The sequence below is a fragment of the Prosopis cineraria genome, unplaced genomic scaffold (genome assembly GCF_029017545.1).
Source record: "Prosopis cineraria cultivar Desert tree isolate PC_DT_omini unplaced genomic scaffold, ASM2901754v1 PC11, whole genome shotgun sequence".
In the NCBI taxonomy this organism is placed as follows: Eukaryota; Viridiplantae; Streptophyta; class Magnoliopsida; order Fabales; family Fabaceae; genus Prosopis; species Prosopis cineraria.
Window position 1 is genome coordinate 43,664,371 of NW_026555342.1, and position 72,089 is coordinate 43,736,459.

The 72,089-nt window shown below is 30.1% G+C and overlaps 2 protein-coding genes and 1 long non-coding RNA gene across 6 annotated transcripts; 2 read left to right on the forward strand and 1 right to left on the reverse strand.

Moving 5' to 3' along the window:
* Window positions 1–23,793: 23,793 nt before the first annotated feature.
* On the forward strand, window positions 23,794–32,454 carry LOC129284879 (uncharacterized). Of its 4 annotated transcripts, none has more exons than XR_008586991.1 (6): window positions 23,794–24,002; window positions 25,652–25,936; window positions 26,452–26,653; window positions 29,158–29,240; window positions 29,341–29,528; window positions 31,153–32,454. It is a non-coding gene; the product is annotated as an uncharacterized LOC129284879 (long non-coding RNA). The 4 variants fall into 4 exon arrangements; XR_008586993.1 differs by having other exon boundaries at window positions 29,165–29,240; XR_008586992.1 differs by having other exon boundaries at window positions 25,698–25,936.
* Window positions 32,455–34,207: 1,753 nt separating this feature from the next.
* On the reverse strand, window positions 34,208–39,148 carry LOC129285219 (putative disease resistance protein At1g63350). Its single transcript, XM_054920798.1, is given in 4 exon segments — window positions 34,208–34,428; window positions 36,293–37,666; window positions 37,850–38,376; window positions 38,378–39,148. Coding segments are annotated over 3 exon segments (2,346 nt in total). The 5' UTR covers window positions 38,992–39,148; the 3' UTR covers window positions 34,208–34,428; window positions 36,293–36,461.
* An 8,681-nt stretch (window positions 39,149–47,829) lies between these two features.
* Window positions 47,830–49,710, forward strand: LOC129286531 (uncharacterized mitochondrial protein AtMg00810-like). The gene is made up of 4 exons (XM_054922480.1): window positions 47,830–47,929; window positions 48,410–48,534; window positions 48,827–48,946; window positions 49,084–49,710. The coding sequence occupies exons 1-4, from the start codon at window positions 47,830–47,832 to the stop codon at window positions 49,708–49,710; spliced, it is 972 nt and encodes a 323-aa protein (XP_054778455.1).
* The last annotated feature ends 22,379 nt before the right edge of the window (window positions 49,711–72,089 follow it).

Genomic DNA, 72,089 nt, shown 5'->3' on the forward strand with positions numbered 1-72,089 from the left:
GCTTAAGTATGTATATATGTTTTAAAGAATTTTAATCATCATACCTGTATAGCCTTGTTGGCTTATACGGTAATATGATTTATCCTAAATAGCTGCAGAGATTTTAAAATCTCACACGATAAAGGAATTAAATTTAATTAATTGATTTAATTAATTATATAATATATATGTGTATATATATTTTAAAAACTAAATCGTTATATCTGCAGAGTCTTATTGACTCATACAATAATACGATGATCTTAGAAGATTATGAAGATTCAAAAATCTCACATGACTAAAAGATATAATCGATAAATATGGTTACAATTTAAATACATTAATTTGGTTAATTAAGTTTCTTAAATTATATATTATATGATTATTTACAAAAATCACTTATTTATTATAAAAATTGAAAATCACTATATCTGCGAGGACTTATTATCCTACACGATAATGTGATTAATTTAAATTCCTACGAAGATTCTTGAAATCTCATATGGAACTTAAATAAATTATTAATTTGGATTATAAAAAGAGAGTTAATTTTAATATATAAGTTTTGCTCTCATATCTGCGAAATCTTATTGATTTACACGATACGAGATTATCCTAAATATCTACAGAGATTCAAAGTCTCACACGATAAAAGGATTAAATAATTCACTTTGAATATATTTTAATGCATAATTATACAACGCGTATAAAAATCTTAATCATTATACCTACGAAACCTTATTGACTCACACAGTAGTACGATTATGTTAAAGATCTACGGAGTTTCAAAAATCTTACATGACTACAAGATCTAATTAGACAATATAATTATTAACTTAATTAATTAATATTATAAAAAATGTTTATTATTTTATTTATAAAAATTTGTTTATGTAATATATACAAATTGTGAATCACGATATTGTGAGGATTTATTATCCTACATGATAAAGCAATTAATTTAATTATCTACGAAGATTCTTAAAATCTCGCATGAGACTTAAATATTTATTATAAGATTGATTCTCATACTTGCGAAATCTTATTAATTTACACGGTATGAAATCATTCTAAGTGTCTATAAAGATTCTTAAAATCTCACATGACAAATAGATAGTCAAAATATTTGTATCTACAGTTAGTGTATAATATTGTGGGTAACTAAACAATTTATGCAATAAAGACTGAGGAAAGAATAGAGAAATAAAATATTTTAACAATTCACTATTCTTTTGACTAGAGGATATATTCTAAAAAAAATTCAAATTTGACATAAACTTTTAGCAATATCGTAGCCATGAAAGATGCAGCTTCAAACTATAAATTATCAACAACATTCTCACAAGCTCTCACTTTTTTTATTTTGTTAAACACCTCTCAAATATGGTTTAAATTCTACATAAAAAATATTTAAATTTTAATTTTTTTATGCCTAAACATACATTCAGTCACACTCATAATATCTATAATATACATATATGTTCATCAATGAATCCAGATTAAGGGAGATGATATGATTTAAATATTACTTAAGTAACTTGTGATTCTAGGTTTGCATTCTTCTTCCTCTCAAGATAACAATTTCATCGCCTCAACCTCAAGTATTGAATGTGTTTTTGATTTTTTGTTGCTTGTAAAACATTCAGCACTCATGTGACGTCAATTCAGACTGCAACCTTCAGAGTACAGGCTAAAAATCAACGCTCTTTGAATGCAATTGCAGAAACCAATGATTCCCAGCACCAAAGCAATCAAGTGAAGCAACGGTGCATCAACTTCTGGGTTGACCTCTCGCTCGGTATTATATGGTGTGCCATCATTGCTTGACCAAACATGAAGATATAACCCATGAACATCAGTAGAAGGTGGAGGTTAAAGACTCAGTATCTGTTGAGAGAATCATACTCCATCCCCTCGTCAAAATGCAGCAGCCAGATGAGCAGGAGCATGACGGCGAGGATGGAACTGGGTGTGGGGCACTCATAATACAGCCTCTCCAGAGCCTCCACCTGCTCCGGCGTGTACCGCACGTACTTACCGTTATCCATTCCCAACTTGCTCATATCTTTGCAGGCTGAGCTCACCGCCATCATCCCGTAAAACTATATACGGTGCATTCCTCTTTCTCCTCTGTCTCTGTTCTCCTTCCAGTTTTTTCGCCCCCTCGTCTCTGGCTCTGTTCTCTCTTTTATGCTCTGTTCTCTTTTTTCAGTTTTCTCGTTGGTTTTTCTCCCTTTCTTCTCTGTATTTTTCTTCTCTTCCTCGGTCTTCCTCTTCTCTCCTTCTGCGTCTCTGGCTCTCTCCCTTTTTTTCAGTTTCTCTTCCTTCTCTTTTCCATGCTCTTGTTCTCCTCTCTTCCCATGCTCTGTTTTCCGTTCTCGGTCTCCTCCTCTCTCTTCCTCCTCTGTCTCTATTTTCTACTCCGTTTTCCTGTCTCTCTCTCCTCCAGTTTTCGTTCTCTATTGTCTTTTTTTTTTCTGCGTGCATGCGGTCTGTGTTCTCTCCTTTCTTCCAGCTTTTTTTTCGTCCTCGGTCTCCTCCTCTCTCTTCCTCCTCTGTCTCTGTTTTCTACTCTGTTTTCCTGTCTCTCTCTCCTCCAGTTTTTGTTCTCGATTGTCTATTTTTTTTCTACGTGCATGCGGTCTGTGTTCTCTCCTTTCTTCCAGCTTTTTCCTCCTTACTTGTCTGTTTTTCGTTCTCTTTTATGCTCTCTTGGACTCGCTTCTTCTGCTCTGTTTTTTTTCTTTTTCTGTAGTCTGTAACGTGCATTTCTTCTCTGCAAAGTGAAGCTTTTCACGTGTTTTCATCTGCTGCATGTATGCATGCGTCTCGGTTCTGTCTCTTTTCTTCTGCTGGCCGAAAGCGTGTGTACGTGTTCTTTCACTTTTCTCTTTTGCCGTGCACATCTCTGGTCTTGCTATTTCTGACTCTGTGTGTGTGCTTCCTTTTTTTTTTATTCTGTAGTGTCTCCACTGATCTTGCCGTGAAAACTGAAAAGCATTTACGAGTGGGTGATCATATCACCTGCCCCTTTATTTTTATAATTATTTTATTTTATTTTATTTTATTTTTTATATATTTTTTTGTTAACCTAATTTTTAAAGTTAATTTAAAAGAGTTAACTTTTAAAACTTAATTTTCAATATTTGAATGGTTGGGATAATTTAAGAGAGATTTTTTTTTAAAATTTAAGTAAGATTTTTTTTGAAAATATAATCCTAAAAAGGATTAAATTTCATTTTTATATTTTTTATATTTTTTGATTATTTATTATTAAATTTTTAAAAAAATACCGGAATAAAATACGGTATTCACACTCATCTTTATGACCTATTCAATGTCCTCACCTCAAGAAATTATTGAAGCACATCATCACAGGCTGAGAAGAATAATAAGCTTCCAAGAGGTTACTTAGTGAGCTGGATGGTTTATCTTTATTGAAGTTAAAAGAATCCATGCTATAAGAATTTGCAACAATGGAATTTGCAAGGTTTTGGTGTTTCATAATTCAAACCAAGTGGACAAAAAATTGGTGTTGGCTAGTGTTTCATCATTCAAACCAAGTGGACAAAAAATTGGTGTTGGCTAGAGTGTTGTATTCAGGAGCCTGACAAATGAAATGAGATTTATAAATATGAGGAGCTTTCTCTCTCTATTAAAATTACCTTATATTTGTACTCATGACACTAAAATCAATTCTTCGATGCATTCACTCTTGAAAACTGCTGTGGCACTCCATCCCATAAAATGAAAATACTTACTATCTTAATTTACTGTTTATGGGTAAACAATGTTATGAAACGCCAAACAGTTCTGTATTATCAATAAAAGGTACATGAAAGAATACATAATAATACACTTAGAGAATATAGCCAAAAACACGTACTACAGAATTTATATATTCACACGTCTATTTCAAGAAATTTTGTCTTCAATAGAAACACTTTATTTTTTACCTAAACAGGGAAAAAAAAAAATCTTAGACACCTCCTGTAAGATGATTTAGAATGATCAATTCCTGCATGCAAAGGGGGAAAAGAATCAGTGAAGGCTCCTGATTAAACAAGGATATCGCAGCATATGAACACGAGTAGCTAATCTTTTTAGTTTTTAGATTGTTTTTCTATATTCTATAAGTTAATAAATTTATTACGGATCAATGCTCGTTAGTCTCTTTTAATATCTCTTTAAGTGTTGCTTTTTAAAATAAAATATTATTTTATCTATAATTGAATAAGAGTGTATTTTTCTTATCAAAAAAAGTTAATTAATGCAATTTTTTGAAAATCATAAGCAAGAAGTTGTACGAATAAGTCATTTTCTAAAACATTGTATTTTAAAGGGTTAAAATTCAAAGCTGAGTCTTCGAACCATCTTTGCAACAATATTCACAAAATAATTAATTATTCCCATGTTTTGGAAAATTTTGCCATTTTTTTCTCATATAAGTTTTAATAAATTTATTGCGCATGTTATCCCAATGGGTCTTTAAACATAAAAAAAATCATTCACAACATATTTTTTCCATATATTTATACTAAACTGTTTTTCAGAAATAAATGAATAAAAGGATCAGCCCATGCAACAGGCCCAAGCTAGAACAAGACAATGAAGACAAAGCCCACTATAAACAACCTACAAAGACAATAAATGAAACAATAGAGCACAAACTGATTTAATGTCAAAAAACTAAAAATCTTTACAAATTTTACTACTTCACTTTATTTATTAATGTAGTTCTACACTAGTTTATAAATGAGTGTGTGTGCGTGTGAGTAAACATGAACGGCGATATCTCAAAATTTTCTTATTATTTTCTATAATTTAATTAAATATTCTACAAATTTTAAAACATTTAAAAAGTGAATTAGAGGCAACATTTCAAACGAAATGTTGGGAAAATAGATTCTTCACAAATATTTCTATGATAACTATTCATATGCATGCACCACTTGAGTCAATCAAAAAGCATTTGCATTTACATGGAAGTGAGAATAACTTTAGAGCTTACTTGATGGTGACTAGCTACTTGGAAGAAATAATTAGTACGTACCAGCGATCTTCAAATTTCAAAATGAGAAGTTGCTTGGTAGCTTCATCTTTCCATTGCAATTGATCCAACCAATCACGTTCTCCCTCAAAGGTCTCTAGATTTTTCAATGCACTTTGAGAATTAAATGGAAGCTTCTTCAGATTGGGGCAGAGTTCTACTTCAAGCTTCTTCAAACAAGGCAACTGTAATGCCATTCTACAAATATTCCTTAAGTTGCTCGGATTTTCCAAATGAAGATGAGTGAGACTAACAAAAAGATTACTTTTTACTCTCAGAGTCAACATTCCCAAAATCTTCTGTTATAACTTCTTCCAATGAATTACAAGAAAACTAAGGAATTCAAGGGTTGGAGCATGTATAAGCCAATTTAAGTTAAATGTAGTTTGCACCCCCCAAAAAATTTTAATGACCTTAAATTTAAAATAAAAAAATAAATACATAAATTAATAATTTTTTTAACTGATATTTTATTTAAATTAGTTTTATAGCAAGTGGAGAGAGATAATTTAATGAAATTTATGTTAAGGACTTCCTTAAAGTTTTAGAGTTTGAATTTTATTTAATAAATGTTTGATTTTATTTTGTTTTAAATTATAGAAAAATTTTGTATTTTTTCTTGTAATTTGCATTGTGCTTTTTCTATAAATGTTTGATTTTATTTTGTTTTAAATTATAGATTTTTCTTCCGGCACCGTCATTCGAAAGTAATGAAAGGGTGAAAAATTACACATGTGCCTTTGTTCCTATGGTAACTCGATAGAAATATCTAAGAGGGCTATTGTAATTTTACTTTTCATGACTTAAAAATTTGTCTTCCCTTTCTCCGTCAGCATCAGAGAGAGACAGGGAGTTCTTTGATTTTCTTTCCTTCTCCATCTTCTTCTGTCTTCGGCGTCATCAGGTGAGAGTGTGCCAGAGCTTCATCCATCACTGCTTGTCAAATCATCAACGTCCTTCTCCTTCCTCTGTGCGAGTGATGATGTGAATATTCAAGTCTCTCTTCCCTTTCATTTTCCTTACCGTTTGTCGCTGCTGAAGACTGTGGAAGCTCGGTCGAAGCTCTTCCTCTATTGGCATTTAAGACTCTTCTTCCTTCTCGCCGTTCGCTACTGGTGACTGGAGAAAAACACTAAAACCCCTTCCTTTGACAGTGCTGTTGCACAAATTTCATTGGGCTTCTTCCTCCCCTGTTTTTTTATTGTGAAATCCTCTCCTCTCCTCCCTTTGTTCGAGCTGCTATGACAGGTTGAGCTCCAAGTTTTTCCACGTATCCTTCTAATTTTGATGCATCATCTCTCTTTTCTATTGTATTTTAGCATGGATTCAAACATTCCTCTCCTTTTTGCTGTCTATCCTGTTGTTTCTATTGAGGTGAGTAACCATGATTTCCTATTTTCGTTGAAAAATATGTGCATGTAAGTGTAAGATGTGATAGAATTGAAGTTGCCAATTTTCTCTTGAATTTCGGCTGCTACTGTTCGTGACTGTTGAGAGAGAGAGAAAAATTTAAGCTGAAACTTATGTGCTGAGAGCAAGATTATGATAAGTATAGGTTAGAATTTTTGAGTTAAATTAGTTTGTTTGGATTAGTTGATATTGAAGAATTGGTTAAGATGAGATTTGGATAAAAAAACTTAGACTTGAAGCTTGTAGAATGGTGCCCATAAGATGCTTGATAAAATGCTAGCGAGATGGATTTGCTTGATTGTGTATTTTATAAAATTTCATTGAATTTCTTAAGAGACCTAAGTGGGTTGGATGCTATTGACTTGTGAATTGAGTTTGGTATTCTATAGAAATTTGCTCACAAATATAATGTAGATATGGTTGTTAAGAAATTGTCAGACAAAACATTTGAAAGTTGAAAAGCCTTATGGAGGGATTTGGAATTTATGTGCATTTGGTGTTTTAATAAAAAAGTTATAAATATGGAAGACACTTATTTTCTACAATGGAAGATTTGAAATTAGAAATTTTAGGAAAAGAGACTTTGTTGGTAATTCAAGACCAAATTATTTATATATGTTTATCTTTGGAATATTGTGAAGTGTTTGGTGTGATGTCTGAGAAAGTTTGAAGTTGAAGGTTTTATCTTTTATTTTTAATCATTTTTGGATTGAAGATTTTGAATGATGAGGCATGTATAAGAAAATGATAATGATATTAATTGAATATTAGGAACTTAGAGATCAAGCATTGACGCAAGAGTGCCCGGTAGGAGTAAGTTTTATGTTTGAGAACATGTCAGGTAAGTGGACAGCGTCTCAATTGATTTTTTCAATCAAAATTTCCTTTACTAAAATATTATATTTTTTTGAAAATCATTTTAATAGCATTAATGTGATTATTGGATATTTGTTGATTAACATTACTTTATTTTAATAAATTAGCTTTACCAAATTTGAAATGTTATTTGATCAATTAAATCAAGTTTGAACTTTGATTATGAGATTTTTATTTTATCAAATATTGAATTGATACAGAGAATGATTCATGCGAGTTCGACGTTGAAATTTTTTTTACTCAATAAATGCAAGCATGAGCATTAGATATAAAATTTTATTCTGACAAGTTTTAATGCTTAAAAGTATTCATGCGAGTTTGATTTTAAGAATGAGAACTGTATCTTGAAAGTGATGATTTTCTCGCATGTTTGAAAATAGTTTTAAAAAGGAATTTTATACAGAACACTTGTTGCTAACGGCAGTTCTGTTAGCCATTGGTGCGCCATGGTACATCTAGCTAGTAGGGTGTTTATAGGAGGTGCTAGCCCCATGTGATGGCCAACGCACGTGGAACGGAGGGATGGTTATTCGTGAGCATCGTACTCACGTTTGTTTAGTAGCTTCAGCCGCATTTGGTTATTTACCCTCGTGGACTGTGTGTCTACGTTTGTTTCGTAGCTTTAGCTACGTTTGGTTATTGACTCTCATGGACTATGTGGCCATGTTTGTTTCGTGGCTTTGGCTGCATTTGGTTATTTACCCTCATGAATTATGTACATGTTTGTTAATTGTTCTGATAAATCCTCGTAATATGAATTTGATGATTTTATATCCCATTGGCTTTAAGTAGTAAATTAGTTATAATTATATATTTGCTTCTTTACAATCAAGTGACGATAATATTTCATATGATATTTTAATAGCTAAAGATTTTGTTTAAAACTTTATAGAATCCTTTTACTTTTAAAGTTTATTAAATTTTTATGAAGATTGTTGCCTCTTTAAATTGCATGATTGTTTCAAACTTTTCTTTTATTCATGTCCAATTATTTATTGTTGGGACATTATTCATTGGAAAAACATATTTGGGTTTCAAATGGCATAGTGGAACTTGTAACTCGAGGCATCCACTAAGGAGTTTTATTACTGAATGGAAGCGGAAAAAAATCATTTTAGTCAAATCCTTGTTTGACAAAATTTGAACTTTATACTTATGTTGGAACCTGGCCTTAGGTGCTCAACATAGATTATAGGTAGGATCCTAACATTTTTTTAAAATTTAATATCTGATTTAATGATGCAATCATTTTTAGTTACTCTATTAGTGTGTTTAACATATTAATTTCAGAGTTTCTCTGGCCACAACTTAAGGGATATGAGTTTTGTACCCATATCCCATGCCAGTCCTACCTAGTTTTTTTGGGGTGTGACAAGAACCAACTGGCGAAGGTTGACTGTACATTCATGCCCCCAAAATGAGACCCTTGGAATATTTTCTACTTCAAAATCCTCTGATCCTATGTCACCAAGACCAACAACCAATAACATTTCAAGATGCTTCATGTTTACAAGTGATGAATAAAAATCGTGGACTAAGCTTTCATCAGGTAGAGGCCTTAGTACTAGAAGACACGTTATGTGCATTTGCAATTTTCAGGAGGTCATTATTTTTTGAAGAGAGCGCCAGTTATTGATAGAAATGTGTATATTCTTGAAGGTGGTCTAAACCTTCTAACTTATCCAACAACATGTTTTCATCAGTTATTCCAGTCCCAACAATTCTGTTATCATACTAAAAAATTGTAGAGATGACAAACTGGATATAACTCCTCTATGGAGTTCAAGGTAGTCGTTTTAGTCTAGTAGCAAGTGCCTCAACTCCTTCAAATTCTTCAACTCCTTTAGCATTTTTGTTATGCAGGTTTTGGATAGGTCTAGGTGCTCCAAGTTTATAAAGTCTCCGATTGTTGATGGTAGATTACTGAGTTCTAAATTAAATGACAAGTCTAGCACTCTAATAGTACTTGGAAGGACAAATACCTCAGTTGGAAAGTCTTGTTCTAGAGTATTATGCATATGCATAGTGGTGAGATTAGGGCAATGAGGTTTTTGTGAGAAATTTTGGGTGATATCACTCTTGTCCCCCTAGAGATAACCTTTCTACTTCTTTCCACTTGGCATGATTGTATGCTTCAAGGTCTCTAGTCTTGGAACAATCTTTTACAAAGAATCTTGTCTTTTCTCCATGATTGTTTGCTATCTAGAAAGCCATGTCTCTTATCACATTATGCATCCTAATTTTGTTTTCTTCATCACCATTTTTCAATAAGCACGCATACTTAAGCTTGATATTATATCTTCTCCTTGCTTACGTGCTTCATGTATGTTATCATTAAATTCGACCATACCTGAGAACCTTGAGGGGTAACTCGTCAAAATTTCTATAGCACGCTTCCATTCATTGGGACTTATCTTATTAGCGATGGCACATCCAATAGTATAAAGAGTAAGTGGCAACCCTTCACACTCATCCACCACTTGTCTTGTAAAATGTAACATTTAAGGGCTTTCCATAATAGTTTCACCCACTTTCTCTTTGAACAATACAAATGCCTTATTCGGTGCGAGGTAATTTACTTTTATGGGCCTTGCTTCCATTTGGCTGCATACGTCTTTAAATCGAGCAGTGAATATTATCTTACATTCATGATTATAAGGGAGAGGAACTCCTAATTTCAACAAATCAATTCTTTTTCACACATCATCTAATAACAACACAAAATTTTTCTCCTTTAAGATACTATACAACAAAAGAGCTCTGGCATCTAGTGTCTTGTTATCCCAAATATCATCTTGTACGCGCAATTTCTTTTGAATGTCTTCTTGGATTTTTCCTAGATCTACATCTTTAAACGTCACAACCCAGATAATTATACTTTGTTTTTGTTGAAAGAAACTCATTAATTGTTGAATTTTCTAAGTAAAGTGGTTTTGCCTACCCTAACCTTTCCATACAAGCCAATAATGGGCACCTGATTGTTCTCAGAGCACGAACATAGCTCCTCAAATGTTGATTCTACACCTATAACCTTATACACAGGAAATTCATCGAACTGATCACAAGCAAACTTCTCCACTACAACATCAAATTGCCCTTTGCTTGTATTATAATCAAAGTCATTCAACTTTTGGGTGACCACCCTATGGAGCTTGTATCTAGCTTGACAATTCTTGGGACAACGTTCTCCAAGACACTTGGCTTGCATTTCTTGATCACCTTGCTGTAGAATGTCCTATACTTCATTTTGTAGCTTTTCAACTCTGCCCATCCAACCCTTCACCACATTGTAAACCACCATCTGCGGATTTAGATCTTGCTTTGCTGTCTCTACCTTCATTTTGACATCAAGGTACATGCTATTAAGTTGATTTGAAGCATTTCTCAGAGAGTTGAGGTTTTCTCTAAGGTCGCATATTGAATCTACCTGTGTAGTGCAGTAATCACACAAACGAGTTAAGATGTCAACGATTAGACCAACAAAGTTGACCATGATTTGGACGATACACCAAAAAAGTTGAGATATCAAACAAAATTGAGAAGGAGAGAAGATCAAGATGCAGTGAATAATGTTTCAAATTGGCTTAGATTAATGTTTGACTATCAGTTGGTGACAGCATTAGCTTTTGCTTTCATTAAAGTTTTGAGAGTCATGTCAACAACACCAATCATTATATATATAAAAGTAGGGTTTAAGGCTACGAGAAAATGCCATGTGTTCAATTTTAGGTTTATCGCAATTCTGTGCTTCGGGATGCCTTTCTTGCGATTCTGTGCTTCGGAGTCAGGTTAGAGATGATTTATTATTTTTTAATGTCTATAAAATATATTATTTAGATTCAGAGTTAGGTGCGGGATAAATTATTAATTTTTATATGTATATAAAAATTCAATTTTACCTATTTTAAAATTTAAATATGGTCATATTTGAATTTAAATTAATATCTATCTATTATAAAATTTAAAAAAATAACTCTATTTAAAATTTCCATCTATCCTAAAAATTTGCCAAAAATCAAGGTTCATATGATTGTTTATGTATTTATCTATTTGAATTCAAATTCAAATTAATATATATATATATATATATATTTAAATATTTTGAAAAAAATAATTTGTGTTTGAATATTTAGATTTATTCTCATGATTTCAAAAATTTTGTATCATATAATAAAATATAGATATCTATTTATTTGAAGTCAAATTAATATCAATCTATCTAAATATTTAATATGCAATTATGGTTTAAAATAGTAAAATACATATTTTTATAAATAAGGAAACGTATATTATCAATTATTTATGTTTAAAAATATTAATTTTAATGGTTTGATATAAGTATTTAGTATTGCATGGTTTAAAAATATTAACTTCGTTTAGGATTTACAATATATGATGATATGGTAAGTGATAATTGATTTTTAAATTCAAATTAATTTGGGATTACTTTGGATATCTATCATCACAAAAATTAATATTTAATATATGTAATCATGGTTTTAAAAAATCTCTCATTCATTTCTCCCTCTCAATTCAACCTTATTCAATTATAAATTACTAGGCTAAGCTAATATCACACTTTATAATTTTACATCCGACTCACTCTGCAATCATATTAGGTTCATTCTCCTCTTAACTATTATTATACTATCCATGGCTTCTACACATGAAATTCATACAATTCGTACAATCCATACAATACAAACGAAAAAGGATTGGCATATTTTTGCTTGGGTGATTCATCATGTGTGGAGATTGCTAGGCAGCAATATATTTGAAGACTCTAATGGTGTTGAATTGGTCTTCTATGATGTTAGAGTAAGTTTTTATGACTTTTGTATTTCCTTTTTAATAGTTATAACCCATCAATTATGTCCTATTTTGTCCAATACGTAATACTTATATAATCTATCTAATACTAGATCCCTATAGTCATTGGGAAGCTTTTTTTTTTAAATGTTTTAGACATAGGTTGCAGCTATTTAAGATATATGAAATTTCAAAATTTGAGGTCTCCTAGTGTTTTGGATCATATTAGACAACAATCGATTCGTATAGAGATTAGCTTCATGTACTTGAGTACTGTGAAGTTGCATTCTAAAACAAGTTCTATCCATTGTTTTAGGTTCAATTTTATCAATATTTTAGATATGGCATACACTGATGCAATGAATGATAATAACTTAGTAGGTATGTTATTAAATTTTTTAAATTTTTTATTCAAAAACTTTATTTAGCACGATTAAGATAATATCTTATCTTAAACTTTTCCTATCTATTTAAAAACTTTATTTAATGCCCTTATATAATATCTTATTTATTCAAAAACTTTTCCTATCTTAAACTTTAATTTTTTCACTTTATTTAATGAAATATATATGTAGCATTATACTTTATTTATATGAAGCATGTTAAGTTAGACTTACTATGTTGGTGAGATGTGGATATAATGAAAACATGAAAGTTAAATAAGTAAACGTTTATAATCACAGCAAATCTATTTGAACTTTATAGTATTATTTTTACCAAAATATGCATACTCAATACTTCCATATGAAAAACATGGGCTCATCAAATATGGTTTGGATTTTATATTTTATTAATATAATTTGAATTTTAAATATGATATATGTAATATATGTTTATTTTTATAACAGTTTTTTGATAATATGATATACTTAATGTGAATTTTATTCTATGTAATTTCAATTTTTTAAACCATAATATGATATTTAGTTATTGCAAATTTTATTAATAACTAATATATATTTATTTCCACAAAAGCTTATTCATTTATTTTACATTAATTTGAATTAATTTTTTAAAATTAATTTATATTATACTAATTATAAATAACTAGGTTGTTAATATTGCATTTCATATGTCCTTGGATCTGATCAATGCCTATAACCTCTTCAATTTTATTTTGCTACCAAGTATTCTTCAACTTATTTTTTAAGCTCATTGTTTTGTTAGATATTGTTTAGAGTTTAATTTATCTATTTTCTTATTTGCAGTATGTGTATCTTAAATTTTCATACTATCTATGGCTTTTATATATGATATTCACACAATTCGTATTATCAACACAATGAAAAAGAGTGGCATATTGTGATTTAAGTAATTTGTGTTTGAAGAATGTCAAGTAGAAATTCATTTGAGAACTCAAATAGCATTGAATTAGTGTTTCACTAAATTAAAAAATTAATGAAAAAATAAAAAGAAAAGACTATAAAAATTAGGATATATTTTAAAAAATATTTTTTATCTATGCATCCCAAAATTCTTTGTTTTACAGTGTCTTTTATGCAATTATATGCTTCAGAAGTTAAGTTTGATTGTTGATTAGTGGGTAGTTTTTGAATTAATTTTTTAATTATTATTTATATAAACTAAAAAAAAGTTGTTAATGGTATAATTTGAATATTTGAGATTCAAATCCAATCACCTGAATATTTTTATGAGCTCCTAACTGAACACAACTTTAGTAGATGCTATCAACTTATTTTATATAATTATGAAATAATTTTAAATGTTAAAATTTGGATGAAGTTCGATAATATCCAATATATACAATTATTTATGCTAAATATAATCAAATTTTTATATTTATGTGTGCCATTTTCAAAGTTAAAATTGTTATCTTATAAACTTAAAAACCATATAAGCAAAATAAAATGCATGCTTAGAATAATTTTTTAATCAATCATATAATCTCTGAACCAATTTAAAACGGATTAAATGTTAAATTTTAATTTTATTTTCTTTTAATGTATTTTGATAAATCTGACATGTCTCAAATTATAAAATAATTATTTAATCAGCACATATAAATACCATCATTTAATTACATAACATAAATAAGCCTTTTAAATTCAAATATCTTGAGACTAAATTCAAATTGTTATCAACTCAGATATAAATTCTAATTTATTTTATATTTCTAATTTATTTTATTAAATTAATCATACAAACTAAAAATGTCATAATTATTCTACCTTTTGAATGACACCAGTTTTAATAATTAAGAAATAACGTATTAGTTCAAATAATCACTCAAGTGTAACAACAATATTATTTAAAAAGGTGTGAGATTACACAATTATAATCTAATTCCATGCATTTAATATCTATGCAATATATAGTTGTATACTATATTATATGGAAGTAACAAGGCATATGAAATGTTTTCTATTTAATATATTACATATCAGTTTGGTTTTATACTTTATGCTTTTTATTTCACTTATTTAATTTCTTTAATGTTCTTCAATTTTTATTTTCCTTAATTCAAACAATCCTATTTGAGCACTAATTCCTTTTATATTGTCAAGTTATTTTATATAATTATGAAGTATTGTGATTTGAATTTTATTTGTTTAGATTTGGATGGAGATCTATAATATCTAATATCTCATAATTAAATAGAAGGATATTGGTTATTTTGAAAAGAGAAATTAAATATCTAAACTATTCAATTAGTCAGTAGGTAGTAACTTTAAACTTTAAAAATCTAAACTATACAATTAATCAGTGGGGATGATTTTAACCTTTTATTCTAATATCTAAGAAATAAAATAAGAAAAAAAGAATTATGTTATTATTTAGGAAAATATCTTTAGGTTTAAATTCTAAGTATTTAACCACGAACACTAAGCATATCCAATAATTAAATTAAATTGATAATTTAAATTAAAATTTCATCCAACGTAGATACTATGCCAATTATAAATTAATAAACATGAGTTTGGCTATGATTTCATTTCACGATTCAAGCTTGAATTAATTCTATCATTCATGAGCTTATTGTGTAGATAGGCGTATCCTAAATCCCTAATTATCATTCAATCCCATCACATATAACATTATCAATATTTGTTTAGTCTTTTATTTGTTTACATCAAATCTACCTCAACATTTCTTCTTCTATTCATTTTTATTTTGTAAAAAAAATGATAAATTCATTATTAAATAATCATAGTTGTGTTATATTTAAAATTTCAACTGGGAGAGATGTCCAATTTTATTGCCTAACCATGCAACGAATAAGATTGCCTCCAATTAAAAAAGTACTTGTGAGCAATTTAAAAAAATATTTAATAACATTTAATATCGTTATCATATCTATTATGCAATAGTTTGTTTAAGACATTAATAATCAAATGAAGAAAAGCTGTTGGTGAGTGTTATTTAAAATGATTATTAATATTAGTTGAATTTATAAGATTATCTTTCTTCATGTGTCATACCTAATATAAATTACTTAGTTATTATCATAAAAAATATTAAAAATAAATATATTATTTTAATTCAAAATTTTAATTTGTTTTCTAAAATAATATATAATCGTTGAGTTTTTATAATTTAAAAATATTATTTTTCAAGAGAAAATAATTTTAGATGGAGATAGTATATAAAATTTATTTGATAATAATCATGTTTTCAAAAGAAGACCAAACCTATATTTTATATCAAGTTGGCTGGTCTCAATCTTAGTTCATAAAGATAGGGAATCAAGTTGATAACTAACTCAATCTTGTCAGTCATGGAGCCAAAAAATTTAAAATATAAGTACAACATACACATACATATAAATAAATTTCTTTAAAATAAGTAAATGACAAAATAGTATTGTGAAATGGAGTAATTTTGTTAGTAATTATGTTTTCAACCCTCTATAAAATAATAGACAACGTAGTTGTTAAAACCTAAATTAAAGTTGTCAATGACAAAGATGAAATTTTTAATATGATAAATATATTTGTTATTAGATGACTATATTGAAGTTATGACAATGTTATTAATATTTAAACTAAAGTTGTTAATTACTATGCTGAAGTTGTTAATATAGGTAAGGCTTTAATGGCACACAAGTTTTGTATCAAAGCTCTTAAAATGTGCTTAAAGGATATTTTAAAGTTAAACAACCCATTAATTGATGATCTTTTCCTTTGAAAGAAAAGTTATTGTGTTTGATTGAGATTTTAAGCAAATCTTTCATATTATTCCAGGTAGTTCAAGAGATGATTTTCTTCTTGCCACCATTAACTCTTCTTACATCTAAGATAATAGTCAACTCCTTATACTAATAAGAAATATATGAATTCTAACAACAAATACTAGGGCATCTATTACTGTTCCTTAATATTTTGCTTACTAGATTATCAACTGGTGATTGGATTGTTACTATAATTAATGAAAGATTTATAAATATTAAGATCCCAATTGAATTTGTTATTTGAAGGTTTGGATAACCCAATAAAATCTATTATTGATTCAACTTTCTTAGATTATCCTTAACAATGTCTATAATTCTTTGAATTTTATATATATGGCTATATTAACTCCTATATTGACTAAGATTAAAGAAGTAAACAGGCATATGTTGTCTCTACTTTTTGGTGAGGAAGTTATGTACTTGAGCTTTGATAATGTTGTGAAAGATGATGAAGATATATATTTACTTGATGACATATACTCTATAGATATTCTAAATTAAATTTCAATGCTAGGCCCTCTTGATTTATGAACTAAGGCTTAAAGTAGGTGCTTTAATTATTTTGATATGGAACATTGATATATTTATGGAGTTGTGTAATGGTACATGTCTCATGATTATAAGAATTGAAAAATATGTTATTAAGGCCAAATAAATGTCTATAGATCAAATACAAGGACGAAATTATATATATTTCCATGTTAATATGTGTACGTCCATCTAATTTCATGTTGCTATTCACTATGATAAGGGGGTAGTTTCTCATTATGTTGATTTTTGCCATGATCATTAATACAAGCCAAGGCTAGAGTATGTGTTATGTTATGGTTTGTACTTGCCTCATCCTATTCTCACTCCATAATCAATTATATGCTATTATTTCTCATATTTGAAGCAGGAATTAAGGGTTTAAAATATTGATTCTTGATAGGGACGGTTGCTCCGCAAATAATGTTACTTATAGAAAAATCTTTGGCAATTTGATTTAAATAATTATGAATTTTTGTTAATTTTATTACCATCATATCCATTTACATATTATGCATTTAATTTTTTTATCATTTGCTTTACTTTAATATGCATATTTAATATTCATGGCAATAATTATATAGTTCCATTGCATATAAAATGATATGAAGATCGAGAGTATTTGTTATAAGTTATTTTTTTAAAAAACTTCTTCCTACAAAATTAATAATTATTTACAAAAACTCTAATACAAGACCCGTGCATTGCACGGGTACTAATAATTTCTAATGAATGAGCTAGTTTCAATGCTCTTCATATTTATTATTTTATTTGAAAATAATCATAGTGACAAGAAATTGGTGCGAAGTATTTGTAACATTTGAAGACAATTAAATTGTATGATGACTCAACCTTAGAAAATTTACAGTAAATTTTTTTAAAAAAATTAAATTGCGTAAAAAGTTATGATCCATGTTCTAAAACAGTGCTATTTATTTTCTATTAATTTTAATTAAATTGATGGGCGGCCTTCCAAGAAAAAGAAAATAGTATCTCTGTATACTTAGATTTGATTGAGCAAAAAATAAAAATTTTAGACTCGACAAAATATTTACTTTCTCTATCTTAATTTAAAATATAGATTTAAATAAAATTATGCAGTTTAATAAAGATTATTAAATATATTTTATAATTTTATTTTTTTAAGATAACAGTATAAACTTTTAAAAATATATTTTACTAAATATAACCTTAAATGATTAAAGAGAGAGAGAGAGAGAGAGAGAGAGAGAGAGGGGTCCATCTCAAATTATAAGGTAATTATCAACAGAGTTAGATCTAGTAGAAGGAATTAGTCCTTTACAACGTGGTGAACTAAAATTTAAGTCCTTATTGAAAAATATACCCACATTTAGTACTCAAAAGTATCTCAAATAAGATTGTCTCCCAATGAGGATACCAGTGCAAACAAAAAAAATTATAAGACAATTTTAAAGATAATTTAATATTTTAAAATATAAGATAATTTGATAAAAATAATGTTTTAGTAAATTTACTTTTTCAATATTAACCTTCGCTCCTCATTATTTGTATAAAATGTCTCTGTATTCTTGAGCCAATCTGGAACGCTTTGTAGCTAATTGCTCTCTAATTTGTCTTTTTGTAGAAAACAAAGAGCCTAAAATAAAATATCAAAATTGTCAAATAACATCTAGACAAAATTTGTTGAATGTTTGAGCTAGTTTGATAAATTACTCTGACTTCTAACTTCAGTGTTGACTCAAGTCGTTGAGGCATGAATTTTTTTTTTAAAATAAGGACATTTTAGTAATTGACAAACAAAACTAAGTTTCAATAACATGTAGAGGATTTTTTTTTTTATTTCATCCCTAGGTGTCTGAACTTCACTGTGTTTGATCATTATTACCAGCAACAGGGTCGCGTGTTCTGATTAAAAAAAAAAAAAATACATAGAGGTGTTAAAGCTAGTTTGTTTAAGTTTTTGGTTTATGTCAAAATGGTTATATTTTTTTGAGAAAAATACTTTTCTGGAAAGTTTTACCGTGTTCGTGCCTAAGCTTTAAAACATAACAGGTATTCATTGTTATTTATTAAATTTGGACTCTACAAATTAAATTTAGACTAGATGATTGGTGATAAACATATTTATTAAAAAATTTTACAATTTTTTTATTTTAATAAATATAAAATAAATATTTTAAATCTGGATGATTCATATTTTATAATCTTGATGAGCACCATAAGGATGATGATGAACATGGAAGCTAGTCCGCTACACGAGGAGACAGATATCTTGTTGTATAGTGTGATGCTTGTAAATTTACCTTGTACCTTCATTTATCATTAATCAAGTTCCCATTTTAGTCCTTCAATTGCAGCATATGATTTCCTCTTTTCTAAGGATGAATTCTGGCATGAACAAAATTTTGCATCTTTCTATTCTATTGAAGCTAGTTGGTTTATGCTTGGTGTTGTCATTAGTCTTCCTTCTGAATCATTTGGTTGTTGGATCGTACTAGAAGTTTAACAATTCGATACGATTGGAAAACGAGAGAAGGAAAAAAGTTAAGGAGGGAATATAATTAACTTTATTACATAGCATCGTTCCACTTTGATACACGTTGTGCTCGAGCTTCCGAGGAATCACTTTTCAAGCCGAGAAAGTTTTATCAATTTTATTGTTGCACTGGCCGGTAATAAATGTAATGAGCTATATTCCAAGTTGCAATCTTCCAATAATACACAACTGTCCCACCTTCCAAGTACCCTTGTATGAGGAATATTTATTTACTTTGACTTTTTCTTTTATTGTTAACTTTTTACCACTCAATTGTTAAGTTTGCACAACTTATATGTCCAAAAATTTAAGAAAAAATGGCTCTTAGGTCTTACATAAGGAATTTAAATACAAAAAAGTCTCATGAAATCACAAAATTACTCTAAAATTTCATGTTATTTATTGAAGTTGTCAATTTATTGTATTGAAATTGTCAATCAATATTGAATAGTTGTTATTAATGGGAACTCAGCAGAAATAATTAATAAATATCCAATCGTAATTGACAGCTTTAATAAAAAAAAAAAAACCATGTAACTTTGGGCTTTTCATGCAATTTTTAGAATGTAATGGATCCTTCACATTATAAATTCTTTTCAAGGGCCCTCAATGCAAACCTTGAATATATTATCATCAGACAGAGATACCAAAGTGTCACACCACCAATTGTTTTCCCTTCTTGAGGTATAGCCTTTTCTTGAAAAAAATAATATATATATATATATATATATGTATATATTTTGAAATAATGATCTCAATAATCAGGGGATGACAAATTAAAGGTAATTAAGATAGTAAGTACTCTTTTTGGTCCAAAATATAAATACTTTTAGAAAAAAATACACATACCAAAACAATAACTTGTTTTTGGATATTTATCCTCCTTTCAGAGGCGGTTCATGAATTGGTATTTTTCTATTTCTCTATTTCAATTCTTATCTCTTTCTGTTTGGAAACTGATAAAATAGCTAGGGGGTTGACATTCTTTTTCTTTTGTTTAGTTGTACTTTTGTGTTCATTATAATATTTGTCTTTTAATCAACAAAAAATTAAAAAAAATCATTCTCATATATATATATATATATATACATATATCTTTAATCTCCATCTCAATTACCAATACTGAAATAAATTAAAAAGAGATTAAGAATAATCATCTTCCTCATATAAAGCTGGCCAATAAAGTTTAAGAATGGATCCTCCTACTATAAAACTAACTAATAAAATTGCCCCATTCTATCTTTATGAGATAAACGCACCTGACTAATAAAATTTGGCTTTCAAAATGACAATCATCTGTTGGAATTGAAGAGTATAAATGGCATTGGATTTAAAGTGAAGGAAATGTCACTGTTCCAGATTGGATGACCTTCAAAGCAGTGACGATTTGGAAAAATGATTTATGTGGTCAAAAGTTATTTTATCTTATAATATATTTTTTTATCCTAAATTGATTATATATCTAAGAATGATCAAGGTGTTATTTTTCATAACTTGAATATTTATAATTTATACAGGATTTCTTTATATGCATGGCATGATATAATAACTTTTATACTCATTCCCATACATACTGATACTTGGACTAACTATTTTATTCATGACATAATATTGAAGGTTATCCAAAGTAAAAATACAAGTGAGCACTAAGAGGAAACCATTAATGTAATCATTAGCATGCTTCACTTAAGAATGAAGAACACAAGATGATGAGAAAGATGATCCAACTGGAACTCAAGTAAATGAAGACTTACAAGCTTGGATCCATCATAGCCTTGGTCTTGATAAGTATAATATCATTAGGCTTTCTAATTTTTATGTTAAATTCATTGTTTTATATGTATCATAACATTCAATTATAGTTTTAAAATAAATAGTGAAATATAACCTTAATCTTGTTTTCAACCAATTATATTTCACAAGATTTAAAAATCTTTTCTCTTAAATATTATTTAAAAACTAACTCCATAGAGTTTCTTAAAAGTTATATTTACTCAAAGTGGAGTTATGTTATTAACATTTGAAGTCCATTATGAGTTTGGGAGATATTTAGTTTTGACCTTGATTCAGTATTTTCTTTATATCTCTTAATATACAAATCTATTTAATGTGAAACTTCTTTTATTTAAAAATAGACTTGTAAATATTTCTAAAGACATATATTTCATTCAAAATATATTTTATATGAAGTAGATATGATTTTTTAAAGTTGGCTGTTAAAACCTCCGGTGCTCAAAAAAACACTACTAATCTTTGCTCATGTTTTTGATCATATACCTCAAAATACTTTGAACTTTTTAGTGGATGTTATTTCAATGGAAACTAGACATCTAGAGCTTTCCAACCATAGGTCATTTACCTATTTTGGATTTATAATAAAAGAGTTATAATTGTTAAAATTTGACCTATAAACTGTGTTACGGAAATGTGCCTTAGCATCAGTGCTATACTATTAACACTGGTGCTATTTCTTTGTTTTTGGCAAAAAAACCTCTCTTTAGCATCTATACTAAGTGCAAACATCTATGCTATTGATATTTTAGTATTAGTACTACTTTTTAGCACCGATACTACTTTTCTACACAAGTATAATCCTTATTTCTTCAAATATTCTAAGCGGCTGTCTACATATTTCATTGGTTAGCACCTGTGCTAAATATTATCATTATACTATTCTGCAAAGTTTTGAAATAGAAGATTTCATTCAAGTTACATTAACACCAGTGCTTTCATCAACACCTGTGCTATAAATTATCTTTTGAGATAATCTTTTTATTTCCATAAAATGAAAAGTATCATCATCATTTATGAAAAGCCTTGTACTAGTAATATCAAAGTAACACCTGTGTTATTTTCACTGTACTGTCATTATTCCTCATCACAGCGCCAATACTATTGCAATAGCACCTGTACTAAATTGATTTTTCATGCTTTGTTTTTCGTTCTCAATTCTAAAATTTTCAAAACTTATTTCTTAGCTATTTTTTTCATTTGCAATCAATTGTGTTCATTTAATAACCTTCCTAGAATCTATCTAAACACAATTATTGCTTGGATCAAACTCCTTGTGATTCATTCTTTATTTACACCACCTATGCTAAAATATTACACCGGTATAATCCTTCATCTACTTTTGTCAGAACATCAAATGCATGAATACTGTTATATTTGCTTTTGGCTCTAATATGTAATAACATTGTGGTTGAAAAGCTGCCAGTTCCTTTTATCCTTTTCGGGTAACAATGCCGTTGCAAAGCTACAAAGTTACATTTACAACCATAATGTTAAAGATCGAACAACAACGAAAAATTGATTGTGTCAAATGGACACTATGCAAGACGTAAGAGGAGCGAAGATAATTACTCCAATGGCTATTTTAAATGAGTCTAACGGATTGTTTATCAACTCAAACTATAAAAGAACTCATCTATAAAGATCAAAGAAGAGAAGTAAGTGGTACAAGTTGTGATATTCAATACCTTCAATTACTCTCTATATTTGTCTTGAATATTATTATACTTCAATGTATTCATCTACTCAATGAGTGAGTTTGTATCAATATCACTTTGTGATCAAAATTTCTCTATTATTTAACTGACCAAACTTAAGATCAAGGGATCTTAAGTGAGTGCTAAAATTACCTTTGTGAAGGGGAGAGAAATAGACTTGTAAGTCTAAGAGATTGTAATTGGCTTCACAAGTGTCTGGATCAAACTTGTGGGATTTTTTGTAAAGGAGAGTAATACAGACATTAAGTCTAAGATTATATTATGGCTTCACAAGTGCCCGAATCGAACTTGTGGCTATAGTGAAAAATCTCAAGAAATTCTTGGAGACTGGACGTAGGCTAAGTGAATTGAGTTGAATCAGGATAAATTTTCTATGCATTGTTCTTTATCTCTCTCAACTTCATCTTCACTATTTTATCCTCTCATCATTCATATTCCAAGCTTATGTGGTCAAGAGCTTTAAGTAAAAAATTAGAGAATATTCAATTCACTCTACTCTTGGGTAACCGGCATATCTTACATTAATAAACGCCTTGGTCATCCTCTCATGGAAGTGCTACGAGGTGAAGAAGTTGAGCACAACTATGTTATAAAATAGATTAAAGAAATTAAGTGTAAGGAAAATTAATAATTCAATCTCTATAATTTTGATATAGTTGTAACTCAATTCCTCAACTCGTTATAATTTAATTTCTAAAGTTTTAATTTGATTACAAATCAATCCCTGAATTTTATCTCTTACAATTTAATCCCTAAAATTTTAACATTTTAAATATTAGTCCTCAAATTTTAAAAAATAAAATTATAAAAATTAAAAATATTTTAAACTTTTAATCTTTATGATATTTATAAAGATTAAAAAAGTTTAATGATTTAAAATATAAGTAATAAATCGAGGGGAGGGAGGAGACTTGGATCCGCAATCGGCTGCAGAGAAAGCGGTTGCTCTGATTAGAGTGGGATGCGATGTTTGCAGGGACGTTCGTTTATCGGGATGAAAGGCCATAATTGCCGACCTTCCCAGTGACCGAACAAAGGGGCTCGTCTTCTCCGGCGGCGTTTCTGCTTCCGTGAAGTGCCATCGTGGGGAAATCTTCAGAGATTCCTAGCTCCCAGTTTCTTTCCTTCCATCAGGTTACTTCCCCAACATGTTATATAGCTTCTTAAGCGTAGTTTTTTTTTTTTTTTTTTAAACTTCTATGGCATTTACTACTTTTAGATAAGATAATACCAAATTGTTAATTTTGTAGCAATTTGACAAAAACACAACTGTGAGTCTCTGGTAGGGGAACGTGTTGCCAATTTGCATTGAAGTGAACGTATGAATATAATGTATGTGTGAAGAGATAAAAAAAAGGAAAGAAATGAATGTGAAGATATATGATAACTAGGTTATTAATTAATTATAGACATTGCATACCTTTATTTTTGGTGCAGAGAAAAGAAAATAGTTTTCCACCATTTAGACCAAAAACAGGGATAGGGACTAATGGCTGTGGGTTCATTTGCTTTTGCTTGATGGTATTAAGTTCTTACACGGATGATTCATAATAGCACCAAGGATTTGGTTGAAGTATAACACCGGGGACATTACCTATTGAGAGGTATTACTTAACCTATTTCTACGAAGGTATCTTAAATGATCCCAAAGGAGAATTAATGGCATAGATATCATTTGTGATTTTCAACTTTTATAAGCACCGCTACTTCGAAGGTCTAATAACATTCTTTCTGTTATGTTTTTATAATTTTGACATTTTATTAGTTAGTTATAACCGTTGGTTACTAGCCGTTGGGTATATTCAGCGGTTATATAAATACTTTTATGTTTCATTGTATTATGTTGTTGTTCAATAGACTTGGTACTGTTCAGAAAGTTCTCGCCTCTCTTCTCTCTCTTTCTCTTCACCCTCTCGTCTCTCATCTTCTCTAAACCTTCATCTGTTCTTCTCTCCTCCTATTCTCTTTCTACATCTATTCTATTCTCTTCTATTATTACAAAAGTATAACACTTTCCTGTTTTCCGGACACAAACTGTGTGTACTTTGGGGTTTGACGGTTTGACCTTTTTGTCCTGGCATCTGAAGGTAGGATACAGTTCATATGTTGGAGAGGGATTGTCTGTTTTTAAAATTACTGCAGTACCGATGATACTTCAGCAACAGTGAGGACAAATCATTTAGCGTTTCCACATTTCATGTATTCTCAATTCAAAACACTAGAGTTTTGAATTTTGATCTTCTTGTTTTTTTTTAATGAAATAACTTCAATACGTGATGAACAATACTTTAGTGGCACTGGCTGTGACTCAAGATGATGTTGTTACTCGTTTTTACATTAAGGAGAACATGGCATAAGAGGTTAGAATAGTATTTCTGTTATAAATTGCATAAGGGGTATTTTTTAATATTTAAAGTGGGACGTGCTCTTAATTTGCATTTGGATATCATATTTGTAAATTTTTCTAAACCTCAGGTTATCAACATTAAAAAAAAAAGAAAAAGGAAAAACAAACCTCAAGGAAAGTTATTCACACATTCCTTCAATTTCTAACTAGATTAAGGTTGAAATTGCTGTCAAAACCTCTTATATGTATTATTTTTTCTTTCAATTTTCGCTACTATCACCTTTGATTTTTTTTTTTTGGGGTAGTATCCATGTATGATTTCAAAAAGAAAATAATTTAATTTTGTAGTTTAAACTTATGTGGAATCATGCTGTACGGATGTAATTTTTGAGAGACAGACACTGTCAACTAACTTGTATCTCTTTATCTAACTTAGGTGCAATTTGAATCATGGAAATTCTTCCAAATTCTCCTTGTTGCAGATGTCTGGATAATTCAATTTAGGACTATCTTTGTCAGGGAAGGTTCCATCTAGTTTATTCAATGCCACGTTTGACATGAGGAACAGTTGGAAGAAAGATGCAGCTTGTACCAAAAGCCTTACATTTGATGGTTGGTTCATAACCTTGTATAGTGTTGAATTTGATAGAGCCTGCGTAGCCCTCTCTGAGCATGTGCAAAACCAAGTGCCTGTTTCATGGAACCCTACTGCCCTTGCTGAGTAAGTGCTTTTGGTTTTTTTTTCTTCTTGTTATACCTTCATTCATTTCTTCAATTTCTATTAATACTATACTTGATTTGTTATTATTGTTACTTTTGTTGTTGTTGTTGTAGTAGTAGTAGTAGTAAAACATCATTTGAATAATAGATCACTACAATTTAGAAATAAAAATATTGTTATGTTCATATTCTGATTCGACCATAGAATTATCTATTGCCTCAGCAATCATGGAAATGCAGTTTGACACCTGAACATGACGTTCTAGTCAATAGACCTGCAACCTGATGACGTTCACTTTCAAAATCTGACTGTAATATTTGATAATTTTCTCAACCTTGTATTACATGAAAGTCAATGAACTATTATTTTGTATCCAACATTCGACTTGATTTTTTTTTTTAAAGAAATAATTCTATAGCTATTTCTGATTGAAAAGCCTTGTTTTATCTTATATCTTTGATACATATAGTTTCCTCTGACCTGAATGGTGCTCTGATTGACACTTAACTCATCAGGCTTATTGAGAAATATGGTACCCATATTGTTGGGATGAAGATGGGAGGTAAGGGTGTTGTTCATGTAAAGCAGTTCAGAAGTTCACATCTTCAATCCACTCAAGTGCAGAAATTACTTAAGAAAGAAGCTGATGAGAGGTTTTCTGAGGATAAGAATGGAGGTTTCAGTGCTGATCAATCTGAAGCATCAGTAACATTCAAGGTTCAGTAGATTAAATGCATCACCATCATTTTTAACCGTCTAAAAAGGATTCTATAGACTCTGGAAAAGAATGCATCACCATTAAGCTACAGGATTGTATTCTAAATCTTTTAGTCTGTCTTGAAATAGTTGATTGTGATATCTCCCATTAATAACTTCTCCCATTCCTCCATACCATTAGCAGTCTTTCACTTTAGCATGCTAGTTTGTTTTAGGATCTAAGATATAGATTCTGTGTGAGATTAGAATATCTTTATTTGAGCTGGTAAATTCCTTTCCAAGTAAGTACACAGATTCCAGATATACCAAGTTTTTTTAATCTATTCCCATTCTGCTTCCCATTCCCACATTTCTTGTTCTCATTCCTTCAAAAATCCTTTGTGCATACCAAACGGGGCTATAGTTCTAAAATCATTTAGTGAGATGTCCTGGCCTAAATATATTAGAAAATTTTGTTGCTGGTCACAACAATGTCATTTACATAGCCAGTAAAGGTTGTTGGCTGACCTTGATGTTGCCGCCATTTTAAGAACAAAGTGTGTTCATTACTCTAACTATATCTATGGATTACTATGGCCACATCAAATCAAGCCTTTTGCAGTATTGCAAGAAAAACATGCTGAGATTTCCATGTAGACTTATTAAATCTGCAAAAATGTAATTTTTATATCTAGTCATAGATCCTACCCAAAATTGGTCTAGAGGATAAAAGAACGTTCATCAATGCACAACTACTGATTTTTTTTTTCTTTTTCTGTAAATGGATTTTAAAACCCTAAAATGGGCATTTCTGGCAACTTGAGAACTTACAAAGAATGAAGTAGCACATCGAAAGCTAAGGACCAGATCATGTAGGTTTTCACCTTACTGTTAGAGATTGCTGGATATTATTTGCTATTATCGTTGTAATTTTATTTTTTGGCCAAAAATATCTTTTTATTTTTTAGTTGAATAAAGCAGTGTGTTGAAAGATAGGGATCAGATCATGTAGATTTTCACCTTACTATTAGAGATAGCTAGATATTATTTATAATTATTGTTGTAATTATTTTGGCCAAAAAAATCTTTTTATTTTGGGGAAATGACAATCAGGGACCTATAAGAACATTAATGATAATTACAGACATTAAATTATTGAAATCCTAATAAAGGACCATGGTTCTTACTCGTAATTAAAAAATGTGAAGACTCAGTTGGAAAATCTACTAACTTCACTTGGGACTATTTGTAATATCAATTGGGAATTTACAAAAATTAGTTGAGAATATCGATTATTTACTGTTTAATATATACAGATAAACCATTTGGGAAATCAAGTAAATATACTTGGAATTATTTGTAACATTAGTTGGGAATTTACGAGAATTAGTTATGAATCGCAAGCTAATTACTTATAATTTTGTGCTTTCAATATGTAGATAAATCACTTGGAAAATCAACTATATACATTTGGGGTTATTTGTAATGTCAGTTGGAAATTTACAAAAATTAGTTGTGAATTGTAAGCCAATCACTTATGATTTTTTGTTATTGCTTGGGAAATCAACAACAGTTGTGAATTATAAGCCAATCACTTGTAATTTTTTGTTATAGCTTGGGAAATCAACAAAAGATAGTTGGGAATCTTTGGATCAGTAGTTGGAAATTTACTAAAGTCCGTCATGAATTTCAAATCAATCAATAAAAGATAATTTATTGCAAATAAGGACCATTGTCTGTTATTGGGATTTCAATAATTTAGGGTCTGTAATTGTCATTAATGTTCTTATAGGGTCCCTAATTGTCATTTTCCTTTTTATTATTAGTTGACCCTATCATTAAGATAGAATCTTGGGATATCAATGCCTTATGTTTTTGAATGTGCTTACTATGCATTTATCAACTTCCCTAGCATAGCTTTCTCTGCATGGGCATAAATAGCATGTAAACTCTCTTCAATTATTAGAAACTTTTCCATTTCATTTGTCACTTACATTCATGACTTAGACTTGTTTTATTATCTCATGCAGCTTGCGATTCAGGGATGCTATTCATATATAACTGCATTATCAAAATTAAGTCCTAAATGCAAATAGTCTATACTAACATTTATTTGAGTTTCCTCACACCTAACCTTTTCTTTGTTTTGCTCCTCTTCATGATTCAAACCCAGTATATAATTTATTTTGCTCTCTCATTTGCAGTGTGATTTAACATTATGAATTTATGAACAATTTCATATTTTATGTGATATATAGTTTTACCCCTTTTTTCCCCTTTGGTTTACTGATAATAACACTATGGATTTAATCTTAATTACATGAAGTCATTGTGGGTGAATGGGAAGGAGAAATATGTTGATGTTTTCTTCTTATTGATTTGTTGATAATAAGACTACACTGGTTTGCTATACTTGTGTGTGTGCAAAATTATGCGCACACAAATAAATTCTTATATTCCATGTCGTTGCTAATTTATGTGAGGATATTATAGTTTGAGATACATGTCTCTTTAATTTATGCAAGATAATAGAGATGAGCCATGGAAGGTCGATGTAGCTCTTGCTGCTACTGTTAGACCAGTTGCAAAAAGTTACTCAACCAATGAGGTTGGTGTTAATTTCAGCTACTATTGCTTCTTCAATGTATTATGTAACCGTTGTGCTGCTTACACCTTTGGATTTTGTTATTTAAATGTGATTCAAACAGGATCTCATAAGCATTTCTGTTCAGAGAGGGAGGTATTGTTGGTATTCACCAGCACCAAAAGGAGTGGCTTTCTACTATATCACAGTCACCTGATGCTATATCAATGTTGTTTGTCCCTGTTACTTCACTACTCAGTTCCAGCTCAGGCCATGGGTTCCTTAGCCATGCAATGAATTTGTATGTCAGATGTGAGCACACATTTCCTTATGGCTTATTTAAATGTCCATATATAGTTTTCACTTTTCAATTTCAGTAGACATTGTTATTGCTTAGTTATTGTGGTTTATTTTGTATGCATTGTGACAAATCTGATGTTCTTCAACGTGTCTTGCCGAATTGACAGATGGAACATGTTTTATCTTACATTTCTTCAAGCCAATGAAACCTATTACTTGGTTTGGTGTGTGCTTGGAAGGATAAGGGGAAAGGTTTTGATTTTTACTATTTAGTAATTGTTCTGAAAAGATGGAAAATGAAATTATTGTGAATAAAGATTATAATTTTGGCATTGCATTTTATTCCAGTTGATCCCTTATTTGAGATAATAATGTTATCCAAGGACGGAATGCAACTGAGGGAGCATTTATCCATTGACCCCCTAGCAAGCTTGCGTGCAATAATTACTCATTTTCAATCCTTTCACATTCACTTTTATATACATTCAGACCTGGTTCCTAGGCAGCATTAAACTCCACTTGTATCAAGATACCACAGATTCCTTTACACGCATATTCAAGCAAGTAATCTGAAATAATTTCCTGCAAGATTCATTTAGGGTTGTTCTAAAACATTCTGATTGAGTCATCGAGGACAGATTGGATTGAGTCAGATATAAAATTGTACACTGATATAGAATTGTAATATGGAAAAGGGAGAGGGAAATAAGATAGAAACAGAGAGAGAGAAGGGGAGAGGAAAGAACTGAACAGAGAAGAGAGAGAGTTTAGATGGATTGAGAGAGAAGAAGAGAAACTGAGAAAAGACTGAATAGTGTGATCAATTCATTTGAATAGCATGGGATAAGAGGATTGCAAATGTAGCTCTTAATATATAGACTCTAATCCCCACCTACCCCCTAACGGCCACTAACGGCTATTTCAGTAACTAATACTAGCTAGCAGTAACTAACCTTTAATATTACAAGTATGCAACATACACTTTCAATGATGATTACCATTAACAGTTCCTATTGTTCTAACACCAGTAAATCTGATTTTTGGTACTGAAGTTTAGATAAGAATAATCTTATTTATGGATTCAAAGAATGTTATTTATCTGGTGTGAGTGTTACAAGACTTTTTGTTGGAAGCAGATTCTCGTCAATTTCTTGAATTATAGTTGCCTTGGCAATGGTCTCCATTGTATGATGATTTGCCTCTTGGATTTTGTCCTCCACATAAAAGGAGCAAATCTCCATTACTCCAGTTTACTTTATTGGGATCCAAGCTTTACGTTAACACCATAAAGGTAATTTCATATAACATTATTAAAAGTCTGAACTGAAGGTTGTGTAAGCTTAAGTTTCAGAAAGAAGGTTGTGTTACCATTCCATTTTGGCAATTCCACATCCTTCACCGAGAACGGTAAAGAGGTTCTCGCTTGAGATTGTTTGTGGTCTCATTACATGCTTAGTTTCCTTTAATTAGAAGATGCGACCACAAACATTCTTAAAGCCATGTTTGGTATGATGAAAGGAAGGTACTCATGGAAAACGAGATTGAGATTTTATACATTGTCCATTGTATCTGTATTGTTGTTGCTAAACAGTGTTTTTGTGCCCAACTTCTTGCTTTCTAACTTCACAATTTGCAGGTTGACTCTGGAATATTTGCTAGTTCTTGGAAGGCAGAAAGAGTGACAGGCTAGCTATCCATCTCCAGCATCTTTCAAATCTTCCCCAAAATCCTTAAAATCTCGTATGAGCTTGGTTGTGAATCTAATGATGTGCCAATTGATAAAGCCTGCCTTGAACTGGTGAAGTGGAAAATGTTTTCACATGTCTACACAGCACCGGTATTGTACAATAGTTCCCTTGAGGATGAGCTCCAAGCCATTGTAACGAAAGCTTGGCTTGAGGTCAAGCATGTGAAAAGGAGAAAAGTTCATTGATATGAAAATAATTAAGACATGCGTTATTTAGGTAGTTAGTATCTAATAAAAGGTGGTTAAGTCATTTTCTTTTCTTTTCTTTTTTTTTTTCTGTTGTTGCCTATTCTAAGGATGTTCTACCTTAATCCTATAAATACTAGGATCCCTCTCAATTGTAACTAGCCTGATGATGATAATGAAACATATTATTCAGATTATTCTCTGATTCTCTCCCTGAATACCGTCTGTTTCTCTCTTTCTTCCTGAATTCCCCTTCTTTCTCTTCAGTTCTATCCTATCTCTCTTCTCTATTCTATCTCTTCTTCCATTTTCATGTCAATGGTATTAGAGCTTTCATTATTTGGCCATTCTCTCATCTTCTTTTGCATCTTGACGGTGTACAGTGAAGACCTGCAGTCAGAACAAGCAAAGAATGGAGGAAAGATTACAAGAGAATAAGCAAATGACTTAATTACCCTTTACTAGATACTAACTACCTAAATAACGCATGTCTTAATTATTTTCATATCATTCTTCAATTGACGCTTGTGTTTTCCTTGGTAGAATCAGCAGAAATTTACAAATCAGAATGGGATGGATCTTCGATTCCATTTCGAAAGTCAGGAATCATTTCGGCATTGATGAGCACAATGCTTACCAAGGAACTGCATCATGTGATTGAGAATGAAAAGCCTACTCAAGATAGCGTAAAACCTATAGTTTATAATGGTGAGTATGGTACTGAGGCTCCTATCCGAATAAAAGCTCAAAAAATGCTCAGCTTTGTAGATAACTAGATATGAAGGAAAAGGTTAGGGGTCCAGAAGACACGCCTTGATATTAGGTTGTCACTGGAGCCAAACTCTGTATAGAGAGAGGCAAAATCTCCATCAATGCCAGGTATTCCTTGTTGGCTATTATGTCAGAAGATTTCGTGCATACATGAGAAAGCTAGCATCTTGCACATTTTGATACATGTAAATCTAACTTGTACCTTCGTTTTATCAAGTTCCCATTTTGATTTCACTTTTCGAATCAATATCTGCACGAATAAAATTTTGTATTTTTCTTAAAATCATTGATGGTTTTTCTTAAAATCATTGATAGGACTCTTAATACATTTTGAGTATACAAAGAAAGTGGAGGGGCATATTTGCTAGAATAAGAGACTTGAGATAGATTCGGGCAAGGAGCTGGTTTCACAAGTGATAACTTGTAAAGCCATTTTCTCTGTTGAATATTAAGGATTGAATATAATTTATTTTCGATGTGGTAAATACGGTCATCGCAAAGAACAGTGTTCATTAAATTCTCAGGTGAGCTCATCATCTGTGAATGATAAGAGAAATTTAAAGGAAAATGTAAAGCACATATGCCAGCTAAACAAGAATCCAATTTAAGTGCTGTTGTTAAATTTAATGGCCATCATGGCCTGCCCAGAGAAATTTTAGTGCACGTTCTGTCCTGAGGATAAATCTGTTCGGACTACAAGCCATAATTGGACTTTTAAATCTTAAATCAACATACCCCTCCGATCTTATATATTTGTTACTTTTTAAAAGTATAATTTGGTCTATTTGATAAGTCATTGGTTGATGGAATTGTTTTATTTCAAATTGAAATTTTTAAATTATCCTTACAAAATGAGAGAGAGAAAGGCATAAAAAATAATATTATATTGTTTATTTGTTTTTTTTTTACTTTTTACTTGATGTTTATGTTTGAAATTTTATTTATTTTTATTCCTTATACTTTTATTGTATTGGTATTGATGAGGTTGGTAAAAATAATTTATAAATGGGATAGGGGGGAGTATTTACTAATTCAAAGACCAATCCAATTTTTAAAAGAGAATATATATAGGTCTTGCAAAGCAGACTTATTTAAAAATAAGTCTCACAAAATTTAAAAACTATAGCCAAGTTCCTTGAAATTTAAGTGTAATTTAAAATTAAGATTAAAAGACAATAATGCTCTTGTTAGAAATACATTATATCAATCAAATAATTTATACTACTTCATCAGTAATTTACAACTATCACTTTAACTTTTTACAACTTTAACTTTACATATTTAATAGTTAAACTAATCATGCATTATTAAAAAGTTTGACACTAATTGGTTACAACTATGTCATCATTAATTTACAAATATCACTTCAGCTTTTTATAACTGTAACTTCACATATCTAATAGTTAAAACGTTTAAATATTTGATGTAAAAAGTTGAAGTGATAGTTATAAATTATTGATAAAGTAGTTGTAAATTATTTAATTGATGTAATGTATTTTAAATAAGGACAATATTGTCTTTACACCTTAATTTCAAATCACATTCAAGTTTTAAGGGAATTGACTGTGATTTTTAAATTTTATAAGACTTATTTATAAATAAATCTATTCTATGAGACGTGTAATTTTTTTTTTTTCAAACATGGTCGGTCGCTCTTCATTGATAACTGTTGTCTGCTCCCAACTAGACTATGACTAGTAAGAATAACATGAGTTAATTCTTGTTGAGTTTGCAAATCTTGTGCCCATCTGTTTTTAATGTGATCCTATAATTCTTTGCATTTCTTGTGACAAATGTCATAGTCGTAGCTATTAAGTTTGAGCGCAATAAATGCTGAAATGGAATAACCATATTTTCATCTATTATGTACTAAAAACCATGTTGATCGGTTTGTTGGATGGTGAAGTGCCTCCCAGAGACACATGGCTTTCAACTTTGATTTCATGAAGGATTTGTAAACTCTGATTCACCTTGAAATCAATTTCCAAATTATCGAAAATTATCTTCAATAGTGCTGTAATATCAATAAAAGGTACTTGAAAGGATACATAACAATACAAACTAAGAGAAGATAGCAACACGTAGTAGTACAGTCATTACTCACATTTATTTCCAGAAATTTTATCTTCAGCATAGAGACTCCTATTTTTGACCCTAAGAGAAAAAATCTTAGACACTTCCTGCAACATGATTTAGGATGATCAATCCCTGCATGCAAAGTTTGGCGGGGAAAATAATTAATTAGTGGAGGCTCCTGACAAACATGGATAGTGCAGCAAATGACCATGATCAGTAATTAATCCTTTTAGATTTTGTACAGGGTTTAAAATCAAGGTTAATTAATTGGGTCTTTGGAATATCTTTGACAAGCTGTATTCATAAAGTAATTAATCATTCCTAAATTTTGGAAATTATACCATTTTATTCCTCATATAGGTTTTGATAAATCTTCCTTTCTTGTAAATCTCATCAATCTTCACTGTAGAACTACAGTGAAAAAGTATCTCAGCTAATTCTTTGTTAATTAAGTGTGTTGTGGGCCCACTAACAATCTCCTTCATTTGTAATTACTGCAGGAGGATCACTGCAATTCTATAGTAGTGTTGATAATCCATAACGGATAGAAAAAAATGTTCAAGAAAAAACATGTGGGCATGGAATGGAAATATAACTTAAGGTGACCCACGCTATTCTTCCTCCCTCTAAAAGTTGAATATTTTAAAATGATTTTTTTTGGAAGCTGAATTAAATAGATTTTCACATAAAATATTATTAAAATATTTTAGATATGTTACCCAGTTAAATTTTAAATTGTACCCCCCAATAAAGATTCGGATATCAGTTTATCATATTGTGGGGAGTTAATCCATTCCACTAAGCCCATTAATTAATGTTTAAATTTTATTAATTTTTATAGCTTTTTAAGTACTTGAGGGGAATGGAGGAGATTTTAATGTGTTCAATTTTAAAAACGGAAGAAGTGGTTGAAAGTTTTAAATTAATTATTTTAATTTTAACTCTTACATTTTCTCTCTCTTTGTATATTTTTTTAAAAAAATTGAACTCATTAGAATTTTTATTTTTTCCCCCTTCTCCTTCATTCTCTTTAAGTTAAATAGTAAAAGGTTAATATTTTCGCGTATCGTACGGGTATTAAATCTAGTTTATTGCATACAATAGCTTAATTTGTCATTAGGCATAAAAATGATTGTTCATATCAATTCTTTTTCCAAATATTCGTACTAATCTTTTTTCAAAATTAAATAAAATAAACAGCCCATGCAAAAAGGCTCATGCTAAACAAAACAAAGAAGACGAATCCCATTATCAATAACCTACGAAGACTTTAAACTAAACAAATGGAGAGCACAAACAAATTATATGTCAAAATATTTACAAATTTACTATTTCTCTTCATTATTTATGCAAGTCTAAACAAGACACATATGCAAAAAATTTTGAAATTTTTAAAAAGTCAAGATGCAACATTATATATGAATTGGAAAATAATTTCTTTCTCAAAAAAAAAAAAACATGACAAATATTTATATGCATGTACCACTTGGGTAAATTAAAAATCATCAGGACTTTCATGAAAGTGAGAATAACTTTGATTTAAAGTTTAATTTGTTGGACAAACTCTAAATTGAACCTTTATATAGAATTTCCACAAATTAGAAAGTTAGAGCGGACTGTAATCTCATAATAATAACTGAAAAACACAAGGAGGGGAGAATTAGAAGAAAATATATATGAGATAAGAGAGGAAATCATCTAGCTAGAAAGTGCAGTCACTACTTGGGAACCCTCATAGAACATAATAATGACCATAAGGTCTCTATTTATAATCCTCTATCAAAGTTATTTTAAATTAGTTAATTTAGATTGAGCAAATATCTAAACCTAGATATAATCAACTAATTCAGGACACCCTTAGGATATTTTATCATCCTTAATGATATCTTATGACTCAATGATATCTCATTAGGGGATATTAGATTTAAATTAATTTCTATAAATATAATATATAATTATAATATATAATATATAATAAATTATTTAACAAGTTTACCTGATGGTGGCGAGAGAAATAACTATAAGGCTGCAAATTTTGAAACGAGAAGATGCTTGGTAGCTTCATCTTCCCATTGCAATTGATTCAACCAGCTTCGATCTCCTCTAACGCACCGTAGATTTTTCAATGTACTTTGAGAATCAAATGGAAGCTTCTTCAAACTTAGTCAGCGTACTACTTCAATCTCCTCCAGACAAGGAAACTTTAATGCCACTCTACAAATGCTCCTTAAGTTGTTCAAAAATCGCAAATGAAGATGAGTGAGATTGGAAAAAATATTACTTTCCACTCTCTCAGTGTCAGCAGTACAAAAATCTTCTCTTATAACTTCTACCAGTGAATTGCACCGATTTAACTGAAGGACTTCAAGGTTTGGAGCATGTATAAGCCAATTCAAGTCAAATATTTGACACCTAGAGATAGTCAACTTGCGAAGGACGATTATATTTTCATGCCCCAAAATTGAGCTCCTCGAAATACTCATAGCTTTAGAATCCTCTGATGTTGTTGTGTCTTCAAAAATGTGTACACTAAGGTCGAAAACTTGTAATGTTTCAAGATGCAACATTTTCCCAAGTGATGAGTACAAGTCATGGATTGAGTTTGTATTCCATCTATAGGTAACATCTAGATGACACATGCACCTTTGCAATTTTGAGGAGACCAGTATTTTATGAATAGAGGAGGGACTAGAGGTAGAAATGCGTGTATCTTGAAGTTGATCTAAGCCTTCTAGCTCATGCAACAACATATTTTCATCATACACAAGAGAGTCCCTCGTTACCATACTAAAAGCTTGAAGAGATAACAAGCTGGATATAACTTTTCTTGGGAATTCAAGACGTTTAATTCCGTTCAACAACAAGTATTTCAGCTTCTTCAAATTCTTGAACTCCTCTGACAATTTTGTAATACCAGTATTTGATAGGTTCATGTATTCTAGGTTCACAAGGACCTCAATCGTTGCAGGTATATTTATTATATTTTGATTAGATGACAAGTCTAATACTTTAATAGTACTTGGAAGAACAAATACTTCAGTTGGAAACTCTTGCACCAAAGTATCCCTCATAAGCATAGTGAACAGGTTAGGACAATGAGGTTTTTGTGATGGATTTAGAATCATATGACCCCTTCCCCATATAGATAGCCTTTCTACCTCTTTCCACTTTGAATGATTATATACTTCAAGGCCTTCTGTCGCAGAGCCATCTTTTACAAAGAATCTTGTCTTTTTCCCATGATCACATGCTACCCAAAGAGCCACATCTCTAATCACATCATGCATCTTAATTGTGTTTTCTTTGTGACCATTTTCCAATAAGCAAGCGTGCTTCAAAGTTGAAATTATATCTTCTCCTTGCTTACATGCTTCATAAATATCATCAAATTCAACCAAAAAACCTTCAGCTATCCAAAGCAAAATAATATCTTCTTTTACAATGTTATAGTCCTCTGGGAATAGTGCACAATACAAAAAACATGATTTGTAGGTATCATTTGGCAATCTATCATAACTAAATTCAAGCATGTAATAGACATCTTCAACCATACCTGATACCCTTGAAGGATAACTCCTCAAAATTTCTATGGCATGCTTCCATTCATTGGGAGTCAACTTATTAGCCATGGCATGTCCAACAGTACAAAGAGCAAGTGGCCATCCTTGACACTCATCCACCACTTGTGTTGCAAGATGCAATATATGAGGGTCTTCAAGAGCAGTTTCACCCACCTTTTCTTTAAATAGGTCAAATGCTTTGTTTGGTGTGAGACAATTTACCTTTATATGTTGCTGCGCTTCCATCTGGCCGCATACTTCCCTCGATCGAGTCGTGAATATTATCTTACATTTATGATTATTAGGGAAAGGAACTCCCAATTTCAACAAATCAATTCTTTTCCACACATCATCTAATAACAATACAAATTTTTTCTTATTTAAGATATTGAATAGCACACGAGCTCTGTCATCCGCCATCTTGTTATCCCAAATATCATCTTGAACACGCAATTTCTTTCGAATGTCTTCTTGAATTTTTCCCAAATCTGCATCTTTAGATGCCACAACCCAAATGATTAAACTGTGCTTTCCTTGAAAGGAACTCATTGTTGAATTTTTTAAGTAGAGTGGTTTTGCCCACCCCGCCCATTCCATACAAGCCAATAATGCGCACCTTATTGTTCTCAAAGCATGAACATAGCTCTTCAAATGTTGATTCTACACCCACAGCCATATCCACAGGAAGTGCAATGAATTGATCGCCAACAAACTTCTCTGCTACAACATCAAAATGCCCTCTGCTTATAAGATCGTTAATGTCCCTCAACTTCTGGGCGACCACCTTATGGAGCTTGTATCTAGCTCGACAATTCTTGGGACAGTGACCTCCAAGACATTTGGCTTGTATTTCTTGATCACCTCGTTGCAGAATGGCCTGGACTTCATTCTGTCGGACTTCAATTTCATCCATCCAAACCCTTACGACATTCAAAACCTTCAGGTCCGGATCTGGATCTTGGTGTGCTGTTTCTACCTTCATCTTGACATCAAGGTACATGCCATTGAGCTGAGTTGAAGCATTTCGCAAAGAGTTGAGATTCTCTCCAAGCTTGCGTATTGATTCTACTCGCGTGGCGCAGTAACCACACAAACGGGTTAAGATGTCAAGGACTGGGGTAATAAATTCAGCCATGGTTTGGATCGGATGCGCCAAATTGAAGAAGTGAAGATATCGAAATTTAGAAGGAGATGATAAGAATGCAATGAACAACAATGTCTCTGGTTGGGGTATAGCAATGTTTGACTACCTAGTTGGTGTGCGCCAGCTTGAAGATTCTTTTGGTCATTAATTTAACCTATGGTTCCGAGAAAGACCATGTGCCAACATGAGGCGACAACCCATATATTTTATTATACGTGATTGGAGTCTTGTCTTCTTGTTTTAATTTAAACATATTTAAATTGGGGGAATGCCATGGACGAGAACATGGTCTCTGAAGTTGTAATATATCAAGGCCAATTCAATTTGGAAGGGAAAATATCATCTAATAAGGATCCTTGGAGAGTTCTTATATCAAAGAAGGATTTTAAAAATATGAAATTTCTTTACACCTTAGGTTATAACGTTATCTAAAAATAAGATTTTGTGAGAAAAAACTTAATTGCCTCTAAGATTTTATGGATGCATAAACAAACATCCATTTAAGTTTTGAAAAGTAACTATATGTAATTAACAACCACTCATTTAGAAATAAACAAATTACAAAAGCTAATAGCACATGTTTAATTATAATGTGTTGGTCCTGAATAAATAAACACTGATTTGGATTTTGACAAGTAACCATATGTAATTAACAACACATTCAAACTTAAATGATTATAATTGATAGCACATATTCAATTGTATAAATGTTAGTTTTGTATAAATAAGCATCCATTCAGATTTGACAACTAACCATAAATAATTAACAACAACCCATTAAATTATTTAACTTTTGGGGGTAATTAGGTCTTTTCTCATAAAAAATGATTTTCAGATAGGCAAGGGAGTGCAGAAAAATTTCATATTTTCATATGGTTATTGTTCTGCTGTTTTGACCTTCATCTTCACATGAAGGTACCTGCTATTGAGTACATTTGAAGCATTTCTCAACGAGTTGAGATTCTCTCCAAGGTTGCGTATTGAATCTGCCCGTTTAGTGCAATAACCACACAAACGGATAAAGATGTCAAAGATTGGAGTAACAAAATCAGCCATGGTTTGGATGATACACCAAAGAAGTGGAGAACGAACGAAACTGAGAAGGAGAAGATAAAGATGTAATGGTGAATAATGCTTCAAGTTGGCATAGGTCAATGCACGTTTGACTATCAGTTGGTGTTAGACTGGTAGTTTTAGTATTTGTTTTCATCATCTAACCTCTACAGACTACAGGTTGAGAGTCATTTCAAAAGCACCAATAATTTCTAATGGATGGATTGGTTTCAATACTCCTCATATTTATTATGGTGGGGTCTCGTGTTCTTGTTTTTATTTGAATATAATTAAAATGACAATAAATTGGTAGGAAGTCCTTGTGACATTTAAGGAAAATTAAATTGAATGATAACCCAACCATAAAAAATTTACAGTACGTAATTTTTTTTTAAAAAAAATAAATTGCATAGAAAGTTTTAAGATCAATGGTCTAAAAACAGTGCTATCTATTTTTTATTAATTTAAAATAAGTTGATGGGTAGCCTTCCAAGGAAAAAAATACTATTTCTTTTTTTTTTTTTGCTGAAGAAAATAATATTTCTATATACTTAGATTTGATTGAATGAAAATGAATTTGTGGAATTTATTTTTTTTAAATCTGTTAAAATTTTAGACTCTACAGGATATTATTTCCTCTGCTTCATAAGACAAAATTACACATATTAATAAAGTTTATTAAATACATTATACAACTTTATTTTATCAAAAAAATATAAATTTTTAAAATACCTTTCATTTAATATAATCTTAAATGATTACAGAGAGAATAATGAGGAGTGAAGCTAAGTGAAGGATAATGTTGAAAGATTATATTGAATGAAACCTTATTTTTGACAAATTATATATTATATTTTGGGATACCAAATTACTTCTAAAATTATTTTATAATTTGGGACGCTGAAAGTACAAGATTATTTCTATAAAATCTCTTGGTATTCTTAAGCGAATCTGGGACGTTATGTAATTGATATGCTCGAATATGTCTTTTTGTCCAGAAAAGCCTGAAATAAAATATCAAAATACTCAAAAAATAGTAAGATAAAAAGTGTTGAATAGTTTAACTAGTTTGATAAATTACTTAAATTACTTTGACTTCCAGCTTCAATGGTGACTCCGGTGGCTGTGGAGAGAATTTTTTTTTAAAGATAAATAAAAGACATTTTAGAAATGGCTAAAATGCATTCAACCCTCTTAAATTTTAAGACAGTTATATATAACCCCTTCAACTTTTAAAGTTTAAAATTAACACCTTTAATCTTTAATTTTATTTTTCAAAACCCCCTATCATTAATTATATTATTTTTTCATGAGGGTTAAAATGTCATTCAACTAAAAAATTTTATTAAATAAAAATATTTTACTGTGTAACTATTTACAATAAATTTCTTATATTTTTTGGATAGTTGAGGTATTGATACTAAAAAAAATTTTATTAATTGTATAAAATTTTAAATATTTATGTTTACATTAGTTTTATTCATGTTTTTTTGTTATCAATAGTGCATGATTTTATTGTTTTAAAAGATAAATTTTTATTTATTTTTCATATTAGATTAATGTAATGTACATGGCTAAAATATTTAAAATATTTTAAATTCTAAAATTTAAATATTTAAACATTAGATAAAATTTAAAATTTTATACAGTTATAATAATATTTTTTTATTATCAATGCCTCAACTATCTAAAAAATATAAAAAATTTATTATAAATATTTATACAATATAATATTTTTGTTTAATAAGATTTTTTAGTTGAATGATATTTTAATCCTCATAAAAAAATAACATAATTAACAATCGGAGGTTTTGAAAAAAATTAAAGTTTAATGTGGTTAATTTTAAACTTTTAAAGGTGATGAGAGTTATATGCAACTGTCTCAAAATTTAGAGTAGTTTTATGCATTTTAACCTTTAAAAATTAACTGACAAAACTAAGTTTCCATAATATAGTTTTTTCATTTATGATATTTCAAAATTCTTTTGTAGTTGACTGAGAGTATTCTACGCAGTCGTTTCGTAATATTCCCTCAATCAAATATTAAATAGTAAAATGAGATTAAAAAAACATGTAGAGGTATCAAAGATAGTTTCTTTAAGTTTTCTTCGTGAGACGATTACATTTTTTGTTTTTTGGGGAAAGTATAACCATGTTTGTGCCTAAGATTTAAAACAACATCTCCACCACGGCCAAGTGTTAATTGTTATCTATTATATCATGAGATTTCGTCGCTACGTGAGGGGTCAAGCCTTAGCTCCAGCTGCAGGAAAGATAGTGTATTCATGCTAATTAAATTAAAGTTTATTTATTATCAATCTTGATAAGAAATTTAACCTGGACGGTCTAATTTAAAATTAAAATTTTTATAATTTTTATACATTGAATATTCAGAATTTTTATTTTTGTAAATATCTCCTGATTGACACTTTCAAAAAAGATATTTTTTTAAAAAATAACAAGTTAAAAATGTTAAAGATGAATTATTTAGAGTAAATCTGTATAGTTAATTTATAAAAATTTTAATCCTTTAAATTAAATACAAACCAGATTGGAGATGAACAAATCAAATTTATTAACATTTTTATAATTGTTATAAATATTTATTCTAATAAATCGAAAAAATTGAAGTGAAGATCGAAATTGAGAAGAAGATAAAGATGTAATGGTGAATAATGTTTCAAATTGGCGTAAATCAATGTTTAACCATCAGTTGGCGCCAGCTTTAGTATTTGTTTGCATGGTTTATTTATTTTTTTGGCCAATTTTTCATGATTTAACCTATAAAGGTATTCGGAGAAAGTTCATGCCAACAAAGCAACAACACAATAATTTCTAATGGATGGGTTGGCTTGAACACTCTTCATATTTATTAAGGTAGGGCCTGGTCTTCTTGTCTTTATTTGAATATTAGAATTAAAAGGGTAAAGAATTTGGTATAGAGCAGTTGTAACATTTAGATTGGAGAAAAAGTTAAGAATAAAAAAATAAGAGAAAAGAAAATATGGAGAAAAAATTAAAAAGAAAATAGTATATCTTCTTATGTTTGAATGAACAGAAGAAAATATAAAAAAAGTAAATATTACATTGACTATAATACCATTATATCAAAATTATATTATGTGTCATATTTATAAAAGTAAATGGAAGGAAAAAATTATATTAAAATTAATTTCATCAACATAATTTAAAATAAAATTATTTATTAAAAAAATTTATTTTCATTTTATTATATGTTAAAATCAAATAAGATAATTTAGCAAAAATATGTTATTTTTTATTTAAAAAATTAAAAGTGGATAAGTTATTAAAATTAAATATAACAGCATAAAATAAAAAAATTATAAACTTTACTTTTGCCCACCACTAGTCCACCATAGTATTATCAAAATAAAAAACATTTCTATGTAAATGTCGCGGCTATTTATACTGTGAGATGAGTCACTTACTGATTGATCAAAGTATGGATTTAGTGATTTACAGATCTTCACTGCTATAGAAGCCATAGCCATGTTAAATGCCGCTAGGATTAGTTAATTATTTTTTTTTCAAGTATATTGTGCTTTGTTTGTTGTCTAGATTTTGTTTTTTTTTCCCTTGAATGATCAAAAAAACATTAAAAGTACATTTCTTGGAACTTGCCAGTTACATGGGGAGATAACTAATTTGAATCAAAGAAGGAGTGTGTAATTAGAGGTAGTGTACTGTGAAGAGAAGAACAAATTGCATGAAAAGGAGCGAGTGAAAATGGGGGGGAAAAAGGAGAGAAAAAGGTAGGGAGGGAATAACAAATTTCTTCCCAAAATCCCTTCATGTATGAAGAAAAAACTTGGGGAGAAAATGTAATGGACCTTACATCCTATTTTCTTTCCTATTTTTTTCCTCTCAATTCTCTCTCCTCATCTAAACAAGATAAAATTTATTTTCTCTTCCATTTTTTTCTATATTTTCTTTCTTTTCATGTTTTCTCTCTATACAAATAGAGTATAAAGGACAATTAAATTGGATGATGACCCAACCTTGGAAAATTTACAGTAAATTTATTGTCAAAAAAATGTAAATTGCTGTCTCATCCAACTTACAGTAAAACTAATAAAAAAGTTTTACGGTCAATGGTCTAAAACAGTGCTATCTATTTTATATTAGTTTTAAGTAAAGATGGATGGCCTTATGAAAAAGAGAAAATAATATCTCTATATACTTAGATCTGATTGAGTGATGTATGGTCTCCTGCAGATTTCATTCCATGCATGGTGGTGCTGAAACGCCTGCAATATAGCATCATGTACTTCTTGTTTTCTATATTTGTATATTTACTCCTGTCATATATGTATACAAAAAATAAATTGTGAAATTTAATTTTGTAAAATCTCTTAAAATTTTAGACTCAACAAAATATTACTTTTCTTTGTCTTAATTTATAAGACAAATTTAGATAAAATTATGCATTTCAATAAAGTGCATTAAATATATTTTATAAATTTATTTTTTGAGCAAAAATATAAGGGAAAATGACAATAAAATCCCCCAGATATATATAAATGACAATCTAGTCTCTCAAAATGTCATAATTCCACTGAAATTCTTAGGGACTTCTGAGTCAATAAATTTTAAATTGAAAAAATTATTTTACCATTATTAACAAGTTGTGATTTATTATTCAATTCTTGTAATTCTTTAAATAAAGGTATTATTCTTTAAAAAAAGTGTGATTAGGCTTTTTATTTTGAGACAAAAATTACACTTGACAAGTCATAATTTCTTGTTCAATTTTTACGATTCACAGAACAAAATTTGTTATTTCTTAAGCAAAAGTTGTGATTCAGGTTTGTTATTTTAATAAGAGTAAAATGGTCTTTTCACTTTAAAATTTATTGACATAAAAGTCCTTATAAATTTCAGTGGAATTATAGCATTTAAGGGATTAGATTATTATTTATATAATTCGAGGAGATTTTATTGTCATTTTTTTAAAATATAAGCTTTCAAAAATATATTTAGTTAAATATAACTCTAAATGATGCGATAAATAGAGAGACAATAATGAGGAGGGAAGGTTAATATTGAAAAAGTACATTTACTAAAACTTTATTTTTATCAAATTGTCTTATATTTTGAGACATCAAATTATCTCCAAAATTGTTTTATAATTTTCTTTTCTTACTCAAGTATCCTCATATCGAAAGCAATCCTGTTTAAGACACTATCAAATACTAAATATAGGCGCTTCTCCTAGCAAAGATTTAAACTTTAATTTGTTATATTGTGAAGTACTAGCCTTTTCTACTAAACTTAACTATCATTGGATTATCTTAATATTAGATACGGAGGTAGTACGAGGTTATTTGTGTAAAATCTCTTGGTATTCTTGAGCAAATCTGGAACGTTTTGCAGCTGATGTGCTCTTTTTGTAGAAAAATAAAGAGCCTAAAATAAAATATCAAAATTGTCAAATAATATTAAGACAAAAGTTGTTGAATGTTTTGGCTATTTTGATAAATTACTTTGACTTCCAACTTCAGTAGTGATTCCAGTGGTTGAGGGATGAATTTTTTCAAAGACAAAAATAAAAACGTTTTAATAATTGACCAACAAAACTAAGTTCCAATAACATGTAGTCGTTTTTTTTTTTTTTATTCCATTGCTTGGTGTGAGAAACTTGAGCGTATTGCCATTATCAACGACAGCCTCAAATTTGATATCAAGGTACATGCTATTGAGTTGATTTGAAGCAATTCTCAAAGAGTTGATCTCCTCTCCAAGCTTGTGTATTGATTCTACTCGTTTGGCGCAATAATCACAAAAACGAGTTAGGATCTCAAAGACTGGAGTAATGAAGTCAGCCATGTTTCATTGGATGCACCAAATTGAACAAGTACTGAAGATCGAAATTGAGAAGGAGAATATAGAAATACAATGAGTAATGTTTGAGGTTGGCGTAGATAAATGTTTGACTATATCCTGTGGGAGTGGGATTAGTTCCACTCTTATGTTTTATTTTTCACAATTAAATTGGAAGCCCCAACCATAGAAAAATTACAGTAATTTATATTACTTACAAATTATACAAAAAATTTGCCATTATTTGTCTAAAACATCGCTACATAATTTCGATCAATTTTATTTAAATCGATGGTTAGCCTTACTTATAAAAGAAAATAATGTTTCTGTATATAAAATTAATTGATCATTCAATTACTTTTTATGAAATTGAATATATATAGATATATTAAATCTAATTCTCTTAAATCTGTTATCTAAAATATTTTCCAAATATCTTTTATTATTATTGTGTATATATCTCAATTATTATTAAGAGATATTATTTGATATTATTATATAGTTATTAGTCATTATTGTATTTTTTATTTTTTTGTGTATATAATGTAACCTTCATCTTAATAATAAATACAACATTCAGTCAAAAAAAAAAAAATAAATACGATATTTTCAATCCTTCTCTAGTTTCTCTCTCTTGTCTCTAATAGCTCTCATGGTACAAGAGTCATATAATATTTTTTTCCATGATAAGTCAGGTTTTGAAGAGCGTTAGCTTTCCTTTACATCAGTGTTGCCATCTTTCGTCACGAGTTTAGATCTACCTTAAATTTATTTTCGCATATCCACAGGCAGCTTCGGTAAATCGACATTTTCATATGCGTTAACCATTGGATCGTGCTAAAATTTGGTCAGCAAGTAAAGAACATCCAACACGTCATTATGAACGGTCAGACCGTTGACTAGTTTCCTGGTGTGAGCACCATGCCATTTGTACTACAGTCTTTGGTTTAGATGTTTTTAATCCTTCATTCTCTTTTATAAGCCTTTTTTTCCCTTAAAAAATGAAAAATTCAGATGTTGCTCAATCTGTATTAGTTAGTTTGAATGGTTGTAATTATCATCTTTGGTTAGAAAAATGTGATCTTGCTCAACCTACTTTAGGATCCTCTCCGATTGAACTTGAAACTTTGTTGCGCACATTCATCTTCGGTTTCTCTAGCCTATTTGCTGCCTTATCTACTCTCACCGATAAATCCACTTGGTATTTTGACTTTGCTTGTTGCAATCATATGACACGTCAAGAAAAATTTCTCCTCTATGATACCTAACTCTATTGCCTATCCTATACACACTGCTGATAATTCTCAAATGCCTGTTAGTCATATTGGTACTGTCTCCTTGCCTTCCTTATCCATTTATGATACATATTTTATTCCTACCATTAACTTTAACCTTCTTTCTATTGGACAACTTGTTGATATGGGTTATGATGTGTTATTTAATAAACATGGTTGTGTTGTGATGGATTCTCAAACAGGACAGGTTGTCGGTATCGGGCGCAAAGTTGGTTGCATGTTTGAGCTCATTTCAATACACCTACCTGAGATCATTGTTCCCACATTGTGTGTTGCCTCCACATCCTCTTCTCCTAATTCTTCTCTCGACCTATGGCATTATCATCTTGCTTACCCTTCTTTGAGTAAATTACGTCCTTTAATTTTTAGTGGTCTTTTAGGTCATGTTCATTGTCATTCTTTACAATGAGCTTCTTGTCAAATTGTCAAACAACCCGCTTTGTCTTTTCATAAAAATGATTCTATTGCTACTTCTCCATTTGATTTGATTCATTTTGATGTTTGGGGCCCTACACCTACTCCCTTTATGGGAGGATCCCGATCTTTTGTGATTTTTATTGATGATTTTTCTCGTTTTACCTAGATTTATATGATGAAACATCTATCTGAATTACTTGAATTTGATATCAAATTTGCTACTATGGTTCACACTCAGTATTCTAAAGTCATTAAAATTTTTCATCGGGATAATGGTTTGGAATATCGTGACTCTAAATTACTCACCTTTCTTGATTCTCAAGGTACTATTCTCAATATTCTTGTCCTTATACTTCTCAACAAAATGGTTGCGCTGAGCATAAACACCATCATATTCTTGATTCTATTAGAGCATTGCTCATTTCCTCTTCTTGTCCTGAATGGTTTTGGGGTGAAGCAGCCTTAACCTTTGTCTTTTCATCAATCGACTCCCATCTCCTATTATCGATAACATTTCTCCTTTTGAGCATCTCTATGGTTATCCTCCTGATTATAGTCTTTGAAAATCTTTGCTTGTGCCTATTTTGTTCTTCTTCCGTCTCATGAGACAAACAAACTTCAAGCTCATTCTCATGTTTGTTGTTTACTTAGTTATGTTTCTAAGCATAAGGGTTATCGTTGTTGAGATCCTTTCTCTCACCACATTCGTATTTCTCGGCATGTTGTCTTTTGGGAAAATATCAAGTTTTCATCTCAAACTAATCTCTTGTCGTTCTCATCTTCTTCACCTCCTATTTTTACAGATATTTCTACTGATCTTTTTCCCAATGACTTGAGTACAGATTCTTCTATTGAGCTCGTTTCCATGACCGACGCTGCGCCCACTCCAGATATGTCTACTGTCACACCTATTGCTCCTCTAGCACAAGTCACGCCTACTAAGCTCATATCGTCCACAGACTCTTGACCTAATCATGTAAGAAATCCTCCCTCTAACCTTAATTATTACCATTGTTTTTCTATCATTCTCTAATTCCAAGAACCCAAATCCTTTAAGGAAGCCTCTTGTGATCCCCTTTGGCAGCAAGCTATAGATAATGAATTGCAAGCCCTAGAGAAAAATGCATACTTGAGATCTTATTGATCTTCCTCCTGGTAAAACTTTGGTTGGGTGCTGATAGGTCTACAAGAACAAGACTCATTTTGATGGCTCTTTGTAGCAACGTAAGGCCTGCTTGGTGACCCAAGGATTCACTCAGGAGTATGGTGTTAACTATGAGGAAACTTTTACACCTGTAGTTTATATGACTTCTGTTCGCAGCCTTCTAGCCATTGCTACTGTTAACTGCCTTCACTAGATGGATGTTAAAAATGAAATGGAGATTTAGAAGAAGTGTATATGAAGCCTCCACCTAGGTATCAACATCCAAAAGACAAGGTTTGTTGTCTCCGTTGAGCTCTATATGGGCTCAAGCAGGCTCCACGTGCATGGTTTACTAAGTTTAGTAACACTATGAATCAATTGAATTTTTCTTGTAATCCTCACGACTCGGCTCTTTTTATTCGCTCTACTGCTCATGGTATTATTTTGTTACTACTGTATGTTGATGACATGATTATCACAAATAGTGATGATACAGGAGTTTATGAGCTCAAGACATATTTGGGCCAGCAATTTGATATGAAGGATCTTGATGGATTGAACTATTTTTTTGGAATCGAGGTCCACCATGAGAGTGATGGTATATCTGTCTCTCAAGTCAAGTATGCTATCGATTTGATATCCCAAGCTCACCTTTCTGATAAGGAGGTTGAAACTACTCCTATTGAACTAAATGTTCACTATACTTCTACTGATGGTACCTTGTTGGACAATCCCACCCGTTACCGCCAATTGGTTGGGAGCCTCATCTATCTTGCCGTCACGCAACCTGATATTACTTATGCAATTCATGTTGTTAGCCAGTTTATGTCTGAGCCTCGCACAACTCATTATGCAATAGTTCTTCAGATCATTTGGTATATCAAAGGTACTCTTTATCATGGGCTTTACTTCTCTGCTAGCTCCTCTCTTGCATTGCGAGCTTACTTTGATGTCGATTAGGGTGGTGATCATGACGATTGACGGTCTACGACAGGTTTCTGTATCTTCATCGGTCATTCCCTTATCTCTTGGAGAAGTAAGAAGTAGACATTAACCTCTTACTCTAGTGTTGAATTAGAATATCATGCACTAGCAGACACTACTGCTAAGGTACTTTAGCTTCGTTGGTTACTTGATGAGTTGGGAGTATCTTAGAGCTCCTCCACAGACATTTATTGTGATAGTTAAGCTGCAATTAAGATTGCTCACAATGATGTGTTTCATGAGCGGACCAAACACATTGAGATTGATTGTCACTTTACTCGACAGCATGTTGTTCGGGGCACCATCCGACTTGTTCCAATTCGAACCAAGTATCAGCCGGTGGACTTATTTACAAAGTCTTTTCATCCAGCCTGCTTTCAGTTTCTAGTAGACAAATTCAAGTTGCTTTCTGTCAAGCCATCTTAAGTTTGAGAGGGGATGTTATCTAAAATATTCTCCAGATATCTTTTATTATTATTGTGTATATATCTCAATTATTATTAAGAGATATTATTTGATATTATTATATAGTTATTAGTCATTATTATATTTTCTATTTTCTTTGTGTATATAATGTAACCTTCATCTCAATAATAGATATGATATTTTTCAATCATTCTTTAGTTTCTCTCTCTTGCCTCTAATAGCTCTCAAAATCATAATTATTTGTAGTTTAGCTAACACGGGGGGCTTGTGTTTTTACTTTTTACACAAAAATTGAAAGTGTGTTACACTTGTTCATAATTTATATATATGTATATATAATATGATTTCATTTAATTATTTTTATATTTGATATTGATAATTCACTTTTGACAATTTTATTTTAATATTTTGGCCTCCCTGCTCTGCTTTATGTGTCGTTTTATCATATTGGTGTGTTGTCTCTTTTTTTAATAATTTGAATGCGTATGTTGAATAGGATGTCTGAATGCTACGTAGGGCAATGAAGTTGGAATGCCCAACATGAGAAAAAAGTTAAAATGACAATTATAGGATGGACAAGAACATCAATGACAATAATAAATTTTAAACTATTAAAATCTCACTATAATTTTTAATTATAATAAATTATTTTTTATTGATGGGCTTAAATCACAATGGATTTTTATAAATATATACTATAAAGATTTTTAAGTATTTTCTTGTTAATTTTTTAAATGATAATAAAAAATCATAAATAATTGGTTTTCATAACTGACTCTTATAAATTCCCAACTAACATTGCAAATAATTCTAAATATATTTTATCAATTTTTAAATGATTTATCTATATATTGAAAGTAAAAAAATTATAAGTAATTGACTTGTGACTTATAATTGACTATTATAAATTTTTAATTAATGTTATAAATTTAAATTTAAATATATCTTCAAATTCAAAATTGATTGTAGTTGAGTATTTTGTATGGCCTTTACATTTTTTTTAAATGCTAATTGTATCTTTGGCGTTTGGCTTGTAGTTGATAAAAATACAATTTATTTATAACATTTAACTTCGGCAAGTTCTGAGAAAGTTCATGCCGACAACAATTTGAATGGATGGGTTGGTTTCAATACTCTTCTTGATTATTATGGTGGGGGCTTGTCTTCTTGTTTGCATTATAATAATATTCCCTCCGGTAATGTCATTTTTTCAGCATGTTTTATTTATAACAAGAAAAATTTTAAATTTTATTAAATTTATTAAAAAAACAAATCAAAGAAATTTTTTACTTTGCCCATATTAAATTAAAATTCTTTTCTGAATTCTTTGAATCCAGTTACTTGATTTTTCTTTTGTCCTTGAGCTTTCTTTTGTCGTTCTTTCTTCTCCACCATTTTCTCAACCTTGCAAACATTAACACTAAACTTATTATCAAGCTTATAATTAAGGATTAAATTGCATTTTTGATCCTATACTTTTCTTTGAGGAGAGCTAGGCAGCTTTTATTAATAAGTTAAGCATTTTTTTAAACTATTTTTTAAGAGGAGTAAAATTTCCTTCTGTTTTAAACTATTGAGATCATTTTTTCTAATATTTTCAATAGGAATTCATATATGAATTTTTTTTTTCTTAATTTTATCGATTGTGCGCTGGTATACATATATTAGAGTCCTTTCCGCTCACATGTGATGGGATAACCGGATCAATATGAAAAGCAAGGTGTTTCCGCCTGAAAATCAATGCAATAATGGCTTTGTTAAAAGTGTATAAATTAGATTCCCCTTCACTTTAAACGCATGCATCAATAACCAATAATTTCCTATATATTGAGGTGAAGGAGGACTCTTTTCATTAAAAAAAAAAAAAGGAGTCTTATAATAAAAATATCTTGAAATTTTTTTTCAAGCGCACCTAACATTATAATTTTTTTTGAAACTTTTTTGTTTCAAAAGTTTTAAAAATAAAATATTTTTGTCCCACCGTTAAATATGGAGAACATTGATTGTTAATTGAAGTTTAACCAAGACATTTTATAATTTTACCCTCCTTTGTTTTTACATTTTTCAGTCTCAAATATGGTGAGTGGCCTAAATCTACTCATTCAATGAGTATCTCAAATAAAGTTATTGAATAATATCAATACTTAAAAACTAATAAGATATATTTCTCTTCAAAAGTTCAAAACAATTCTTTGCAATCAAAGTACTTTTTACATATATACAATCACCTCAAAAAATTTGAGATTTGGTGACAATTCTTTATAATCACAATTAATTTATCATACTACATAAGACAGTCATTGAATGAGTGCAACTTAATTAAGGCACTTATCGGATCTAAATTCCAAGTGGTATATTGATCGATTTGGATGATTAAGCACCTCCCAGAAACATGTGGCTTGTGGTTGTCACTTATACCACTGCCAATAACCAACACAATATAACATACCAAATTCATACTGAAACTTGTACCATATTCATTTCTAAACTTGGATTTTTCATTATAAATAATTTGTAAGCTCTGATTTCACCTTGAAATCAAATTTTTCCAAATTATCTAAAGGTCTCCCCCCCCCCCTCGATCCCAACTAATACTCATAATTTTCTTTGTATAATTACTCAGCGCAGACTAACTGACACAGGAGCAAAAACAAAAATAAAAAATAAAAAAGACTTCAAAATGCCATATATTTTTAACTCACTAGCTTGTAGTCATTGTCTGACACATTAATTCATAACTTTAAAGCCACCATCATACTTATTTATTTGCCTTCCTTTCTTTTTATTTATTCTGTCATTTTTTTAATTGAAATCAAATAAATCCTTATTCTGTTGTTTTCTTTCACTAGTCTCGACATGTTTGGGTCCTTCAATCAACCTACTTATTTCTTGACTTTCTCCCCCATCTGCTCCGTCTCTATCCATTTAAAACCTATTCCTTTGGCCATTTCTTTTATTAATTGTCATTTTCTTACACTATTTTATTCTAATCACCTTCATGAAAAAACTTGAACTCTTCAACCTATTCGTTAAATAATTATTTATTTTTTATTTATATAATATAATTTGTTCAAGTCGATTCTTCTCTAACCACTGTAGTTAAAGAATTATACTATACGTTGGTTTGTTTAAGGTTATTCTATGAAAAAATCACTTTTTTTATTTTTGAAAATAAAAAATTTAAGAACGTGTTTGAATAAGTGCTCTTGATTTAATTATTTTTAAAATTATTTTTATTTTTTGTTTTTAAAAAATAAAAATATAGAAACAACTTCAAGTTGTTTTGGTTTTATTTTTCTTGAAATACCTTACATTTAATTATTGAAAAATACAATAATTTTGATCGATTTTTTGTCATAAATCACTATCATTAACTTTCTTTAATCCATCGATCTATTTTTTAATTTTAAATTTTTTTAAAATTAATATAATCAAATGAATTTTTATTTTGTCTTGTTTTAAAAAATAATTTTAAAAACGATATGTAAAAAAGTTTTTAAAAATAAAAAATGTGAACAAAAACCAAAAAGCCCTAGGTCTCTCATTTTCTTTTACTTTTCATTTTTTTATTTTTCATTTTCGTTAAATTAAAATTTCTAATGGCTCTGATTTTATTATTTTTGAAAAATTATTATAATTTTACATAAAAATATGTAAATAAATTTGAATGGTTAAAATTTGATCTAAATAATGTAAAACTATAATATTTTATTTATATATTTTTTTGTAAAATTATAGTAATAATTCTGTCATAAATTAAATTAGAACTGTTAAAAAGTTTTGATTTAATAGAGAAAAAAGAGAGAACGGTTTCCTATGTAGTAGCGGTAACGATTGCAAATTCTAGAAGGAGCATAACTGCCTCTTGCTTAACAAAAAGAAAAAAAGAAAAAAAAGAAAGATGATTTTTCATGCTAGCGCCACCTTCGTATCTATTTAACTTTCATTAATATAATATGATTTTTTCAATAATATGTGTCCAGTTCTATGGGTTTAATCTTGGTGATATAAGAGAATTGAGATAACCACACACAATATAAATTTACTCAATTACCTTCATTTATACAGCTAATTTGGAGTTAAATCTTTTTACTTTAATCTTATATAGTATTTGCCTTTTCTTAAAAAAAAAATACATGAAATCATTAATCTAAAACTGTCATCATACTTGCTCTCTCAAATCCAAAATATAAGCCTTTTTCCCCACTTAATATTAGTTTAAAATATAAACAATTTAGTACTTATAGAAATTTTTTCCCATTTTATCCATGTAGTTATTAACTTGGATTCTTGTATTTATTGTAAATTTTATGACATTCTTCCCACTCATCATAAATTAGTACTAAGGGTAGAAAGGAAAAAAAATATATATATATATATATCATAATAATAAATATTTTATTAACATACAAATTATTGTTGAAAGCTGCATATTTTGGATTGAAAGGGGTATTATATTTACTTTGGCAACCCCTTTTATTTCTGGGAAAATAACAATAGGTACCCTCAAAATAAGCAAATGATAAAATAGTACTATTCTGTTTCTATTTATCAAAAAAAACTATTACTTTTTACTTATTTTTTTATATAAGCAAAATTATATATTTCAATAAGTATTTATTACACATTTTTTAAATCGTCCCTCATAATTTACATTTACGAGAAATAATTAATGTATGCTTATGTTAATTAATATAGGGCATTTTAGCCTAATTTCTTTATTTTCAAACATAATTATTATAATTAATCAATTATCTTAAACTATATGATACAATTTTTTTTCCTTATATATAGAAATGAGGGAGTACCATGAAATGGGGTAATTACTTTGAAGTCCCAGGGACTTTCTATAATAATTTTTCTTTTAATTTTGCATAATTATGTTTCTAACTCTTTACAAATTAAAATAATCAAAAGTTTGGTTGTTAAAATATAAACTAAAATTGTTAATAATAAAGGTAAAGTTGTAAATATAAGAATCGTAGTTGTTATTGTATGACTAAATTAAAATTATGACCAAATATGGTGTTAATACTTAAATCAAAATTTATTAATAAACCTGGGATATCAACTATGCTTTCCATATTAATAATTTTACCTTCATTATTAACAACTTAAATTTAGGCATTAACAATTATATTTTTTATTATTTTGTTTAGGGTTAGAAACATAATTTTACAAAAAAATTATTTGAAATAAATTCTTAGAAACTTCAAAGTAATTATAATATTTTGTGGTACTTATTTAAGATCATTTGATTGTTTCGATGGAATTTATCTGTGATTCTCCCTTCACTTTTCATCCATTTTAATCCATCTTTATCTATCCTAGAACTAAACTATTCTATGTTTTTTATGTTCAAGTGGATCCATCATGGCCCACTTCTACTACGAATTATGTAATGTTAGGTGCAATTTGTTAGATTAATTTATAGAAAATTCTTAATCAAAGTTCAGATTTTTTTTAAAATCTCAGGATCAATTGACTTATTATTTTTTTTATTTCTTTTACTTCGTCTACAACTAATACTCATAATTTCCTTTGCAATGATTACTCAGCACGCATTAACCGACACAGGGGCAAAAAATAAAAAAAAAAATAAAAAACTTCAAAATCTCATGAGTTTTAAACTCTCTATTAGATTGTAGACATTGTCTTGCAGTATGGAAAGGAGGGAGCACAGCTTGACACATTATTAATTAATTACTGTAAAAGCTAACATCATACTGATTTATTTCCCTTCCTTTCCTTTTCCCTATTCTGTCATTTTTTAAAAAAAAAATTGAACTCAAGACTTATATCCTCATTCTGACATTTTCTTACCCTAATAATCTTGACATGTTTGAACCCTTCAACCGATTTATTTCTTTCACTAGTCTCGACATGTTTGGGTCCTTCAATCAACCTATTTATTTCTTTATTTTTTTCTCCCACTTGCTCCATCTCTATCCATCTAAAACCTATTCCTTTACCCATTTCTTTTATTTATTTTGTCATTTTCTTTCACTATCTCATTCTAAGAACCTTCAAGAAAAGCTTGAACTTTTCAACCTATTCGTGAAAGAATCATCTATTTTTTTTTATATAACATGATTTGTTCAAATCGGTCCTTCCCTATCCACCTGGCCACCGTAGTTAAAGAATTATATTATAGATTTGTTTGTTTCAGTTTATTTTATAAAAAGTCATTTATTTTTTGAAAAAATATATTTTATAAGTTTTAATGATGTTTGTTTAAATTTAGAATTTCAAAAAAATTAATTTTAAGATGCTGTTTTGATTAGCTTCTGATAATAATCTAATGCGTTAAATGAAAGGGAATGTTTTAAAAAATTGAAATATGTGAAGATATCATAAAATTTTAAAACAATTACATAATAAATTATTTATTTTTTTATTTTCTGTCACTATCTTATTTTAAGCACCTTCACAAAAAGCTTGAATTCTTCAACCTATTCATTAAAGAATTGTCTATTTTTTATTTATATAATATGATTTGTTCAAGTCGGTCCTTCCCTACCCACCTAGCCACCGTAGTTAAAGAATTATATCATATATTTGTTTGTTTCAGTTTATTTTATAAAAAATCATTTATTTTTTGAAAAAATATATTTTATAAGTTTTAATGATGTTTGTTTAAATTTAGAATTTCAAAAAAATTAATTTTAAGATTCTGCTTTAATTAGTTTCTGATAATAATCTAATGCATTAAATGAAAGGGAATGTTTTAAAAAAGTGAAATATATGAAGATATCATAAAATTTTAAAACAATTATATAATAAATTATTTATTTTTTTCATTTTGTGTCACTATCTTATTTTAAGCACCTTCACAAAAAGCTTGAATTTTTCAACCTATTCATTAAAGAATTGTCTATTTTTTGTTTATATAACATGATTTGTTCAAGTCGATCCTTCCCTACCCACTTGACCACCGTAGTTAAAGAATTATATCATATATTTGTTTGCTTTAGTTTATTTTATAAAAAATCATTTATTTTTTGAAAAAATATATTTTATAAGTTTTAATGATGTTTGTTTAAATTTAGAATTTCAAAAAAATTAATTTTAAAAAACTGTTTTGATTAGTTTCTGATAATAATCTAATTCGTTAAATGAGAGAAAAGCCACCGTAGTTAAAGAATTATATTATAGATTTGTTGTTTTAGTCTATTTTATAAAAATTCATTTATTTTTTTGAAAAAATATATTTTATAAGTTTTAATGATGTTTGTTTAAATTTAGAATTTCAAAAAAATTAATTTTAATTATTTTAAGAAGCTACTTTGATTAGTTTCTGATAATAATCTAATGCATTAAATGAGAGAGAATGTTTTGAAAAAGTGAGATATGTGAAGATGTAATAAAATTTTAAAATAATTAAATAATAAATTATTTATTTTTTTGGTTTTCTTTCACTATTTTATTCTAAGAACCTTCATGAAAAGCTTGAACTCTTCAACCTATTCATTAAAGAATTGTCTATTTTTTATTTATATAACATGATTTGTTCAAGTCAGTCCTTCCCTACCCACCTGGGCATCGTACTTAAAGAATTATATTATAGATTTGTTTGTTTCAGTTTATTTTATAAAAAGTCATTTATTTTTTGAAAAAAATATATTTTATAAGTTTTAATGATGTTTGTTTAAATTTAGAATTTCAAAAAAATTAATTTTAATTATTTTAAGAAGCTATTTTGATTAGTTTCTGATAATAATCTAATGCGTTAAATGAGAAGGAATGTTCTAAAAAAGTGAGATATGTGAAGATATCATAAAATTTTAAAATAATTAAAGAATAAATTATTTATTTTGTCATTTTCTTTCACTATCTTACTCTAAGCACCTTCATGAAAAGCTTGAACTCTTCAACCTATTTATTAAAGAATTATCTATTTTAAATTATGAATATAATTTGTTTAGGTTGGTCCCTCTCTACCTACCGACTACCAGTGTTAGAAAATTAAATTACAGGATAAATTGCCCTACTAGCAAAAATAAAAAAAAATCTTGTTCTCAAAAATATGGATTAAATTTTTAAAAAATTAAAAGTATGGTTGGTTCACATTGATATATAAGAAGTTTATTATTAATATATAAGGGGTTTATTATTAAAAATTTAAAAATTTATAAAGATTTTATTATTAATATACAATGATATATAATGAAAAAAATGTTGAATTATTTACTTGATTTAATTTTATAACATGGGTATGTTCTCAAAAGCTCTTAAATTATACATGTGCCATACCTAAGTTGCAGTGGGCCTGAAAAAGGGTATTTGGGCCTCACAGAGTGAACGATTTGGACTAGATCCATAATGGCCGGAACCCAGCAAGCCACGTGCGTCACCATCAATCATCCCAAGACTCCAGAAAACGTACGCACATTCTCAATGGCTTACGGCCTTGTAGGCTACAGCAATCCAAATCTACTTGTATGTTTGGGTCTTCCACATTCAACATTTTAGAAGTACTTTTCCACTTTATTTGAGTCATTATAAGGGGTGTAAAAGATTCTCTAAAAGACTTTCTAAAAGCATCCAAAAGCATATGTTTCATGCAATATTTTAAAAATTAAACCGGATGTCAAATAAAAATTGTTAGCGGTACACAATTTTTATAGTTTGATTAGTTAGACTAATAGTAAAATTAATGATATAACAATTAAATAAAAATTAAATTTCAAAATAATATTAGATGCATATAATATATATATATATATATATATATTTACAATATGTTAGGTTATTAATAAAAGAACATAATATGACTATAAATAAAAAAAATATTATACATTATAATTTTATAACTTATCAAATACAGATGAATCTTAATTAAACTAGGTAATAAGAGCAGATTTAGGAGAATTTGCATTTGTAGTTATGGTTGTCAACATTTTTCTAGGAAAATAGTTTTAAATCATATTATATACTTATCAAGGGTTTTAAAATAAAGTTGGCTTTTTAGTAAGGCCTACTTTTTGAATTTTTTTTTGTTTTTTAAACAAAGTTTTAGCCTTTTTTATATTATTTTTAGACCTATTCAGTTCTTTGATAATCATTTTAGTTCCCGGTTCAATTTCAATTTTCAAATCAATGCCAACTCAACTTCAGTCCAATCCGGCTTAATCATGAAAATGATTTTTTGTCCAAACTGAGCTGTTAACAACTTTAATCCACGGTCTAACTGATCCAACTATTTAGTCTGATTTTTAAAATAATGGTTTAGCACTAGCACGACCTTTGTACCTACTCAACTTTCATTCATACAAGCTAATTTCTCTACCATCAGCATCCAATTCTACTAATTTAGTCTCATTGATCCAAGGAAATTGAGATAAAAGAACTTGGAATCTACAATGTCTGATTGAGGATTCATTTATCTGGCATACCTAGTATGCGTGAAGTGTCATCCCCATTTCACGTGAAACAATATGTTAGAAGCAATTTATTATATTACTATTCACTGGGCCTACCAAGGCTGTACTTGACAGTGGAAGCAATGAGCATCACAATTATTTAATTCGTATCGTAGCAAGTGGAGTTTTGGAGTTTTTGGTGCCATTTCAGTTCAAAATACTCTCCAGTCTCCTCCTGTCCATTAATGAATAATTTATATTAAATTAAGTTTGATTACCTTCATAAAGTTCATTTTATCATTATTATGTGGACAATTAAAAATTTAGTTATATTTTGTTGAGAAATGATTAATGATTCTCCAATCTAATGTTTATGTGGGTTATTTTTGTATGGGAGTTTATTATGTGTTTTGGGTTAGTATTGATTTCTCAACACTTTTTATTATTCGTTTAGTTTTGTTATTTTTCCTTGTTTTATTTTTTGGTGGGATATATAAGTACCAGTGGCCCACGTGATGTACTCTGATGGCTTAATGAATGAAAGTGTATTCTTAAGTAATATTCAGGTTTCCAACTTGGTATCAAAGCCATAGAGAAAGGGATCTTGGAAACTCACCTTGTCAGGATTTTGATCAATAGCCCCTTCATTTGAAAAGGAAAATTTATTTTCTAGACAAATAACATCTCTGTTTACAAAAATGTTGTCTTTTTTAATATCATACAGAATGTATCCTTTTTGGTTTTTAGGATATCCTATAAAAACACAAGCCTCTGACCTAGTTTTAAATTTGTCTAGCTTTCCTGGACTTTTAGCATAAGCAAGGCAACCAAAAACCTTTAATTTGGATAAATTAGGCTCTCTTTTGAGCAATATTTCATAAAGAGTCTTATAATTCAAGACTTTATAGGGAAGCTTGTTAATTAAGTGTACCACAATTCTTACAGGTTCCTCCTAAAACCTTATTGGAGTCTTCGATTGGAAAATTAAACTTCGAGAAACTTCCAAAATATGTCTGTGTCTTCTTTCAACAACCCCATTTTGTTGGGGGATGTAAACACAAGTAATTTCATACAAAACACCATTTTCTAGAAAATAGGCTCAGAGATCATGATTGAGAAATTTTGTACCATTATCACTACAAATTCTTTTAATTTTAGCATCAAATTGATTCCTTACTAAGTTAAATAAATTTTTCAAATGGTAAGATACTTCATGTTTGTTATGCAACAAGTAAATCCTAGTAACACGAGAGAAATCATCTTCAATAGTTAAAAAGAATCTATACCCATGATGAGTTGGTTCTTTGTATGGTCTACAAACATCAACATGGAGCAAATTAAAACAAGATATAGATTTTATTTCACTAGATGAGAAAGGTAAACGAGTTTGTTTTCCTTTAAAGCAAATATCACAATAAGAAATATCAATAGAGGATAATTTGTTTGGTGATGAAGTAACATGTTTGAGTATAGAATTTAAAAGATGGCCTAGTCTTAAATGCCAAACATTACTATTATGAGTGACATTGCCACCTAAAACATGAGAAGAAGAAGAGTCTTCATCAACAACATATAATCCTGATAGTATTCTATCAATCACTTTTATTTTGCCACTGTAAAGCCCCTGCAAGACACATATTTTAGGGAAAAAAACAACAATACACTTTTGTTCGTCTGTGAGGCAAGATATAGAAATGAAACCATAGCATATCCCTAAGGCATACAGAACATTATATAAAACAATATCATCAAAAAGTTTAACAGACCCGACATGTATGACTAATAACTTTTCAAAATTAGGAATTTTAATTTTGAGTGGAGGACTAGTATATTCTTCATAATGTTCAAGATACGACAAGCTAATGACCACGTGACAAGTCACCTTTGAGTCTAAAAGCCAGTGAGCATGATTTTTTTTTATAAAAGACAAAGCAAGAGAATTTAAACCTGAGGGTTCCCTTTAATCTTTTGTAGTGACTGCTCCAACTGATGCACCAGTGACTGATAGTGCTTTAATCTCTTTCGTTAGATTCTCAATAATTCTTTGGTATTCTTTTAGTGAAAGGATCTGTTGTTCATATTAGGAATCATGCTGCTTTGATGAATTGAGAGAAGCAGGACCTTCAGCATGGTTAGCTTGTCTAAATTGACTACCACGTCCTCTTCCTCCTTGCAGGTAAGATGGGAATTCAACTAGCTAGAAGTAGTCTTCTCTCGTGTGGCCTCTCTTATGGCAATATGAGTACTCATCGATTGGATTACCTTTGGATCTTCCTTGACCGAACCTGCCACATCCTCTTGTTGTCATGGCAGAACTTTCAAATTGGTGGAAGGATGATGCAGGGATAGATCTTTATGCCTCTTCTTGTAAAATCATTGAGTATGCCTGATTTACGGATGGTAATGGATTGATGAGAAGTATTTGACTTCTCATAGGTTAGTATAAGTCATTAAGTCCCATCAGGAATTGAAACAATTTCTACTATTGAACATTCTTGCACATTCAACTAATGAATTGCATTTATTGATAGGTAAATTGACCACTATTGCGCATTCCTCCTATAGTTCTTTGATTTTTATGAAATAGCTTGATACAGACATATTGCCTTGATTGAGTGAGTTTATGAGATGATGGAGACTAAATACCTTTTGTCCCATCTGTTTTGTTGAATCGCTCGTGTAAGTCCTCCCAAACTAAATAAGCACTTTTTAAAAAAATGTAATGCTTGTTAAGGTTTCTTTGGAGATGAAATTGATCAACCAAGAGAGTACGATGGTGTTGCACTGATCCACTGGTCTCAGAGTTTTTCTATCTGAGCGTCTCACTTGCAAGATCCATCAACCATACCAATTTTGTTCTTAACTCATAAGGCTATCCGCATTGCACAACTCCAAATGACATAATTGGTGGTTTCGGTGAGTGGTAGCTTGGGTATTAGACGAATGAAGATAAAGTAGGTGCGTTAGATCAAGAGTAAAAGCTGAGGATCGAATATTTGTAGTCTTAGTCATGGTGGAGAAAATGATGAACAATACAATGGATAGATCAACGGAGAAGATGAAGAAGGAGATTATGACAAGAACCAAGGAAAGAAAATGACGATGTGATCAAGAACTCAAGGAAGGAGATGAAAATAGGGCAAGAAAACTATTGGGTTTCAAGAAGTAGATGAAGAAAATGAGTCACAAAAATGGACTTGGCTCGGGTACCAAGTTGAAAAGGCATTTTGTCTTGGCTATTTTTGCTAAAAATGGTTGGATTTATTTCAAATGGATATTGACAATGCTTTCTTACAGGGAGATATCAATGAAGAAGTCTATATGAAGATTCCCCTAGGAATCAGCAAGCAGGGGGAGACTAAGGTGTGCAGATTGACCAAGTCCCTATATGGATTGAAGCAGGCTGCACGACAGTAGAATGCTAAGCTCTGTAAAGCTCTGCTTGCTAGAGTTTTTGTGCAAATTAAATTTGACTATTCCCTGTTCACTAAAAATCATGAAAATGAATTTACTATTGTCTTGCATATGTAGATGATTTAGTTATGACTGGAAATATTATTAAAGGAATATAGGAAACAAAGAAATATTTGCATAATAATTTTAAAATGAAGGATTTGGGTTCATTAAAGTATTTCCTTAAGATAGAGATTGCTAAGTCGACTAAAAGTTTGATTCTAAATCAACAAAAATATACTTTAGACTTAATTGCTACCACGGGTTTAGGTGCTTCTAAACTAAGACATATACCAATGAATCTAGGTTTAAAGCTTTATAGTGTTCCTAGAAAGGGGGAGAAAGATGATTTGTTAGTAGATCCATCTAGATATAGGTGCTTGATAGGCAAATTATTATATTTGACTACTAATAGGCCTGACATTAGTTATGCAATACAACTATTAAGTCAATTCATCCAAATTTCAAGAAAATCCCATCTAAAACCTGCCTTGAATACTGTCAAATATTTGAAAAAGGACCCAGGTAGAGGTATCTACTTTCCTTCTTCAAGTGGCATCAGATTAGAAGGTTTTTACAATGAGGAAGGAAGAGAGAAATGAAGTTTTGTGTTTCTGTTTGATATGCATAAGTAGTAAAAAAGAAAACAAGAATTTGCAATGCATGAGTAATAAAAGAGTCTAAAGGACAAGGAAACAAGAAAAGAAGAAGATCACTAGAAACATTAACTTTAATCAAGCCTAACTAATAGAGAAACTAACTTATGGATATCTTGCATTAAGGTAGGAGCAAATAATATCTTGATAATAATCCACTAAAAAATTCCTTGCGAAACATTGGAGGAAAATGCATATTACAAAGAGGGAGAGCTATGGAGATAAGCCTTGATTCATGTTAAAGTAGCTCAAATACAAAGTTGAAACCGTTTAGTTTTATGGTGATCAAACTTCTTCACTTGATGCCGAGTAAAATATCTAAATTGCAATAGAACGATGCTAATTAAGCAGAAGGTGATTCCTCTAATCTTATATTTCCTCATTCTAACATTTCAAATTAAAGGATTTAGTAGTTCAACATCATAGTTCATAGAGTAGGAAGAGGAAGGAGAGTGATAAAAAGAAGGCTGTAAATTAGTCTGTTGTGACCACTAACAAACATTCAACAAATAAGAATAGATTTGGTGAAATTATTTTACCACTTCCACAAGAGATAAAATGATTTTCTTATGAATGCTAGATTTCTTTTCCTCTAGATCATAGTAAGAAACATAGTTATGCTTATTAGCTGAAGGTTTAAACTATCATTATGTAGCTGTAAAAGAGTGGATATAATCCACCTAGACAAACCTACTTCCTCAAAGAAGGATGATTGGATAGATATGGCCCTAAACCAAATGGAATTTACATAAATATAACCACTAAAAAGATGTGAAATAGATTCAAAGTCCATGCAATCAAAGACACATCAAGATTGAACATTCAAGTGATAATATTAGAGAACATCTCCTTAAAGAAGAGCTAAGTGAATCAATTTCCAAATAAACAATAATTGCTTTTAAGGAAAACAAATCTTTCAAAGGATCTTCAAGAAAGAGCTATCAGTTCTAGTTGATTATTGCCTTGAGATTTAAAGAAAGCCACTCTTAATAGAATAAGAACCATCTGAATTGCCTTGTGAAATTAATTTGTCAAAATTAGAGAATAAAGGCAATGGAATTCTTTCAATAGCTTGGGCATCATTAACGCTATAAATCTAGGAGAGATTTTTTTTTGTTCCAACAATGAGAAGGCCATAGATGAGGAATAAGTTACAAAGTCTTAAACCTGTTTAATTTGGGGGGTGATGAGCTAAAGCCCCATTAATAGGCTTCTATTGGAGTTTATGATCAAAAGAAATGTTAGTACCAGAACCAACCTGCTAGGACAGTTGGTTGAGAATAATGTCTTTAGATTCTAAAATCCCCTTCTAAACCAAGATGCGTATGGGTTTTTGAGGTTGCAATTGCTAGATCAGTCAAAATATTTAAGCTTCAATGCATTGCCTAATGGAGATCCTATACAAATATAATCCGCCATATTTGTTTAGCAAGTAAAGCCATGTTCATCTCAAAAGTTGATCTAATGCCAAGGCCTCCTTGATCTAAAGTAGTAAAAAGAAAATTCTTTTTTTGGCAAGATGCATTTTTTTCCTTTCAAGGCCAAAACCCTAAAAGAAATTTGTAAGTTTAATTAGCATCAATTATGCAACTGAGCTTCTTTACCAAGCTGAGGAATGAGAGTAGATAGATATTAGATGCTGATAAAATAGACTTAATTGAAGTGAACCTTGAAGCTTGAGAAAGTAATTTAGCTTTCCTAGAAGTGATTCTCCTATCAATTGATTCTAAAATCTATCTACAAAGGTTACTCTTGTCATGCCTAGTGTAACATTCTCCTTATTACCCTGGAACTTAGCGAAAATCTCCTTGGTAACTATAGATTAAACCATATGATTACCAAACCATGGTTGTAAACTTTAACCATTTATTAAAAGACTAACCATAGTAGGAAGGAAAAGACAAATCAAAGGTCTACTATGGTTTAAAAGGTTTCAAAACAAGTATTAGGATACTCACTTCACAATCCAACAACAACTTCATTTAAAAATATAAACATTTCAAAGTTGGAATCCCAAGTTTAATAACTTACTTTGAAATCAAATATAAACTAATTTAAAACAACTTAAAAACAAATACGAAAGAGTGAAAATCATACCACATAAGGTAATAAATCATTTAGGGTCAAAATAGCCAAAACAACATTTCTAGCACAATACACCATGGCATAATGCACAACAAGCACACTTCAACAAATTTGGAATTACGCGGCAGCATAACACTTTATGCTGCGGTGTAAGATGTAGAACCCACATGCTATCATGGCATATTTTCTAGCCAAACTTTTGAGATGCCCCAAATCTTCGTTCGATATCTGATTGAGGTAATCTAGGTATCTACAAAAATCTCTTTCAAAACTCTAACTAATGGCACTAGTTTCATTTCAAAAATATAACCCAATCACAAATTGGATACCCAAAATCACACCAAGTGCTAGAAGCACAACCCAACACCTATACCGTACTTAATAGACGTAGGACAACTTATGTGACATACCACAACCAGATATTACATATTTTACAAATTCAACCCTCAACTCCTTGATTTTAAAAATAGCAAGGGGAGGTATTTTGACTTTAAAACTTAATATAATCTAATATAAACATGCATATAGTCAAATATATACTTGCACTAGTATTTTGACATTGCTCAAATATCTCAAACAAAAAGATACCACACACATTAAGGCCCAAAATACATATTTCAATATTCAATATTCAATAATGTAAGTAATAACAAAATATGAACATCCTAGTTGGCAATATCAATTAATTACACATATGCATCTAAAATTACGAGAAGCCTATAGTAGGAAACTGAGGTCCTAAGCCTCTAGGACTTTCCCTTTGTCCTGCTCAAAACTAGTACCTGTAAAATGTTAAATAGAGGGGTAAGTACAACCATTCAATAACCAAGGTTAATGTAACCTATATAAATACATGTTAATTAATCATAGTGATGCAAATGGCATATTCAAATGAAACATATTCATGTATTAAATCACCCCATTTATATAGTTACAAAACTAATGATCATGTGGCATTAGATTATACTACAAAAACAAAATACTTTCAACGGTGACTTTAAAAAGTTGCCATTGAAAATGAACAACCTACGGCGACAATAAAGGTTGCCGTTGAAAGTTTGACATCTACAGTGACATATAAAGTCACCACTAAAAGTGTAACTTTTTACAATGATAATAAAAATCACCGCTAATTGTTAAACTTTCAACGGCAACAAGTGCATGTTATAGCTAAAAGTCTAAGTTTTAATGATGAAGTATAAGTCGTCATTGAAAGTTTACAATCAACGGTGACTTTTTAGGGTCATTGTAGAAAGTGTGACTTTCACACATGACTTTGAATGTCCTCGTTGAAAGTTTGACTTTCGTAACTATCAATAGTAACTAGATATTATCATCATATTTTTTTTATTGTTTAATCCAATATTTAACATTTTAAGACATTAATTTTTTTGTATTATTATAATTTTATGGTGAATATATAAAATAACATAATGAGTTTTTATTTAACATATTTTATGGTTAAATTGATAATTTAAAATAATGAAATTATTTTAAGATAAGGTTAAGGTATTATTTGATGCTAATAAGCCGGATTAAAGAACCAAGCCAAACCGTATTATTTTAGGTCAATTTTTTTATCAAGTAATGCTCAATTTGATTCGGTCCAACTATTTAGGCCAGTTTGGTTCATTGGTATTGTTCAATTAACACTGAATCTAACTGAATTGACTAATGTATACTCCTATGTGAAGTAATAAATTCATTCAAAAACCTATTGTTTGATATTTTGATTTGGAATGCATATAATATGGTAATGAGTCTCTCTATTTTGAAATGTTTTATGATTAAATTTATATTATAAATAATAACACTACTTGTTTATAATAATTAGACGTATAATAGTTAAATTTATTCATTCATAAAATGTTATTTCATTTAATCCGATTTTTCAATTTAAATTCTAAATTTAATACCGGCAACTTTGGAGCTTGATGGTTTAGATGTTCCCAATTTGATGGCTAATGATAAGGAAGAGGAAGATGAAAAGAAGAGAAATGAGATATTCTAAAATTTTACTTTTAATTTTTTACAATATATGAAATAAATCTATGTATGTGATGCTATATGTTTTTTTAATGCTATCTTGCTACATAAATATGAAAAAATAAGATAATATCACTACTAGAAAAATAAAATTTAGCTAGGGACAAATCTCTCGCTAAATGCCATTTTCTCTCTAAATTGTGTTTTAGCGAGGCATTTTGTCTTTTGCTAAATTTGTGGCTAAAAAATAGCTCACTAAATTTAGTGAGGGATCGCATTTCCTTTGCTAATGTCCCTTGCTAATTTTTAGTGATGGCCATATCCCTCACTAATCCTTCACTAATATTATTTAAAATTTGATAATTTTAGCGAGGGATTAGTCCCTCGCTAAATATGCCTATATTTAAAAATGGTGATACCACATCACTCGCTAAGTGTGTGTCAACTTTGGACATGTTGACAACAATCTCGTGTCTCATCAACTGTCATGTCACCTATTATCTCGTGTCCCATCACCCGCCATATGTGCGACAACTCATGACATGTCATCATCTACCTTGCGCCATGTCACTTATTCCTTGCTATGTCACATATTCATTATGTTTATGCTAAAGTTAAGACTTGAACCCTTGACCTCCTACCTTTCAAGCCTTATGCTCTCTTTCTTTGCCAGTTGAACTGATAAACACCTCCAATCATTATATAAGAAATTAAATCTATATTATTTAATTACAAAAATATATCAAATAACATATTATAAAAATACACACATATATGAAATTTTATTTTCAATTATTAATATGTTAAAGATATTTAAATTTTATAGTGTATAATTTTCTTATAAAATTAGAATTTAAAAATGAAAACTAATTAAAAAAATTAAAATGTAATGTAAAACCAAGACAATTACATTACTTAAAAGTTATTGTTCATTAAAAGTAAAAATAAAATTTTAATTAAAACTAGCAAGAAAAATCAATAATTATGATTTAAGGTATAATCATCTATATTTTAATTATTTATTAAAATAAATAATATAATAACCTCGAGAAGTAAAAGATAAATAATATAAATGATATTGTACCAATTATATTTATAGTTTACTTTAGACAAAATAAATAATATAATTTTTAATTTTAATAAATTAAAAGAACTAAATTGAAGTATTTAATGATAGTAATGATATTTTATAATGTTTAATATTTAAGATATAGTGTGTTTGTTTAGTTTAGTAATATATATTTCATTATGCAATAATAAACTGCAGGTTCATTCCAACTTAGTGGCAAAATGGTGGGATACAAAAGAAGGTCATGAGTTCGAATTATAGAGGAAGCAATTTGTGAAATGGAAATATGAATTGGTGACATTGCAACACGTGGCGTGAGGTGGGGGTAACACGTGGTAGTGACGTGGAGCCACATGGAGGGTGACGTGGGGTGACATGTGGAGGGTGATGTGGCTCCACGTGGCAGGTGACGTGGCACCACGTGGGAGCAAGAGGGTGACATGGCATCATGTGGTTAGGTAAACTAGCATCACTTTTTAGCGGTGACAAAAAAGTCACCACTTATTGATAGTTTCTGCGACGACAAACATCGCTGTTGATACTCAATATTCAGCAATGACTAAATAGTTGCCACTGATGGTGTGTAGCCAATTCTCAACTTTCAGTAGTAATTATCTTTTTCCGATGACAAATTTTCGTAAATGTCATCACTAATTAAATATTTTCAATGGCGACTTTAATTATTGCCGTAGATAGAATCAGTGACAAGAGAAAAGTAGCCACTGAAAGTTCTCAGTGGTGACTTTTGCCGCTGCTAAAAATCAATTTTTTTATAGTGTTACTTAGCATGCAAGGGTCACAACAATAGTAACAATGTGCCCTTCATAAGACACGTAATACCAAAAAAATAATAGCTATGTGGTCATATATAATATGCATCAAAACATGTACGGGGTCACAATATTAACAACATGTGCCCCTGTCAAATTATGCCAGACCATAATAATAACAACCATGTGACTGGGATATAATATGCATGATCAATGCCAACCTTATACCCTCTCGATACCTCCAATATGTATGTTCATGAAGTCAGACTTCCTAGGCCTTCCACTCATGAAGAGCTATCCGGCCAAGGCTACTACACTCACTTGTGCAACACGATTTTTCCCAATACTAACAACTATGGGATGTCGTACCCCTAATATAGTCTTCTCATGAACCGATGAAAACTAGTTAGGTTCGAGTTTCTCAAAGAATAAGTGGGTCAGTCCCTTTACAACAATGGGAAATGACTACCTCTAGATTCTAACAGTTGGCAGCCTAGCTCACTTACAATTCTAAGTTAAGTAGCCAATATCATGTGGATTTACAACATCTACTCCTCTCCTTATAGGCAAACTCCTGCTTGATATCATGCACATGAAACATGCTTACTCTAGCATAAAATTTCTTATTAAATGTACTGCACGCAATTTCTCAATCATTGAACTCTACTAACCATTATATTCACCTTTGATTATTATTCCCATCATATATTCCATTTCATTCATATCACATTATCATCACATCATAAGTCTCAGCATGTTCTTATGTTTATGCTCAAACATACCATTTATCCACACATCACATACATATTCATATAGACAATTATTCTTACACTTGTCATTACATCAATCTCAACACATCACATAAACTTACTCACATTGCCATAATTTGCATCAAATATCAGTTTACAAACATCACTTAATTTTCAAACAATTCATTTAAACATATAATCAAATAATAAGAAAATGCATAAACCAAATTTCCCCTTATTACTTCAAAACTTTGAGAGGCCAAAGGTTTATCCCTTATGACCACTTGCTTCTGAGCTAAACTCAAGCTTTCTGGTACTTCATGAGGTTAGTTTACAATTAACATTAGGGCTAAGGGTAAAAAATGTCCCTGAAGTGTATGCAAAGGTGCACAAATGTCCCTAAACTCAACTATGGGTCATTTATATCCCTCAACCTCAAATGTTTTTTATGTTATGACCCTACCATTTGATCCATTTATTTTTTTGTTAGTGGGGCCCAATTTTAAATTTTTTAATATTTTTATGATAAAATATTATTTATGAGTCCCACGTTATTTTTTTAATGTTTTTTATCCTCTTGCCTATTCTCTCTCTCTCCCATCTGCTCGATCTCATCATCTTCTCGTCCACACTCTCTTCTCCCTCTCCTTCTTTGCTTTGTCTTCCATCTCCCGTCTCCCTCTATGCTTCGTCTCTTTGTCTTTCAAAATCCCATCTCTCCCCCCTTCGTATCCTTGTCTCCTCTCTCTCTTCTCTCCTTACTTTCTCTCTTAGTCTCCCGTCTCCCTCTCTACTTCGCTTCTCAAGGACAGCATTGGGCTTCAACTCTAACATTCATGGGATCCCAATACTACTCAAGGATAGCTCAACAAGACAATAACAGTGAACCTTAGAGCGTTCACCGTACTTAGTGGACGATGACCAAAGATAGAAAAGGTAGAGAGAGAGAAGTTGCTCTGTTTTTGTAGAAAGAAACAGAGCAAGGCTGCACTACCTCCTCTCCCTCTCTCTTCTCTTTGTCACCTTCATTCCTTCTCTCTTAGATTCAACTTTGCTCTTTCACCCTCTTCACCGGACCTGACCTGTACCCCATTCCTTTCTCCTATAGCTCATTCACATTGCTTTGACCACACCCCAACATGAACTCGTTCCACACATGAGTAGCAAGTACCTCGAAGGACGTGGACGATGACTTATCGAGGCATTACTCTTGAGCTAGTCGAGGCATTGAAGATGATGGAGGTTGGTTTCAGGTTGCTTAAAACTTGAGTCTTGAACACATAGAGATCCCAAATAGGTTTGTGTGCCAAGGTACAGGAATGGCCGAGGGTGCATGGAGCTATGCATGAGAGGAACAGACGATGATGGAGTTTGGACGTAGAGGAAGCAAAGTGAATGAAGTGAAAAGTAAAGCTTGAGTGGAAAAATGTAGGGAGGAGAGAGAGGGGAACCATGGAAAGAGGAAATAGAGGAGAGAGAGAGAAGAGAAGACGGAGAGAGGGCAGGAGAGAGAGGGAATGGAGAACGGACAGAGAAGGAATGGATGAGAGATTAGGAATGAGATGAAGAAATAAAGTGGGACCCACATGTAAAATATTTTATTATAAAAAATATTAAAAAAGTGAAAGTTGTACATACATGGCTTACTAAATATGCAAAATCATGGGCCCCACGAAGCCAGAAACGGTCAACATATATTGATTAAACGATAAGGTAATGAAGTAAAAACTTTTTGAGGTCAAGGGATATAAATGATCTATAGTTGAATTTAGGGGCATTTATGACCTTTCATGTGTATT

Bases quoted from the DNA above. Each gene is read 5' to 3' on its own strand.
- LOC129286531 (XM_054922480.1), top strand. From the start codon at position 47,830: ATGGTTCACACTCAGTATTCTAAAGTCATTAAAATTTTTCATCGGGAT. The intron at 48,535-48,826 runs GTCACGCCTACT...GGCTCTTTGTAG, and splicing joins CTATTGCTCCTCTAGCACAA to CAACGTAAGGCCTGCTTGGT. The intron at 48,947-49,083 runs GTTAACTGCCTT...GGGCTCAAGCAG, and splicing joins GCCTTCTAGCCATTGCTACT to GCTCCACGTGCATGGTTTAC.